The sequence below is a fragment of the Cajanus cajan genome, chromosome 6 (genome assembly GCF_000230855.2).
Source record: "Cajanus cajan strain Asha chromosome 6, NIPB_CcT2T_4, whole genome shotgun sequence".
NCBI classification, from domain to species: Eukaryota; Viridiplantae; Streptophyta; class Magnoliopsida; order Fabales; family Fabaceae; genus Cajanus; species Cajanus cajan.
This window is the reverse complement of record NC_138522.1, coordinates 8,130,434-8,202,522: the sequence shown is the minus strand read 5'-3', so window position 1 is coordinate 8,202,522 and position 72,089 is coordinate 8,130,434. Positions and strand designations below refer to the sequence as shown.

Below are 72,089 nucleotides of genomic sequence, written 5' to 3'. Positions count from 1 at the left end.
AAATATAAACACACATTTACACCAATTTTTGTCTTCCCTTGAATGTTAAGAAGCATTCCAATAACATTGTCACACAATTTTCTTCACATGCATGACATCTATACAATGTCTTACATCAAGCATGTTATAGTATGATAAATCAAAATATCAACCTTTTCTTCCACATGTTTTTCTTAGTTGGTTCTTTTTCATTCTTTCCAAGTACCACATTTAAGTTCTTCACTCATTCATAAACTTGGTCACCATTTAAGGGCATCAAAGTTACATCATTTTCCTAAAGACCATTAAATGTTTCTTCAATCTACGCCAATGATGATTATGAGTAAGAAATCTCTTATACTTAAGGTAAATTATTTTCCTTCCATGATATAATTGATGGTGACATGTGCCATTTTCACATATAGGGTAACCTTTGTGTCCTTTAAGACTATAGCTACTTTAAGTAGTCATATGTTGGAAAGTTATTGATTGTGGAAAACAACAAGACACACATCTTCAACGCTTTGCCAGAAAATCCGTTAAACACATCAACTTCTTCCTCCCACAACATCCTCAAGTCCTTAATTACGAGGCTTAGATAAACATGAATATCTTTTATTGGTTATCTTGGATCCGGAATCATCATAAATATCATCACATATTTACATTTCATACATAACCATGAAGGTAAGTTGTAAATCACTACCAAGATAGGCCATAAACTATGTTTACTACTTAGGTTACCATATGAATTTATTTCATCTATAACAAGTCCAAGCCTAAGATTTCTTGGATCATTGTCGAAATTTAGAAACAGAATGTATTTTCTTCCATTGCAAAGAATTAGTTTGATGTCTCAGTTTTCCATCTTTTCTTCCATCCGTTTGTGTCACCTAATGTTTTTAGCATTATGGATGTTAAAGAATAATCGTTTCAATATTGGAATAATAGAAAGACACCACAACACCTTCATGGGAAGACCTTTGTTCATCATACTTTCAAAGTCACCTTCTTTAAGTTTGTTTCCTAATACCCCATATTGTGGATACTCATTTAAGCTTTCAAACTCTTTTCTATACAAAATACAATTGTTGGGACATGCATGGATTTTTTATATTCTATACTCATTGGACACAATATCTTATTTGCATCATAATTACATGTCGGCAAAGTGTTACCTTTGGAAAACATTTCACTCAACAACTCTAGCAATTCTGTTATGTTTTTATTACTCTATCAATTTTTTGTCATAAGATTGAACAATCTTAACATCGTGGATAACTATGTAAAATTAGAGTAATATGGATACAAAAGTTTCTCTACATTACTACACAAACTATCATACTCATGTGCACATTTGAAAGAATTAGCTCCAACATCACGGATCATTTCCTCCATTCAATTGTCTATCTCTAAATTGACTTGTTCTTTTTGTATTTGAGGTACTTGTACATGTGGCATATCTAATAATTCACCATGTCATGTCCAAACTATGTAACTTTTTAGGAACCCATCACACAAAACATGCTCTTGTATAATGTCTACTGACTACCTTTGTAAATTGAATCAATTCACACAAAGACAATAGAACCTTCCATTACTATCTGTAACATTTCTTTGTACAAACAAAAGAAACTCTTCCACTTCATTCTCATATTCATTAATTGTGCGTAAATAATTCATCCAACTTCAATCCATCAATGCATTTGTCTAACATAAACTGTATCAACCTCATTTTTTAATACAAGGTGTGGCCCTAACTATTCAAAAAGATAATTCTTTGTACTTGATTAATACTTAAAGGTAATAAAGTCTCATACATTAAATTTAACAAAATCTATGTAGTATTTCACATTGGTCTCTAAGTACACAAAATGAAAGTAGTGACATTAAATTCATCAAAATCAAATATGCACCCAAAGAATAATAAGAAATACAGTCAACCAAATCTTATCAAATTTAAAATGAGATTTAACATTTTACCTTCCCTCTCTCTCTTTCTCTCTTTCTCTATCTATCTATCTCTCTCTCTCTATATATATATATATATATATGTGTGTGTGTGTGTGTGTGTGTGTTAATCCACTGTAAAAAATATATATCTTTCCAAATTGTTCAAATGAACAATTCAAGATTTAATACAATGATTATACATTAATTGTGTAACATTGTATTAAATCTCAAACAAAAAGTGATGGTTCACTCACAATCGATCAATATTCCTAACAACTATAATAAAATATTTTGAGATAACTAAGCATATAATTATGCTTAGTTAAAATCCATATATAAAATCAACAATATAATATATACATATAATTAACTATATCAATACAACAAAAAAATAAATTAGTAATAATTAAAATATTTATTTAATTATTACTAACTTAATTGAAATCAAATTTGTAATTTAAATTTTTGACATAACCTAACAATTTAATTATTTTAAATTTGATTAACAATTTGTGTATTTTAATTTAATACACCTAGCATTTACTAAATATAATAGAGCCTAAATAAGGGATTGTTTTGGAGCCCTAAAATCAACTAAACTAAACAAGAACCCAAAGTATATATCAAGCAAAGTAGTTTCCCAATTGTGAATTTTTGCCCATTTTCCATCTAATACTCTATATCCTCACTATAACCACTCTTAATTATTAATATTTTTTGTTTACAACTTCTAACTAATCAATTCAATTTATTTATTTAATGACACTTAATTATACATGAAACAATGTCAAATTCTATATATAAAGCCAAGTAGGTCTCCAATGATTTCCCACCCATGCATTTTTCATTTAATACTCTATATACTCACTATAACTACTCTTAATTATTAAATTTTTTTGTTTACAACTCCTAACTAATCAATTCAATTTATTTATTTATTTAATGACACTTAATTATGCACGTACAATGTTAGATTCTTAGTTTACCATGCCAAATAATTAAATGATTTTAACCTCCTTAACTTCTCCTCCATCTAATTAACTTTAGATGATTTGCATGTTTTCGATAAATAAGTTTTGTGGTCAACTTTCATGTACAACAAAAATAGTAGTTTGAATAAATAAAAAAATAACTTTTTAATTGTATGCATAATCAATCTTCTTCTTCTTTTTTTATCTATAATTTATTAGCAAGTTATGTCAATTTAAAAAAGTTAGAGGAATGACAGCTTTAAAAAGAACTTTTGCAGCTAGTTATATTTGTTTGAATTAGTTATATATTGATTTTTTGTTTTAAACTACCAATTTTGAGATAATCTTTATTCATTATAATCTATCGTTAGTTTCAAAAATTAATTTATAAATTTAATAAATTCATATTAATAAATATATGAACAATATATATTGAATCACAATTGATAAAGAAGGTATAAAGTGTGTATGTGAAATAAGAAGAAACAAAAGAAAAGGAGAAGGAAAGGTTCATAAGCTAACCAAAAGAAATATTGTGTGGCAAACAAGTTAAAGAAAAATAGGAAAATTGAAATTCATTTTGTGAACTCAAATTTTCAACTAAAGATTAAAGTTAAAATTCTGTCTATTTGAGAGATTTGAAAGGCTTTTAATTAAATTTATGTTCTATTTTTTTTATATTTATCTTGAAACAACCGATATAATAATTATGCCCATAATTTGAAATGCAAAATCAGATCAATATTTTATTAGGTTATAATTATATGTTATTATTTATACATTTCTAAATATAATTATCATGTAGTAATATCTTAAGCTTTACAATTATTGGATGGAAACACAATTTTTTTTTCTTTTGTAACTAAAAAACAACACATTATAAATTAATGATATATTAATAACATTTTAAATTGATTAAAAAATAAATTCATGCATCGCAGATATTATCAATCTAGTATATTTAAAATAAACTAACTCCATATAAAATCTTTGGACAATTTTATTAAATGGCCCTTGGATTGGCCGCAATCCACTTGTAACACTGTCCAGACCAAATAAGAGAAGCTGCATTGGAGATAAAATATGACCACGGGTTTCACTCTCTAATTTTGAGAGAATGAACAAGTGTAACTTTTGCTTTGCATACTATTGTTTCTCTTCTTAAGATTTTCTTTGGTTTTTATCCTATGTATCAACACCTTCCATGCAAAAGCCACAAAGTTTGATGGGACAAGGATGCTCCAAAAAAAAACAAAAGTAGTATCATCTTCTCTAGTGATGGCTGCAAAACAGTATACACAAGTAATCACCTTTGTTGATTTGTTTCTACATTATTCTATCCTCATATCATTGATAAAAACATTGTATTGATTTCCTGCATATTCTATGCATTTTTCCCCACTCAAATCACACCCTTCTCCACCTTAATGGCTTAATTCCCAAACTCAAACTCCCTCCCACCTTTCCATTTTTTGCTCGCAAGGTATGTCCTCAAATTTTACTCATTATTTTTTAATCTTTTATGATTTTAACAATATGTGATGAAGTTCTTGAAAGTACTTAATTAATCATTGATCATCAAACTTGGTTTTGTATTTATTTTTTGATCGAGGATTTTTACTGGATTTATGTGGTGGCAATAATAGATGAATTGGAAGCATTATGGATTTGGTTTGTTGAATTCTTTATAGGACTGACTTGTTTACCAATTTAAAAGTCATTACATAAATAAAATAATTAAAAAAATAAATACTAGAGCCTAGAGCCAATCAATTAACGTATGTGTCTACACTACAACAAAATTGTCATACAAGTGACACACATCCTATATATAATGACACTATATATGTCACTAAAAATTACTTTTATCCATACAATAACTACAATATATGCTGGTATATTATTAAAAAGTGTGGGTATAAACTATAGTGACACACAAAATATGTTGTTAAATCTCATTCAAAATCAACACTAAAATTGTGTGTAACTATATGTCAAATAGACATATACCTACATATATTATACCTATAGTGACACTTTTTATATGTCACTACATGTAACATTTCTTGTAGTGCTAACCTATTTATTATTTTATTTTTAAATTAAAATGGTAAGCTATTACGGAAAAACAATAAATTAACTTAACATGTGTGAACTTGTAATTAGGCCTAGAACATGCTATATATATATATATATATATATATATATATATATATATATATATATATATATATATATATATATATATCACCATCCCTTTATTTGGAAATTTTAATTTTCCTATAATAAATTAATGCAGCATAATTTGTCACATTTGCATGATATCACGTAATGACGTAAACATATGCATATTCTTCATGAATGAACGACACTTTTTTTAATATAAAATTTAATATTTTTTAAAATAATTACAATTTAATATCATTGATGCTTAGTTAGTAGTTGAAAATTCATATAGCAAATGAGAAAACCGTGTTATAACAAAGCAATTTTAGCTTCAAAAAAAAAAAGAAAGAAGAAAAAGAAAAACACTCCTGGCCCTTGTGCGCAAAGTGAGAATTAAACTATGGGTTGCTTTTGATTTTGGTGCAGTTTTCATTCCTCGTTTAGTAAGTTGCGTTTGTTTAAGACCAGGAGAATGTTTAAATAATTTTTTTTAATAAGTACTTTTAGAATATAAAAAATGACAAATTTGATTTATAAAAATTTTCTTAAATTACGGAAAAAGTTATCTGAACGTGCTTTTTATAATGAATAGGAAAGTTCTTTTCCATTTGTTACTATTCCTTCTTCATGTATCTGAATTTCTCCCTCTCTATATATTTTGTTTTATAGACAAAATAGATTGATCTCTTTATCTCATAAAACAAAGAAAAAAGACAGAGATTGATCTCTTTGTTTAGAAAAAAAAAAATCTTAAATGAATAATTTATTATTTCAAGATATTAGTATTTGACTTTCAACCAGAGGATATTTTATGTAAAAAAAGAAAAAAGTTACTAAGTGATATTATTAAATTTAAGTGCTTGTTTGGAAGTGGAGAAATATAGAAATGGGAAACTAGACAAAATTTAGTTAAATTTCATTCTTGTTAGTTAGAGTGTTAATTTACAAACTTAAATTGACCTAAATTGATCTAATGAGTTCAAGTAAGGTTTTTTTAGTATTTAGATGAAATTTATTTCAATCTTATCAAAATCTGGTACTGTACCGATCAAATAATGAGTTGTGAATTTTTTTGACTCATGACCCAACTTGATCTAGTCATATATCACAGTAATAATAATAAGTTAGTGTGATCATTTGTTTAGGATAATATTCTCTATCATTCTTGTTTAATATCAAATATTGTATTTTTGGGTTAATAATATTATAATAATAAAATATTTATTTTATTTTTTTTATATTAATGTTAGTTGTTTGAGTTTATATCAATGTAACAAATTAATAAATTTATTTTGAAATTTAATTTGTTTCATTATTTGTCTTATCAATTGACAATATTACATTTGTAATAATATATCAAATAATTTATTTCTATTATGAAATATTTAAATTTTTATAAAAAAAATTAATTATATTGACTTAATTGACTCAACTTAATCCAACTCATTTGTAATTGGGTTAGGTTAAGTTGAATTTTTTTAAAAAAAAAAATACACAAACCTAACTTAATTCAACCAGATAAATTTTGGTCATTTATCTAAATTTGACTCAACTCAACTTACTTTCACCCTCCTTACTAGTTGTTTGGTTGTAATAAAAAGAGAACCTTCATTACTAATTATTTGGATGTAATAAAAAGAGAAGAGAAAGAATGTAAAATGTTTGAGCTCCATCTTTTTTTACGCTAATAAATATGAAAATTAAACCCAAATTCTTAACCTAAGTACCAAAAAGTTGTGAGCCCCATTTTTTTTTTTTTTTTTTGAGCTTATAAGGATGGAAATTGAATCCAAAATCTTAATTTGGAGCACAAAACTTGTTGGACTGAAATACCCGAACACCACCCTGAGTTATTGCTCCATGTTTTGCAACTTCAATTGATTGGATTACCTAATTAATTGATTGAAGTATAGCATAGTGTAATTGATTGCAACTTCAATCGTTTGAAATTCCTAAACAAATGATTCTACATTGAAATCAATCAATTAAAAAAAAACGTAATGATTCATCATTATTTCTTTTACCCTTTTCTCGTTCAAATTAAATCATTTTACAATATTATGTATAAAATCTCTCCCTTCTATTTTTCAAAATAATTTACAATTTTATTTTTTTCCTTAACTATTTCTTTCTTCTATTTTTCTCTCACATATTTTTTCACTCTATTTTTTTTTAAGGATGTTCATGGGTAGGGTTCATTCGAATTTGAGAAAAACCAACCGATTTGAATGAGTTGGTTCGATTTAAGTCATTAGATATTCAATGAAAAAAATGGAAAATTTAAAATAAACATGGTTTATTACAAAAATTGGCATATAATATCCAAGACATGAATAATTGAATGTAATTGATTTATACTAATTAAATAATAACATATTATAAAAAAAATAACATATACATAATTAATTAAATCATACTACTTAATCAAAGAAAATTAACCAAAACATTTAACATAAAACAATGTATTCAACATAAGTCAAATTGATTGTCTGATACAAGTCAAATCCATCATATTATATATATATATATATATATATATATATATATATATATATATATATATTTTGTCTAACTACACAAAATCACATGTTTACTATATTAAATAATAAAAAATAATACATAAATAATTTGTTTTGTTGGGATTGATTTGAATTTTAAAAGTATGAATAGACAAGCTAATCAATATTAAATTTCAATTTTTTTAATTTGTGTCCAACCCAAACTAATTTAATTGATTCAAACCGAATATTAACCTTAATTTTCTCCCTATCAATTACTCTATTAGTATGTTAAGTGACTTTTTTAAAAATTTCTTTAAAACTTTGATTTAATAAACTATAATGTAAAATAATGCATTGATATATTATATTGATTTAAGATTTGATGAGTAATTATCAAAAGAAGAAATTATTAACAAAATTTAATATTGTTGATAGATAATTGGGTTACTTAAATGTTGTCAATGTTCACTTTAGTTTCCTCTAAGTTTCGAAAGAATTAATATTCAATTATCTACGGTCAAAGTTATAAAAGATCTAAAAGATAAACACGACAAAATTTTCATTCTTTCTTTTTGTTGAGATGAAATAATAACTGGGGTGTTGATTGTATGAGTTTTTATCTATCAAACAAGTTATACATAACTAATAAGAATCGTTGATCAAAATTTCTTTCAAATCAATGGCTTCCAAGCTGTGAACTATAATGTCCCAAACTATTTTAGGTGCATATTAAAATTGTCCGAGATAGAAACAAAGAGCGCCACCGACCGAATGAACAAGATAAGACATCAAACAGTCAAAACAAAAACAAACAAAACAGCAAAAGAGCAAAGGCTACATAGAAAAGAAGCAACAATGAACTAAATAGAGAAACGATGTGAATCCAAGATAATGAAAGGTTCTTATTAAGGCGTGGTATAGTTTCTCCCGGATTCAATAAAAAGACTATTGCAGAAGTTAAAGGGGTTAAAGGGCAATGCAAGAAGCGATGGTGGTGGGTCCTCATTGTCTGATACTGTCCCCTGCCTATTGTTGAATATGGTGTGGCAAATTTAGTCCCACATCGAATAAGTTTTTTTTGATGTGGCCAAATTAGTCCCATATTGGATAAGTTTGGGAATGTGTAGTGCCTTAGGTTCTATATATAGAAACCCTTCCCTTCACTTTGAAATCATCCCAACTACAAGTTCATTTGTAACTTCTAAGGCTTGTAGTTTTCTCTTCTCTCTCTATTGTAATATTTCTTAGTGAAATATATTTGGTAGTGTCCGAGGAAGTAGGCATAATTGGCTGAACCTCGTTAAATTCTTGGTGTTCTTTCTTTCTTGTTTTGCTTTTGGTTTAAAATTTGCTAGACGTTTCCGCAACAATTGGTATCAAGAGCCAGGTTATTTTAAGGAAAAAACACTATGCTCTGTGCGCTGTAGGTATTCTATAGTCGGCACATCAGAAAATTTTTCCTTAATCCTGGACCTATTTTTATTATTTGACATTTAGCAAATTTTAAACACTCTTTTCGAATTGAGCTGAGATGGCAAACGAAGAAAATCCACTTAGAATTACATCATCAACTTTGAATGCTTCTTCAAGCATTTTGCAAAGAGCTGTTGGTGGGAATCCAAGGTTGATGGTAGAGATTTTCGATGGCAGCGGTCATTTCGGCATGTGGCAAAGTGAGGTTCTAGATGCTCTTTTTCAGCAAGGTCTAGACATTACAATTGAAGGAAAGAAACCAGAAAGTATGGGAGAGGAAGATTGGAAGACCCTCAATCGATTGGCATGTGGTACAATAAGGTCATGCTTATCAAGAGAGCAGAATTATGCATTCTGCAAAGAGACCTCTGCTAGTAAGTTCATGACGGAGTTGGAGGAAAAGTTCTTGAAGAAAAGCAGTCAGAATAAACTTCACATGAAGAAAAGGCTGTTTCGGTTCGCTTACATTCCTGGTGCCACAATGAATGATCACATCACTAGTTTTAATCAGCTTGTTGCTGATTTGTTAAACCTGGACGTGACTTTTGAAGATGAGGATCTTGCCCTAATGTTGTTGGGATCACTTCCTGAAGAGTTTGAGTTTCTGGAAACAACTCTACTCCATGGGAAGGTTGCTGTGTCTCTAAATGAAGTTTGTGGAGCCCTATACAACTATGAACTGAGGAGAAAAGACAAAAAAGATAGCTCAGAGAAGGCTAATGAAGCTTTGGTTGCAAGAGGACGTCCGGTGATCCAGGCGAAAGGAAAGAAGAAGCGATCGAAGTCGAAGGCTAAAGTTGGGAAAGATGAGTGTGCCTTTTGTCGAGAAAAGGGGCATTGGAAGAAAGATTGTCCTAAACTAAAAAACAAAGGTCAATCTAAGACTGTTGCAGATTCAAATGTAGCTGAGTATGTTGATGACTCAGATTGTTCACTTGCTGTTTCTGGTTCAACCAGCTCTTCTAGTGCTTGGCTTCTTGATTCGGGATGCAGCAATCATATGTGTCCTAATCGAGAATGGTTCTATGATTTCAGAGAACTAGAAGAAGGAGTTGTTTATACAGCAAATGATGTTCCTCTTACCACACATGGGATTGGTTCTATTCGATTGAAGAATCGTGATGGAGCAATCAGAACTTTGAAGGATGTTCGTTTTGTCCCGAGTTTATCAAGAAATCTCATTTCTGTGGGAGCCTTAGAAGAGAAGGGTTTCACGGTGCACGCAGAAGGTGGAGTAATGAAGATAATCTCTGGAGCTCTGGTGGTAATGAAAGGAGTTCGGAAAAATAATAGGTTGTACTATTACCAAGGTACTACTATTATTGGAACTGCAGCAGTGGCATCCAGTGACGAGAAGGAGTTGGAGTCGGCCAAGTTATGGCATATGCGGCTGGGACACGCTGGTGAAAGATCCTTGAATTTACTCATGAAACAAGGATTGTTGAAAAATATTCAGGCTTGCAAATTGGACTTTTGTGAGCATTGTGTCAAAGGGAAGAAGACAAGGGTGAAATTTGGAACAGCTATCCATGATACTAAAGGTATTTTGGATTATGTTCATTCTGATGTGTGGGGACCTTCAAAAACAGCATCATTGGCAGGAAACCACTACTATGTCACCTTTGTTGATGATTTTTCCCGGAGAATTTGGGTGTATGCAATGAAGACTAAGGATGAGGTGCTTGGAATTTTCCTTAAATGGAAAAAGAGGATGGAAACCCAAACTGGGCGAAAGATCAAGCATTTTCGAACAGACAATGGTGGGGAGTACACGAGTGATCCATTTAAGAAGGCTTGCGAAGAAAGCGGCATTGTCAGACACTTCATAGTCAAGCACACACCACAACAAAATGGAGTGGCAGAACGCATGAATCGAACATTGCTGGAGAAAGTTCGGTGTATGTTGTCCAATGCTGGATTGGGCAAACAGTTTTGGGCTGAAGCTGTTGTATATGCGAGTCATCTTATCAATCGCCTACCATCAAGTGCAATTGGTGGCAAAACACCACTAGAGAAATGGTTCGAAAAACCTGCTATAGATTATGATTCCTTACATGTGTTTGGCTGCACTGCTTATTATCATGTTAAGGAGTCAAAATTGGATCCTCGTGCAAAGAAAGCAATTTTCATGGGGATTGCATCTGGTGTAAAAGGATATCGTCTTTGGTGCCTAGAGACCAAGAAGACAATCATTAGCAGGGATGTCACCTTTGATGAATCTACCATGTTGGGAAAGGTGATAACAGAACAAAAGAAGAATGGTACTCCAAAACAGGTGGAGTTTGAAAGGAAGATTGTTTTTCCAGCAAATGATGAAGAAAAAACTCCTATGGTAGATGAGGAGTCAGATGAAGAAGAGGTTCATATCCAAGAACCTCCACAGCAACTTGAATCAATTGCATTAAGAAAGCCAAAGAGGACAACCATAATGCCTGCTCGTTATGTTGATATGGTGTCCTATGCATCTCCAGTTGCAAGTGATGACATTCCTACTACTTATATTGAAGCAGTCAAAGGTTCAGAAGAAGATAAGTGGAGAAGTGCCATGTCTGAAGAAATGGAGTCCCTTAGAAGGAACCAGACTTGGAAGTTAGCAAATCTTCCAAAGGGAAAGAAAGCAATTGGGTGCAAATGGGTATATGCAAAGAAAGATGGATTTCCTGACAAGTCAGAAGTGCGCTACAAAGCAAGGTTAGTAGCCAAAGGTTATGCTCAGAAAGAAGGAATTGACTACAATGAGGTGTTTTCTCCAGTTGTAAAACACTCTTCCATCCGTGTTCTGTTGGCTTTGGTGGCACAATTGGATATGGAACTGGTTCAAATGGATGTAAAGACGGCATTTTTACATGGAGACTTGGAGGAGGAAATCTATATGACTCAGCCTGAAGGGTTCAAGGTTGCTGGAAAAGAAAATATGTTTTGTAAACTTGAAAAATCGTTGTACGGATTGAAGCAATCACCAAGACAATGGTACAAACGATTTGACAAGTTTATGTTGAGACAAAAGTACACAAGGAGCGAGTACGATCACTGTGTGTATTTGCGCAAGCTGCATGATTGATCTTTTATATATCTTCTTCTTTATGTTGATGATATGTTGATTGCTTCCAAGAACAAAGAGGAAATTGAGAAGTTAAAAACTCAATTAAATGGTGAATTTGAAATGAAGGATCTTGGTGAAGCAAAGAAAATTCTTGGCATGGAGATAAGTAGAGACAGAAAATTGGGAAGACTTTGTTTAACTCAGAAAGAGTATTTGAAAAGGGTACTAAAACGTTTTGGCATATCTGATGAATCCAAACCTGTTAGTACACCACTTGCTTCTCATTTTAAACTCAGTGCAAATTTATCTCCAAGAGATGCAGCAGAGAAAGCCTACATGTCTAAAGTTCCATATGCTAGCGCTGTTGGAAGCTTAATGTATGCTATGGTGTGTACAAGGCCTGACATTTCATATGCAGTAGGGGTTGTGAGCAGGTACATGCATAATCCAGGAAAAGAGCATTGGCAAGCTGTGAAATGGATTCTACGGTACATTCTGAACACTGTAGATGTTGGTTTGGTATTTCAGCAGGAACAAGATGGTCAAAATGTGGTTGGATATTGTGATTCCAACTATGCTGGAGATTTGGATAATCGTCGATCAACTACTGGCTATGTTTTTACTTTGGCAAAAGCACCGGTATGTTGGAGGTCTACTTTACAGTCAACTGTAGCTTTGTCTACAACAGAGGCAGAGTATATGGCTTTGACAGAGGCTGTGAAGGAAGCAATTTGGCTTCAAGGGTTGCTTGGTGAATTAGGAATTCTACAAAAGCATGTGAAGGTGCATTGTGATAGTCAAAGTGCAATCATGTTGGCAAAGAATCAAACTTACCATGCAAGGACGAAGCATATTGATGTTCGTTACCACTTCATAAGAGAGATTATCGAAGAAGGTGGAGTGGCTATCCAGAAGATAAGGACCACAGAGAATCCAGCTGATATGTTGACAAAGGTAGTAGATTCAATCAAGTTCCAACACTGTTTGGACTTGATTAATATTATCAAAATTTGAAGACTGCATTGGTAGACACTATCAAAGATGAGAGATTTGAAAATATGAAATTTGCCAAGGTGGAGATTTGTTGAATATGGTGTGGCAAATTTAGTCCCACATCGAATAAGTTTTTTTTTGATGTGGCCAAATTAGTCCCACATTGGATAAGTTTGGGAATGTGTAGTGTCTTAGGTTCTATATATAGAAACCCTTCCCTTCACTTTGAAATCATCCCAACTACAAGTTCATTTGTAACTTCTAAGGCTTGTAGTTTTCTCTTCTCTCTCTATTGTAATATTTCTTAGTGAAATATATTTGGTAGTGTCCGAGGAAGTAGGCATAATTGGCTGAACCTCGTTAAATTCTTGGTGTTCTTTCTTTCTTGTTTTGCTTTTGGTTTAAAATTTGCTAGACGTTTCCGCAACACCTATGTCATTCCACCAAGACTCTACATCCACTCACCTATCATAAGCTATGTATCGTGCCTTTGAGCTTTTCATGCTCCGTTTCTTTGGTTTCACTTAAAGCTGCAATATTTGCTCTCACTTTAGACCGCACAATCACTCAACATGCAACATGCGCACTTCACCATCCCTCAAGCCTCAAGATGCTCTTCACATTCACCACAACGAATTCACTGACACAGCAAATGCAAATGACTCATGGAAGAAACAACCATAATGGCCACTTGCCAAGAAATAGTATGCATAACCATGCCTCCATAGTCCATCCCATCATGACGAGAGCCCTGAAAATGCATGCTTCTCAAGTGCCACCCCATAAATAATGGCTCCATTGGCCAAACATTTTTCTAAACATTCGTGTCTCTTACTCTTACATATTCTCTTGTCCTCCACTCTGTCACCTGAATGCACCTTCACGCCTTTTTATATTCAAAACTAAAAAATGAGACATGACCAAAACGAACAGAATAATAATACTAAGAATCACACAGGCATTTAAATTAGGCGCAATAAATAGTAAAAGTCATGAGTACTATTGAGTCATGACCACCGAATAATCCAAAGCTCTACAAAACGACACAAGCTGAATTGTAAATAGAATACCAAAATGTTAAAAAAAGAAAGCAATGCGGCTTAATTTATGAAAGTGTTTTTTGATGTGTGGTAGCAAGTGAAAAAACCAAAGCAGAGATTTTCTCTTCAATCAGCAGTGGTCCAAGTCATGTCGTTCTCGAATATCCAATGGCACACCTCAATTTTGCCAGGGCCAAACCCCAACGCGGAGAACGCCCCATGTTGAGGGCCCCACGCTGACGTGTCAAGGTGACAGATGGCAACCCCATGGTTGATCTTCTCCTTGGAGTCCACGTCCAGAATATCAGCTTCGTACACTCTCACTAGGGGCACACTGTGGCAATAATACAATAAGTAAGGGTACAAACTCTGATGACATGAAACCGCTTTGATCGCTTTTCCACCGTTCACTGCGTAGACTCTCCCAATCATCACACTCGATCCTGACCCGTTCACATTCTCCGTCCATCTCAAAGCCACGTTGGGACCCACCACAGATACCGCAAAATCTATCATCTGCTCCGCGGACGAAACGCACCGTTTCGTCTCGCCCTTGCTCGGTGCCCTCTCGCACTCTTTCAAAGCGTTCACCATCACGCGCTCGGTGGAAGACGCTTCCCGCGCGTGAAACACCTCCTTCATTTCCTCAATCCTCGACGACGAGAACGGTAATTTCGACGCAATAGAGAGGGGCAAAAACGTCCTTGCAGGCATTTTATCTTTAATATCAGGCATTACCATAACCTTCCCTTCCTTCATGGTTGATTCTCTGAAGAATTTACCCGGTTCGATCCATTTATTTACGGTTTTGCCACTGGATGCGCTGAAATTGCGATACTCCGAAAACGACGCGCCGTTTTTGTTGTAAAACTTAAACGCGCGGCCTAGACCGTATGATTTGAATCCGAACGAGGCTTTCCCCGACGCGCCCTTTCCGTACTCCGCGAAACTGTCGTTTCCGACGTTGAACGACATGCCGTAGTTTGCGAACGTGGCGGCGCCGGAGTTCGACTTCGCGGCGTAGCTTTGGAATGAGTCGTCGCCGACGTTGGCGCGGTTGCGGTAGCTGAGGAAATTATCCGCGGCGGATCCGGAGGATCCGGCGCCGTAGCTTTTGAAAACGTGCCGCGGATTGTTGCCGTTGAGGCTGTAGAATTTGAAGGTGTCGTTGCTCGCTCCGGCGCTGAAGTCGCCGTAGCTGTTGAACTCCGATTGGAGAATGTTCGCGTCGCCGGCGTAATTCGCGAACTCGCTGGTTCCGCCGCGAACGCGTTTTCCGTAGCTAGTGAAAGACTGCGAGCCGGAGTTCGTTTCGTTGCCGTAGCTCGAGAACGAGAGTTTGTGATTGCTGGCGCCGGAGTCGTAGGTTGTGAAACCTAGATTCGGAACGTTGACCGTTTTGTCGTAGCTGTTGAAGTCGCTGGAGGTTTCCGCCGCGCCGGAGCCGTAGCTGGAGAAGTTCGTGTTGGCGACGTTGCCGTTGTCGGCGTAGTTCTTGAACTGGCCGCTGTGGCGCGTTGCGGCGGCGCTGTATTTTCTAAACGCGTCGTTGTTGGCGTTTAGGCCGTTGGAGTAGTTTTTGAACGAGTCGACTCCGCCGACTCGGGACGAGCCGTAGTTGGCGAAGCGTTTGTTGTTGTAAACGGCGAAGTTGGCGTCGTCGCTTTTGCGTCGGGGCGTGTTTGGTGGTGTGTCGTCGAAGGAACAGAGTAAGTTGGGTGAGGAACAGAGAGAGTGGTGAAGCTTGGGAGTGAAGGGTTTGGGTTTTCGGTTTAGGAGGTTGTTGAGCGTGGCGTAGTGTTGTGGAGTGAGAGGTGAAGCTTTGGAGAGAAGGAATTGAGGGATGGGAAGCTCGTTTGAAACGCGAGTTTTCCAGTAGCGAATGAGAGAGGCTTTGGGGGTGAACGGGTTGATGTTGTTCTGTTTGGAATAGTGGCGCGTTTGGGGCAGAGGCATTCCTTCTGTTGCTCGAGAAACCTGCGTGCCAAACAATGCAATGCAGTTAGATTGATTAATTGGTCTGCAATGTATATGTGCAATGAGATAGAATTGTGTTGGTTCTTACATGGAAAGATGAGAGCGACAAGAAGAAGCAGAAGAAGAAGAAGAAGTGAGTGTTCATTTTGAAGTGGTGCGTGCGCAGTGGTGAGAAACTAGACAGTGATGTTGATATATAAGAAGAAAAGGAGGGGAAATTTGATCAATTGGGGCCAGAGGACAATAAATTTGTGGTCTCCCCAGACACAGTTTGCTTTTCTCTGCGGCAACATGGTATCAATGACTAGGTACCATGCTTTTCTTTTCTTTCCTTTTTCTTGTTTTTTTTTTCTTTTCCTCCTTTGGAAATATGATTCTTCACGCTTACATTGATTAGTAGCTGAGAAGTAGTTTATCTCTTAATTTACATATACATCTCTTCATGATAAAAATACAATGGTCCAATATCAAAATACTCAATACTTTAATTATGATAACTTTAATAATGTTAGCTAATTTAAGATCCAAATATTAACATTAAAAGAAGAATTTAGATCATTTGTATTATTTAGTTTCAACTGAAAACTTGTTTCCGACCAATTAAAAATCCTACATTTTTTAAGAGTTAGAAAATAGAAATATAAACTATTTACACTCTATTAAGAAGCCTTTCTAAACCCTAAACATAATATATCTATGTTGTCTTTATATATTTATGTATAATGCAGCTTTAAGAGTAAAATGATTTTTTATTTGCTTGTCTTTTCTTCCATTGCTCTTGAGACAGTTAAATATGGCAAGGTCGTGCGTGCCCTCGTTTTGAATGATTTATTTGTATTATTATGTACCTTCGAGATTAGTTAGTGGAGCCCTAATGGTTGTAACAATGTGAACCATGTTGAGTTTATGTTATAATAATGATCAAGTTGATGATGAGAGGGGGATCAAGAGTTTTGAACATTATTCAATGGGATTAGGTATGGTTAAATAATGGATAAACTAGGTAATCCAATTGTTGAACTCAGAACTCGGTTTGTAGATGCTTCCTTTTTGACCTTACCTATCCTTTAATCGATTATTGGGCCCCTCTTGTACTAAATGCCTCTAACTGCGTTTCATCGTTTTAAGTTGATGGATTTATTGTTTTAGTAAAAGCTGTGCTGATCACAGGCACAGAGAATGAGTTAGCGCATGTTTAGTAAGGATTAATTTTGAGAAAACAATTGTTTTTTAAATCTTGCGAAAATTTTAATGAAAAAATATTTGTTTATACAAAATTAATTATATTAAGTGTGCGATGAATAAAAATAACTTATAACTAGATTGAAAGTTATAAGCTAATAGTTGAAAAATTATAAATTTATAAGTTAATTGAGTTAGGTTTTAGAGACTTGTCTCTAGCTGGACAAGTCTCAAAGCTCGAGAGTTTATAAAGGTATTTATAGGTTATTTATCAACAAAATTTTTATATTGGTAAGAATTGAATTTATATCGTTTTAAAATATAAGTTTGTCTCTTACCAATTGAACCAACCTTTGTTAACTTATAAGTTATAAATTGTAAGTTCTTAAAATAAATTTACCTACTAAACAAATTTATTTTAGTCAAAATATTTTATAAACAAATTAAAAAGAAATTTTAAATTTCTCAAATATTTTGATAAATATAGTCTAATTACACAACTAACAATTGCTTATAACACTTTACTCACATTATTTAAAATGTAACATTATGTAATTTATGAGCTAATAAGTTCTTGACTTTTTTTTTTTTAATCTCTAATATCATATCATAAGTCTTTGTTTTATGTTCTTTTATATTGTTTAACACTTGTTAAATAGTTCGACAGATAGATTTATCAAAAAAAATTAATTAAATGAGTAAACTAATTAGCTTTAAACTTCTAAGTTAGCTTATATCGGCTAATTTTTCCAAATGCATTCTAATTGATAGGGTATTTTACATAGCAACTATATTATTTAACTAATTTAGGGCATCTGTAATGAAGCAATCAATATGAATTGTTTTCTTAAGATAATAAAAAATAAAACTCAAAGGAATTGCTTTATTGGACATGTCCTAATTATATATTCTATATATTTTATATTCATGAATTATTGTAATATGTATAATGTATTTTATAATATTCTCGTGATGTCTTGTCATCTTTTCTCTACTTTAATTATTTTATCTTATCAAAAAATTTATTACATTAAGTTATAAAATAAATTAATATATGCAAAGTGGTAATCATTTGAAAAAATATATATAATTATTAAATTAAAGTTGTGGACAAATAATATTAAGCATGTTAGTTCTTTATTTTATTTTGCATTCATTAACTAATTTTATCAAATATTTTTAATTTAATCAGTTGATTTTTCTACTTTCAACATTTAACTAACTTTTCAATCTAGTTAATTTTTGGCTAAAAACCTATTTTGGTCCCTTATAATCTTTTTTTGTTTCAATTTAGTCCCTCGTTAATTTTTTATCTCAATTTGGTCCCAAACTAATTAATTGGTTTCAATTTAGTCCCAAATTAATTAATTAGTTTCAATGTGGGACTTCCGTCCAAATTATTTAAACAGAGTTAACTTTTGGCCACGTGGATGCCACGTAGATGCATACGTGGTATCCACGTGGATGAGAATTTTTTTTGAAAACACCTGGACCCGGAACGGCCCGTTCTGGATTCAGAACGGCCCGTTCCAAAACTGTGAATAAAAAATTCTTTATTTAATTGTGTTTTTGATATTATAGTTATGCAATTTTGATCTCTAAGGTTTTAATTGAGTAATTTCAGTCCTTAAAAGATTACAGTTGTGTAATTTTAGTCTCACAATTTTTAATTGAAGAATTTTAATCTCTCAAATATCATAATTGTGCAATTTTAGTCTTTCTCATTAAAAATTTAATAATTTTAAAATTTTAATTATATATATATATATATATAATGTTTTAAAACTATATAATTGTTTGTTTATTTAAATTAACGTATATTATTATTATTTTTAATGTATTAAATGATATATATTTATTATTACTAAATAAATAAAATTTATATATTATTAGTATTTTAATATTACTGATAAATTCATATCAATAATATTTTTACAATATTTATAAATAAACTAATAATTTGATATATATAACTTAATATATATTAATATACTTTTACAAAAATATAAATATATAAGATCAGATATATATTTCTAATTAATATACTTATAATTTTGTAAAAGTATATTAATATATAACAAGTTATATTTATCAAATTATTAGTTTATCTATAAATATATTAATAATATTATTGATATAATATTAAAAATTATAATATACGTTAATTTGAATAGATAAATAATTATTTAATTTTAAAACATTATATATATATATATATATATATATATATTAAAATTATTAATTTTTAATGGGAGAAACAAAAATCATACTATTATGATATTCGAGGGACTAAAATTGTTCAATTAAAAATTGAAGGATGTGACACCCTCTACTCCAACGTTAATACACAATAAATGTAAACAATAATTTCTTTTTCTTTTTGAGTAAATAAAATCTTTCATAGTTTAATAACATCTTTCATGTATAAAACAATTGTTTCAAATCTCATAAGGTAGAAGATTCACATTCGTAACTCATCAATCATAAAAAGTCAACATATAAGTATCAAAACTTAAAAAGTCATATAAAAGAAAATATAAACTTAATTCCAACAAAGGTGGCAGTGCCTCCTAGTTAGGAATTAATTTTCAATTCATATAATAAAAATAATATGATAAAGATGTACATTTTGGTCTTTTCTCAAGAACGTTCAAAATTACAAAGGAAGAGAAAATTAAAGCTTTTAAAACAATAACATCCAAAATAAGCCTAGTTATGCCCGATGTCACATCCTATCAGAGCATGCCCAACTGAAGTCTTAAGCATCATTACCAACATCCTCATGATGTTGATCACCTGCCACATAATTTACACATATACAAAAATAACAAGGGAGTGAAAAACATCTCACTCAGTTTCAGGTGCAGAAATAAAGGTTAGATAGCACCCACACACACACAACAAATATAAGTCACATATAAACAATACACATACATCATCAATATCACATATATACTCATTTATCATGCAATGATGTCATGAACTCGACTCATAAATGCATGCATGTGGCGCCATAAGGAAGTTTCACATATCATCACTGGTGACCCAAAGGTATACCTGGTTACATCACTGGTGACCCTAAGGTACACCTTGTTAGCAAGTTACATCACCGGTGACCCTAAGGTACACCTCGTTAGCAAGTTACATCACCGGTGACCCTAAGATACACCTCGTTAGCAAGTTACATCACCGGTGACCCTAAGGTACACCTCGTTAGCATCGTTGGTATGCGGCCTCAGCGGCACACCTGGAGTAATATATGCATATGATGCATGACATATATTCATTATTTCATGAACTCAACATTTAACTTAGTACAAGGTTTCATCAAGTATATCATGCCATTATTTTTCATATTCTTATTTTCACAGCTTGTCTCAATAGTCCATTTTTAGGTCTCATAGTCCATTCTTAGGTCTCATGTCATTTGTTCATATTTCCATGGTCATGTCATAAATACTCCTCATAAGGTCCGCATAGGTATTCACAAAGATTCAGAGAGCATTCTTATTCATATTAAAACTCATTTATTATTAACATTAATTTCATATTCATTTATTACTTCAACAAAGAAAAAGGTAGAGTAAATAGAAAATCAAACAGAACAACGACACCTTCAACAAAGAGCAAAGTAGAGTAAATAGAAAATCAAACAGAACAACGACACCTTCAACAAAGAGCAAAGTAGAGTAAATAGAAAATCCAACAGAGCAACGGCAAGGGATTGGGGGCCAATCCGACAAACAAACTATCCAACAATTATCCTCACACCCCTGAGCGAGGTTTCTCACTCCCCCCTTACCTGGATAAGCAGGAGCTGGAACTTGTGCAGGGCCTCCTCCTCTGGATTCTCTCTTTCTTCCCTCTCTTTCTTTCTTTTTTTCTTTCTTTCTCTCTCTCTCTCTCTCTCTCTCTCTCTCCTCTTTCTCTCTCTAAGATTTCACCTTCTCACTCAGTATTAAATTTTTCACCCCTCAGCCTCCTATTTATAGGCAAACTGGTGTACCCGGAACGGCCCGTATTGAATTCGAAACGGTCCGTTCCGGATCCTTCGAATTTGTGCAAATTTCTCAACTGGAATGGCCCGTTCCAAAATCGGAACGGCCTGTTCCAAAACCCAGCAGAACGGCCCGTTCTGTTTTCAGAACGGCCCGTTCTGTTTTCAGAACGGCCCGTTCTGTTTTCAGAACGGCCCGTTCTCCTTTCCAGAACGGCCCGTTCTCCTTTCCAGAACGGCCCGTTCCAAGCCCGTTCTGGGTCTTTAAAAACAAGCATATTCCCTCTTTTGGAACGGCCCGTTCCGACACCTAGAAATACCCTTATTCCTTTATTAAAATTACGAAAATGCCATCAATAATTACGAAAATGCCATCTTTTAAAAAAACTGGGTGTTACAAATCTCCCCTCCTTTTAGAAATTTCGTCCCCGAAATTTTTGTAATGGAAGACTCTTCGCTTCTTAACTTCTAATTCTTATGCAATTTCACTATCTTATCGATATACAACTCTATCAATTTCATCCAAGGATTTCTAAGGATAAGATAAACAAATTTGGTAAGCCTATCCACTAAAACACAATTATAATCAATCTTTTAAACGTCTCCGACAAACCTACAATTAAAGTCTATCCATTCACCATCTCACTTCCAAAATAAGAAGTCTAATTGCTACAAAATTTCTAAAGACTTCTTGCATACTAAACACGAGTATATGATTTCTTTTCTCTTCACCTTAGGTCACTACACTTCTGCTGCGCTACTCTGATACGTCTTAGTAGCTCCTAAATAAAAGAGTACTCTTATGTCCTTTCTCTAAAATTATCTTTCTTAATTCAAGATTACTAAGCATCCAAATTTATTCTCAAAACAACATCAATTTCTATTTAGAAAAGGTTACTCATACTCCTACTAATCTTTTCCACTTGATTTACTAGGAAAGGCTCTAACCCCTGAGCTTCTTTAATCTCATCACTAATTTACTAATTACTTTCAATCATAATCAATTCAATGCTCCTAAGGGTAATCTCACACATCCAGCATAAGTCTCTAAATTCTTCAATCAAATCCAATCCTTAAATAATCAAAAATAATATATCAGTGATCATCATAATCAAGGCATCTGTCACAATATTGGTTTAATTTTTGTGAGCCTTTCCACAACCTTTCCAAAGATCAAACACTTAAGCATAAGTTCACTAGGTACACATACCAGATCTCTAATTTCACCATTCCATCTACATCCAAGTCAAACTCTTATCCATCACCTTATCCTATAGTCTCATATCTTATCACCAAAAATGAATCAACTAATTGTGCTTTTCCAATTTCTTTCAAGGATCCAATTGTTATTCAAGTCATACCTAGTTTCACACTACTAGGAGTAATCTCATAAGTCAAACTTAAATTCCTAATTTGAGTCCAAAGATCCATTTCTCTAATCATAAAGGAAGATAAATATCAAGGTTTCCTACTCAAAACATCGGTTACCATAATGGCTTTGGCCAAATAACCAATAAGATCAAAATCTTATTTCTTAAGGAATTCCAACTATCTCTTTTGGTCAATAGATATTTAAAGCTCTTTTGATCACTAAATACCTTAAGCTTAGAATCATATAGGTAATGTCTCCAAATCTTAGTATAAATATTAAAACCGCTAACTCAAGGTCATGGGTAAGGTAATTCCTCTCATAAATTTTAATTGCCTAGAATCATAAGCCACTACCATTCCTTTTACATCTACAATGCATCCAAATTCATCTTATAAGTATTACTATATACACAAAAGGCTTACTAAAATCCAATAATATTAACGCTATTCATTCTTGCCTTTAAGAGTTGAAACTACTCTCATACTTACTATCACACATAAAGGCAATACTCCTCCTAATAAATGTAGTTAAGGGCAATGTTATCTTAAAAATTCTTTCAATAAATCGCCAATAATAATAAGATAACCTCCTAAAACCTTTATCCTCGCTAACTTGCTTAAATATCTCTCCACTTAAACACAACTTCTACTTAAGACAGATTTATGTTTACCTCAACTGAAATTTACAGCAACTAGAAAACTTATCTCATATAATAAAAGAATAATAATAAAATAAAATAAAATAGTAATACTTAGATAACTTAACATACAACCGTCTTGAATATATCTTCACCTTCAAATACAATATGATCATATCACACCCTAATATCAATCTCACTAACCATACAACATTCACCATTTGATCCCTAAGGTCATCTATCCACATATCAACGTACATGCATATTAAATCATATTAGAATACCTACTTTAAACCTTCATATATACCATCCATAAGCATGTACATGAACAACCTTTACCACATAGCATCATACAACCTTAAACAACCTCTCAATCCACATGAAAACACCCCAAAACATCTTAACAAAGTCCATTCTTATCCTTGCATTGCCTACTAACCGAAAACATTATTACAGCCTACCTCTTCTTTCAACAACTATCAAAGAAAATAACACATAGAGAGTTGTACTCATTCACGTGATCTCAACCTATCACAAAAAAAAACTAAGTGATTAAGCTACAACTCTTAGGGAGACATGATATTTTAAAAGGATCATCTTCTTAGCTAAAAAATTCAAAAATCTCCACAGATATATTCAACGCTTACAACGAGACCTTTGATCATCAAAGTAGCTATAACTGGAGTGCAAACATCCCCTACACAATAACGCATCAACATCTAGGCCACAAAATACCTCAATCCTTCCAAACTTACTCCTTTCCACCTCAAATTCATATCAAAGTTTCCCACTACAAACCAAACAACGCACATAAAAAGGCTTAGAAAATAAAATTTACATGCAACCATCAAACTCTAGAAATCATCAACATTTCAATCTCTCCTAAATAATATCAAAACTCCAATTCTCAACATACATCATCCTTGGATTCAATCGCTACAACTATAGCTTTCAAAAATTTCACCAATCGTAAACTCTTAATACACTTGAAAAATCAATGTCTTACCCAAATCTAAGGCCTCAATAGTTCCTATAATATTAGCATAATATCTCGTTTACTACTCACACATATGCTTGCAACACAAGTGATACCACTTAGCCACTACTTCTTACATAAGCAAGAAGTATCAAACAAATAAGCAATCATAAGAATGAAGAAGAGCAGTCATAATGGTATTAGCTAACACTATCATGACTATCATTCCTCTAATTACAAAATAACTTAACAATATCAAACTCTACAATATCAGTACAAGGAGAACATCATCTTCATCATTATCAAAGCAAAGCATCATCAAAGTATACAACAAACAAAACATTGTCAGAGTACACAACAAAATCATGATAAGTACATAACTCACGGTCAATTAGATCGACCTGCTCTAATACCACTAAATGTGACACCCTCTACCCCAACGTTAATACACAATAAATGTAAACAATAATTTCTTTTTCTTTTTGAGTAAATAAAATCTTTCATAGTTTAATAACATCTTTCATGTATAAAACAATTGTTTCAAATCTCATAAGGTAGAAGATTCACATTCGTAACTCATCAATCATAAAAAGTCAACATATAAGTATCAAAACTTAAAAAGTCATATAAAAGAAAATATAAACTTAATTCCAGCAAAGGTGGCAGTGCCTCCTAGTTAGGAATTAATTTTCAATTCATATAATAAAAATAATATGATAAAGATGTACATTTTGGTCTTTTCTCAAGAACGTTCAAAATTACAAAGGAAGAGAAAATTAAAGCTTTTAAAACAATAACATCCAAAATAAGCCTAGCTATGCCCGATGTCACATCCTATCAGAGCATGCCCAACTGAAGCCTTAAGCCTCACTACCAACATCCTCATGATGTTGATCACCTGCCACATAATTTAAACATATACAAAAACAATAAGGGAGTGAGAAACATCTCACTCAGTTTCAGGTGCAGAAATAAAGGTTAGATAGCACCCACACACACACAACAAATATAAGTCACATATAAACAATACACATACATCATCAATATCACATATATACTCATTTATCATGCAATGATGTCATGAACTCGACTCATAAATGCATGCATGTGGCGCCATAAGGAAGTTTCACATATCATCATTGGTGACCCAAAGGTACACCTGGTTACATCACTGGTGACCCTAAGGTACACCTTGTTAGCAAGTTACATCACCGGTGACCCTAAGGTACACCTCGTTAGCAAGTTACATCACCGGTGACCCTAAGGTACACCTCGTTAGCAAGTTACATCACCGGTGACCCTAAGGTACACCTCGTTAGCAAGTTACATCACCGGTGACCCTAAGGTACACCTGGTTAGCATCGTTGGTATGCGGCCTCAGCAACACACCTGGAGTAATATATGCATATGATGCATGACATATATTCATTATTTCATGAACTCAACATTTAACTTAGTACAAGGTTTCATCAAGTATATCATGTCATTATTTTTCATATTCTTATTATCACAGCTTGTCTCAATAGTCCATTTTTAGGTCTCATAGTCCATTCTTAGGTCTTATGTCATTTGTCCATATTTCCATGGTCATGTCATAAATACTCCTCATAAGGTCCGCATAGGTATTCACAAAGATTCAGAGAGCATTCTTATTCATATTAAAACTCATTTATTATTAACATTAATTTCATATTCATTTATTACTTCAACAAAGAAAAAGGTAGAGTAAATAGAAAATCAAACAGAACAACGGCACCTTCAACAAAGAGCAAAGTAGAGTAAATAGAAAATCAAACAGAACAACGGCACCTTCAACAAAGAGCAAAGTAGAGTAAATAGAAAATCCAACAGAGCAACGGCAAGGGATTGGGGGTCAATCCGACAAACAAACTATCCAACAATTATCCTCACACCCCTGAGCGAGGTTTCTCACTCCCCCATTACCTGGATAAGCAGGAGCTGGAACTTGGGCAGGGCCTCCTCCTCTGGATTCTCTCTTTCTTCCCTCTCTTTCTTTCTTTCTTTCTTTCTTTCTTTCTCTCTCTCTCTCTCCTCTCTCTCTCTCTAAGATTTCACCTTCTCAATCAATATAAAATTTTTCACCCCTCAGCCTCCTATTTATAGGCAAACTGGTGTACCCGGAACGACCCGTATTGAATTCGGAACGGCCCGTTCCGGATCCTTCAAATTTGTGCAAATTTCTCAACTGGAACGGCCCGTTCTCCTTTTCAGAACGGCCCGTTCTCCTTTCCAGAACGGCCCGTTCCAGGCCCATTCTGGGTCTTTAAAAACAAGCATATTCCCTCTTTTGGAACGGCCCGTTCCGACACCCAGAAATACCCTTATTCCTTTATTAAAATTACGAAAATGCCATCAATAATTACGAAAATGACATCTTTTAAAAAAAACTGGGTGTTGCAAAGGACCAAAATCGCGCAATTGTAATTCTTTAAGGACTAAAATTATGCAATTAAAATCTTGGAGATCACAAAACTGCACAATTGTAATACTTGAGAGATAAAAAATGCAATTAAACCAATATTCTTGATTAATTTTATTAAAAAATATAATAATTTTGAAAAATATTTTTTTATGGTACAAATTTTAAAATTACTTATTTTTATAAAATATAATTGTCTTATAAATAGAGTAATAATTTTTTCTTTTTCTCTTTCTGTTTGAAAAAATATTTAAATATCACTTTATAATTTTTTGCAACTTATTTAAGATTAAAAGAATAAAATAATAAAAATTAATAAGATAAACATAATAAAATAAAATATAAAAAAATATTAATATATTAATTTTATTAGATATAATAACATAATTAAAATATAATTAATAATATATATTTTATAAAATTATTAATATTTTATATATAAATAAAATAAAATAAAATCGGAACGGCCCGTTCTGAAACCGGAACGGGCCGTTCTGGTTTCAGAACGGGCCGTTCTGGGTCCAGTTGTTTTCAAAAAAAATTCTCATCCACGTGGCATCCACGTATGCATCTACGTGGCGTTCACGTGGCCAAAAGTTAACACCGTTAAAGCAATTTGGACGGAAAGTCCCATATTGAAACCAATTAATTAATTTGGGACTAAATTGAAACTAATTAATTAGTTTGAGACCAAATTGAGACCAAAAATTAATGAGGGACTAAATTGAAATAAAAAAGATTATAAGGGAGCAAAATAGGTTTTTAGCCTTAATTTTTCAACTTTCAAAAACAACTTAGGTGTTGTTTGTTTACCAATTTAAAAATAATTTTTTATTTTCTAAATGTTGTTTATTCCCCACTACACATTAAAAAGTTTTCGTCCTTTGAACACATTTCTATTTTCTTAGGCTTTGCTTGGATTTGAGGATGGAAAAGAGAGAGTGGAAAATGAGGGATTTGAAGGGAAAGTGAGGTTGTTTGGATTAAGAGAAAGTGAATGGAAAGTGTAGAGAAAGTTTGTGAAAGTTTGTGAATGAATTGATTGATGTGATAGATAAAAATAAATTTTTTAATTAATAATTGTGAAAGATTACTATTTTGCCCTTAGGTTAAAAAAAACTTTATAATTATTATAATTAAAAGATAAATATATAAATTTTAACTAAAAAAAATTATAAAATATTAATTTAAAAATAAATTAATTTAAATATTTGCTTTAAATTTAATGATAGATAAAAAATAAAAATTTAATAGATGAATATGTAATTTACACTTTCACCCTTGGATTAAAAATAAGTTTAATATTATTTATTGTAATTAATAATAATTACAATAAAATTATATTAATAGGTATAATTCATTAAAAAAAAAAAATAATGATAAGAATAATAATAAATATTAGAAAAATGATAAGAATCATAATAAATAATAATGATACTAATTATAATAAACAATAATAATATTAATAAAAATGAAAATAATAATATTTATAATAATAAATAATAATAACAAAATATATTATGATAATTATATTTTGTAAAACAAAATTTGATACTCAGAACGGGCCGTTCTGGGGTTACAAATTAACCCACAACGTCCATCTATGAAACGACCCGTTCCAAAACTGGAACGGCTCGTTCCCAAAGTGGAACGGCCCGTTCTGAGTTCGCATTTTGCACATAAAATTTATTTTTGGAACGGGCCGTTCTGGGTTCCACTGGAAGCGAAAATACCCCAGCATAATCGATTATGCTTGGCCACATAATCGATTATGGCCTTGCATAATCGATTATGCTCAGCCATAATCGATTATGTGGCCAACCATAATCGATTATGTGGCCAACCATAATCGATTATGCTTCCTTCATATAATCGATTATGCATGCATGGGACAGGGGCATTTCCAGGTTTTCACAAATCCTACGTGGCTTTCTTTTCCTTTCTTCGCTTTTGTGCCAGGACGCGAACCACGCTTCTCCCCCCTTTTCTTCGTCTTTCCGTCGTCGCAAATCACCGGAAAAAAACAGCAATTTTCTTCGCCTTTCCTTGCTCGTGAACAGTAAATTCCTGGAAACAAACACTACCTTAGAGTTTATTTTCTTATCAAGTATTTGAAAGGAAATAAAAGATGATGACAAGGCATTTATCATTTTTTTTATTATTGTTAAAACAGTTATTTTGAAAATAATATTTAAAATTTAATAGATTTTTAAACGAAAAATTAACTATCGAATAATTATTTAGTAGCTTTGTCAAACATATCTCGAAAATTATTGGTTCAGAGCCAGGCCAGCTTGCACCGTTAGTAGAAAAATATTTAGACACCTTTCTTAGCTTCTTGGTGTTGTTGATTTCCAACTTCATTGTGTTAAGAAATAAGAACAATCACACTATTAAAAGTTAAGAACATGATTATTTTATTTCTTGGAATTCTAGTTATAGTTATTCAAATGTAAGTCATCTGTAACCACGATTAACCCGTTATATATGTCCATGATTTATAATTTTTCAAGTTGATTATAAATTACTGTAAAATCATTATAAAATTTATAACTTCATTAATTTGCACTATTTTTTAAAATGAAATTTAAAGTAGTATGAAATTAATAGTAATAAAACGTACTTACTCCAAATTAAACAAAATTATCCCGTGGTATTGCGTGCACCGCAGTTATCTATACCTGACACATATCGGATCGCACATGCTGAAATGCCGTTCAATTTTTAAGATAAATGTTTCGGTCAAAGCAAGGTACTGGTAATGATAATTACATCTTGCATTATTAGAAAGGGGAAAAAAAACATTAGGCTTAAATTTAGTTTTCATCTATTTTGCAACTTAAGTTTTTATTCAAATTTGATCATTTTAATTTTTAAAATTAAATAATATTGATCCACTTATTAATATATCATATAAAATTAAAAAAAAATATTAATATATTCATGAATGATGACAATAAAGAACTACACATAACTCTAAAATAACATGTTTGTATATAAATTTCAAAATAAAAATGATATTTTACATAATTTCTTTTATATATATTTTCAAATCATAACATATATATCCTAAAAAGCATACAATAATATATTATTCATATAAGACTAGATCTAAAAAAAACAATCAAAATTTTTTCAAGACATAAAAGTAGGTCCAATATTTAGCATACAAAGACTAGATTTATCACAACTTAAACTCAACAAGACATATAAGAACTCATATGAACATGATGAAAATATAAGGAGCAAAGACAATAATTTTTCAACTTCATGGAGGTGACCTTGCTTTAGATACAAAAGAATAATGGAATTAACTTCAAGGATGATGAACTTTTTCTCTTAACTTCTTCCTATTCTCTTGATCTTTCATCCACAATGTTCTTTAAAAAAAATGAACTCGCAAAATGATTGATAAGAAGAGAAATGGTGGTGTTACTTTAGTGGTAAAGATAAGTCAAGGAGATTTCTTACTACAGGGAAATGATCCTTGATAAAAGATTCTGATGGAATTACATTCAAAGAGAAAAATTCTTAAAACTCTTGAAGTTGAGAGAAAATTCAATCCCAATCTTGTATATGATTCAAAAGTGATGTCCAAGAGAATGAATACATGTTTATATAGAGTATAGTAGTTTGTGGTGCAAGTTAAGCTATGGTTAGGTGTAACCAATGTTAAGTTAACTTATACTCAAGTCAACCAACCTTAGTTAAAATTTGAAATTCAAATTTGAATTTTCCTCCTAAAGTGAACATCCAAATCCTAGATCTAGAAGAACAAATGAATGTTTGGCACATGGCATGGCCAAAAAGTGTGTTGTGGGGTGTGGTAGTAAGAAAAGGGGTGTAAAAGCAAATATGTAAAAGATGTGATTAATGTGTGAAATATATGACTTGGTGGATAATGTGTGAAGCCAACAAGAGAGTGTGAGGACCATAAATGGAGTTCGAACTAGTGGAAAAAAGACTCCTCACTCTTTTGGCCCAAACAAGTCAAAGAAACACATATTTCAAATACTAGTTATACCTCCATTAAAATACTGAATACACCTATAAAGGCAAAAATACAAGGAAATAAATTTCTAATTTAATTGATCCAAAAATACAAGGTCAAAAATAAAAGAAAGTATTTGCAAATAAATATTTTCAAAGAAGAGAAAATGAACTACTAAAATAACTTAAAGGTCAACATGAGTTTGGGATTCTTCCTTTAAGTCTAACTCACTTCTTTTAATTCCTTTCGGTTGTGACCCATAGGTGTGATTCCATCACACAATAGCACTAAAAAAAATATAACATCTAAAAAAATTTTAATTTGGAGAATTTGTTTCGACACATGAAACAAATAACAAAATTATCTTGTGAAGTTACTCAATAAAATTCAACTTCATTACAACTAATTTGTGTTATTCCGTTATCTTGCTCAAAAAAAGGTTCTTTTTCCTCACTTGGCTTTTTTGCTTTCATGACATGTAAAACTTTATTAATGACCTTATAACTTCTTTAGCAATTGAAGTTATTGGTTTAGTCTTTAGTATTCATGCAACTCTATTAATACTAATCATTTTAGCTTGCTATTATATAACAAAAGGAAATACATCATCTACAATTTTTTTTAATTTATTATAAACATTGCTATATTATGTTAATGTTGAATTTTTAGAAGAATGTTCTATAAGTTATTTTTTTTTAAATATATTAAATTAGAATGGTATCAATAATATTTTATAAAATTAGAATAATATTTTATTACACCCATCTCATTGGTTGTAATCCAATAGTGATATTATAGATTGAGAGGTATAACTTAAAATCTTTATTGTTGAATTTCTCTCACTAAAAAAAGTAATAGATAACTTGAAGAATGTAATAAAAAAAAAGGGAGCGAGGTGAGGCAGGGTGTGACACCTGTCACCTCGCATATTATAATAAGCATATGAATTGAAATTTAAGAAGCATAATTTATAAAGAAGAAAGTTAACCGAATGAAATCAACTAAAACAACTAGAAGAAGTGTTACTTGATAATGCATAATTGATATATGTTCTAGTATAAAATATGAATTATTTGATATTTATAAGTATTTTAAATTAATGAATTGATTGACATTTGTTTTAGTAGACTATTTTGATTTCAATTCTAAATTTTAGTTAATTTTTGTAATTTTTGTCCAATTTGACATGTTGTCTTGTGTAGGTCATACCTTGAGTTTTCAAAATTAGAATAAGACGCTCTTGATGTCCTTGGAAAACTAAACAGATAGAGCTATATAACTTCTCTATTGGTCGTTTCACCCATTTTAGACATCTTCGAGTCAAACAATGTGCCACAATGTTATGTCTCTACACTTTATTTTGGATTTTCTTTAAGAAGTTATTGTATTAGGAGTTTAACCTTGTTAATTAGTTGATTAATGGGTCAAATCTTGTAAATATTCTAATTAGACCCACTAATTTGGTCTTTAAATAGGTATTTGAGATTTGTTATGTACATTTTTTCTTCTCATTTTTTAGATTTTAGAGTTGTTTCCTCTTCAAGTTTCTCTAAAATTATCTTTCTCTCTCATAGATTTTCTCTCCACATTTTTTAAACAAATGAACTACAAATACTCAATGGAGATGCATGGCTATTCATTCGATCAATTCAAGATTTCATGAACTACGGTAAAATTTGAGTTCTCGATCTATTTTTACCATACGAATTCTCTTCATCTTCTTCTCTATTCTAAATTTAATTTTTATTTTCATGATTATGAATTTCATTTTAATTCGATCTAGAATTGAGATTTAAGTTTATTTTTGGATCTAGATCTAGATATAAAATAATCTAAATTAATCATTCATTATTCTTGAATTTCACGAAAATTATGAGATCACAATTGTGTTTCACATTTTTTTGAAATCCAATAGATATATATTTAGATCTACATTTTAATTATGTTAGTGTTGATTTAATGTTACTTAAATTTATATTATATTTTAAATCGTGAAAATTTCGTCGTAAGGAATGAAATCTTGAATTGATACAATTTTTTTTATTAATTTTTGTTTTACATTTTACAATTAAAATTATTGTTTTTCTGTTCAAAAATTCCCTTCTAACAATTGTTAGATAAATTCATATTTAATTGACTTGTGTCTTTGAGGAAAAAAAATCTAAGTTATTCCCTATATTACAAATCTAAGGAAAAATCTATTAATTTTTATAGTTATTTGATAACGCTATCTTTACTCCAACACGTGTGTCTAATGAAAAATAAATAATATCAAATGAAGTCTAACATTATGCCTAAACATAACTAAACATTATAATCTCAAATCCTAGCTATACTCTGATGTCATATTCTATCAGAGCATAAAACTCAACACAAGGTCTTGGTCTCTTCTCCAACATCATCAACGTCGTGATGACCCTCAACTACAACAACATGCACAAGACACAACAAGGAAAAAGGGAGTGAGAAACATTTCACTCTATCTTACAACGTAGAATATAACCAGATAGTCAAACACACAATTACAAGATATAAGAACAATAATATATATCAATGACAAGATAGTGTAGCATATTCAACCCTGGAGTCACAATATGGTTCATCACACAATTACACATTAACATACGTAATGCAATGCACATGGACTTCAATGTGCATATGAATGTGGTGCTAGTAAAATCACATCGATTTACCTCTTGCTTGAAAGCACACAAAGGGTAGCTTATGAGAACATATCAGGTCACACCTTCATCGCACTCTACACTAAGAGGAGATACACCAGGGTACGTTGGGACAACAATATCGTGTAAGTTTTATCCCATGCACACAAACAGACAGAACTAGGGAACCCAAACCCTATTGTCCCCAAAGTCATGAATCTCCAAGCTTTACATAAGAAGGGCCCTTCCTTAACAACATATTATGTATCATACCCATCAAAATACTTATGCATATCATGAATGTCACATAAGGCCTGATGCAATATCATGTCACATTATCACATGTACATAATATACACGTATTACTCATATCACTATTAGGCCAACATGCCCAGACTTCATCCTTGTTATGCCTCAACTTATACTTTACATCATGTGATCATCACATGGTCCACACAAAAACTCAACACATTGTATCTCACAATAGTCACATGTTCTTAGTTCAAACACAACAATTACACAACATTATATGATACACTTCAAGATAGAATCATTATAAAATCACCCAATCATATGTTAATGCCTCAACCATAGTACCTAAGAGATCAACATCAAACTAAGCATTTAAATTAATAACTTAACTAGTCTATCAATCTTTTTTATATCAAACATTAATTTCTTAGGTATTGTTATTCCAAAACACCTCAAGTCATTAACAATTAACTTCCATCATAACTTATTCATAATTATTCTCTCTCATTATTTATCTTTCCTAAATATTGATATTGGTACTTCAAACCATTCATAAGATCAAACACTTACCGGACAAAGCCATTCACAATCACCATTGCAAATTGCATTTCTATAACTTAATCTTGTATGACCTCGTATGGCCCATATATGATATCTAGAGCTATATACAAGCTATCAAGTTGATCTTAATTTTTTTAGAAAGTTAAGACAATTATTTAAAACTTCTATGTTGACCTTAAGAGTTGATTCTTCCATATTTTTTAAAAATTACAAAAATACAAGTTTCAACCTAAATTTAACAACTTGACTTCCACCCATTGATTTGACCATAACTCAAGTTCTAGACTTCCTTTTTAGGTGATCTCAAGGCATTTGAAAGCTAACACCTAGTTATACAACATGAAGACCACAAAAGCCAATTAAAACTTTTAAAGGGTGCATAGGCATACATAAATTTAGCACGGGTGTGCTTATTTAAGCATGAACATGCTTCACAATAAGCATGGTTGTGCTATCAAAATAGAGCTCCAAAACCATTCAAAAATTTGTTTGAAGAATGAGTTTCACCTCTAAACTCTTATTCTAAATTCACAATTAAAGCCTAAATTTATACAATTAAACCACCAATTACATATTCTTTCATACGCATCTTAATTATTTATTATTAACTCAACTCATTCATTCCTTAGGGTTCCCACATGAACCCATGGTCAATCCAAGATTCAAAAGATTAGTAATTACATACAATTAAACATACATACCAATCAATAACATCAACTAAAATACCAAAGAATGACATAGAATACAAAAACACAAGTTAAGATTATAAATAGGAATTGCTCCCTCATACAACACATACAAGAAAGATAGATATTGGAGGTTAATTTCACTATCCAACATATATCTCATGCTTAGAGCGAGATTATTCACTTCCCCTTACCTTGATGAATAGGGTGTAAATCTCTGGGTGATCTTCAATGATCTTTAGTTCTCCCAACCTTTAAAGCACAAAAACTTAAAGAAAATACTGATAGTGTAAAACGTACATTGACTACCCCTTCTTAAAACCTTTCTTTTAAAAACTTAACTCCCTTTTCTTTTAATTAAAACAAATATAAAATAAAATAATACATAAAACAACATATATAAAGTCTTATAACTTAAATCATACTTCTCCAACAAATATATATATATATATATATATATCAAAATATCAAAAACATATATTTGTCAATAAATATTATACAAAATAATTTTGCAAATATTTATTATATAATTAAAAATAATCATAATTATTAAAATCCTTTAGAATGTTTATATATTTCAAAGCAATATTTTAAAAATAGGATCGATCATCGAATCAATTAGAGTATTGAGTTAGTGGATTATAGGTCGAATTGATGAGTCACTCATTAAATTACATGACTTGGTCTCCATTGATTTTTTTTTTAAAAAAAGTATTCATATCATGACTATTAATTTTAATAAAATTCATACTATACCTTAAAAAAAACTTTCAAAAAAATTGTATTTAATTTAATATCGACAGAACAACTAAATTATAGTTAGTTTAGTGATTATTAAAGAGTTAAATGGTGTCAAATAAAATAGATTCAATATTATATAAATATCATATATTTAAAAAATAACAACATATTAAAATGTATGATTCAAATGGTAAGGCATTTCTCCTCAAATGACTGTGGATTGTGTTTAGATCATGCTAAAAACCTTTTACTAGTACTTTTTTTGTTGAGTATATCAATGTGTGTAGCTTTATGTGACAACTTTAGTAACATAAAGTGATGAGACTGATTTAACTTGTAACTCATCAATTTAGCGGTTCGCCCATAAAATTGGCCAGATCATACTAGTTATTATTGAGTTGATGACATATTTAATCAGATATAATGTTTGAAATAGTAGATTCATTGATTTTTAGTTGAATTTGCTCGATCGATCAATATGAGTCAATTCTTAAAACTATGTTTCAAAGTGTTTGTAAAAAATTTCTCTAAGTATCATCTTTAAATAATATATAAAACTATTATTAGTGATTTTTCTTTTACTTGAACAAATTTGAGTTTTCCTTCTATACATTAATATCAATATATAAATATGTAAATTTATTAATTTTGAAATATAAAAAATATAACTCATAAAAATGAACATTTTTTTATATTAATAATGGAACATTCCAAATATTTGGTAATCTCTAATAGATTTGCACAAAGGGCTTTCCATTAAGTGTTTAAATTGTTTGGCTAAATTATAAGTTGTTTCATTAAAAGGTAGTAGATATTAATGATAGACAAAGTACAACATCATGTAATGTAATAACCCTCAAATTTTTCTCGTTGGATTGAGCCAATAGATGATAACTTCAAACAAAGTATTCACATTCCAAGTTCTTGTAAGAATTAGAAACACAACCAAAAAGTTATGTAAAATTATAACTAGTCAAAAACTTTTGAAAAACGAAAAAATTAGTTTAATAATAGAGTCAAAATGATATGAATTAGATTTTATGTTCAAATCTTGGTATTGATGAGTGATCCATTAACAACAAAAATAATAATCTCTCCTTTATTACATGATAAAATGTAGAAATCTAATCTCTGGGGAATAATTATACCTATTTCTGACCTGACACTGAACACAGTTCAGTTAAGATCTCCTCACTGCACACTTTCTCTCTGATCTTCGATGTTCTTGTTTCAATGTTTCACGAAACACCCCACTCCAATTGCTCTCTGTCACACCCATGCATTGTCCACTGTCACATAACCGCGATCGCTGGATACGACATCGCTTCGTTTTAGGGTTTACCCATCACCCCCATGGCCATCAGAGGCGTCAATTTCAAATGGTTCGTCTCAATCTTTCTTTCTTCAATCCTTCCAATTTTACCCCAATTTCACATGCACATCACGCTGCTCGCAGGTTCGATGGCTTTTTCTTGTCCATGCTTGCCGCCAGCATGTATCCTTCAAAACCCCCCTTTTATTGGATTCTCCTAGTTTTCCTTTGATTCTTCTAAATTCTTAATTTCCATGAGGAAATTTTTTTTTTCATTTCTGTAATTGATTATAACATTGAAGTCAGCATATGGATTGTGAATGTGTTTTCTTTGACCATTTTGACTTAATAGAGCTATTGTTGCAATTAATTGGAAGCGTTACCAATCTTGTAGATACCCTTTGCACATATGGATTGTGGTGGGTTCCTGATTTTAGCTTTGTTTAATTTTTTTGATTACTAGTTTTCTTTTCTTGATAAGATAGAAGGTTTGACTAAAAAATTATGCTTTATTTTTTATTTTTATTATTATGGTTTCGATTGTTCAGGTTGACTACGCTACTGTTTTCACTTTCCGGCTTTTGATGTTTGTTGATAACGGGCTTGCTTCGGGAATGGGTTTGTAAGACATTCCAATCTTTTAACTTTGGAGGTTATTGTTTTTTTGGATTTCTTCCAAATTGAATGGAGATGTGTGCGTTAATACCGGAAGCCCGGATGAAATTAGATTGCGATTAATTGGTGATCTACGAGTCATCATATTTCATTATTTTCATGTTTTAATTAAGATTCTTGTTCACGCTGAATGGCATTGGTATAAATCTACATGATATTAATATGTCTGTTTAATAAGGATATCACTTATTATTCGAGTGAAAGGTTGTTAGAGGCAGTATAGTTATTTGCTTGAATTACATTAGGCAGCACTTGTGGCCTGACTTAGTTTAAAACTGTACTGTGGAAGTCGACAGGAGAATTTCTTGAAAGTATAGTCCTCTGATCTCACCAGGGATTTATGAAAACTTATCGTTTATATTTAAAATTCGGGAATACTAAGTTTCCTGAGTATCATTTCTCTGAATTTTACTTAACTGCCAAGTGTCAATACCCAAGTTCAAGATCATTCATGTCTCAACTCAAGTACTCAACTGACTTCTTTGGTTTCATTAAATAAAACTTCTCGAAATGGTTCTGGTAATTTAGTAATTTTTCTAATCCCATTACTGATTCAGTTGTTTCTATTTTCCACTCGTTTTCTATGTTTCTAGAGATTTTGGGTGGCCACAGAGATATGCTCGTTTCTGTGGAAGAGTAGTTGTACTTTCAATCCTTGCATTACTTCTCTATCCATTTCTTTGGGCCTGGACAATAATTGGTAGCCTGTGGTTCAGCAACACTAAAGTCTGCGTGCGTTTTACTTTTTTTCATTCTCAATGGTACTTTTGACTTTGTAAACAAGTTTATGATGCTTACTCCAAAAATTGTGTACAGTTGCCTGGAGGGGGGCAGAAATGGGGCTTCCTTATCTGGTTAGTTTTTAGCTACTGTGGACTCCTTTGTATTGCTTGCATGGCAATGGGGAAGGTTAGTGGTGCTGTGGGTGTTTCTATGACTTATTCTCATTTTCCATGCTACAAAACTTTTTTCTTTTCTGCATGTGATGCTTTTCTTGTTTATGGTCGACCTATCAACTGCACATGTCTGCAGAAAAATAGTAGTCTCCTTCATTATTTCTTGTATGTACTTCTCTTTTGTTTTCACTTTGGTTTGTTTAATTGTCTTCAGTGGTTGAAACGAAGACAAGCACACTTGTTAGGTGCTCAAGAGGGCATCCCTGTATCTTCATTTGGGGTAAGTTCTATATTTACTGTGGTTATATGTTAGAGACTTGGCGTGGTAGTTAATGACACATGGAAACTCAATCTTTTCGTGGCATGATATCCTGAATGGTGTGGAAAGAAATGCCCTTCCACTTTTCTCCCTACGAAAAGGAAAGGATAATAAAGGATTTGATTATTTTGTATTTCTTGAATCTGTAGTTGTGTAATATTTGTTAATGTTCAAAATAACTGGAATCTGGCATGTTATTGGAGCTATGATAAGTCTATGATGCTTTAATCCCACTTAATTTTTTCTTGCTTTGATTTTGGAACCATGTAGTCATTTTGTTCTTATGTACTTAATTATTCTGGCAAAGATGAATCTAAGAAGTTGTCCCTTCGGAGACTTCTTACTAACATTTTAGATTCTTTGTTTTATGCAAATTTTCTGTTTCATATGCTTACTTTATTGCAGTTTAATGCTTCTGGATGCCTATTAAATTCTGCTTTCTTTCTCTGTTAGATTTATGGTTAGCTGTCCTTTCAACTGTCCTTATATCTCCTATAATGCACTTTGTAACTGAGACATGGCACCTTGTTATGTTGTAACAATATTGTAAAATTACAAGGTGTATCAATTTTTGTCACATATCTCACTATCTCATGCAAACTCAATATCCTCTACAAATTTTGTGGGATTAGCTTCAAGCTATGAAGAAAGTATGGTCAGCTGCCATGTTCTTTCTAGAGGTTTGAGGGAATACGTTTTTCTAATGGGGTGTCTCATCATTTCAAAGATGTTGCATATACGGGGTTCATGGGGGAATCCATAGCAATCTAATAGGGTGTTTAGTTTGTGTTTGTAAGGTTGAGTTAGATTCAAATTTACTTTCTTAATATTGCATTAGACTCTATCCTAGCAATTGTTGTTGAGCCTATCTTGTTATCCGCTATTGGGCTACTGTCAGACCACTCGTGGATGTCTAGAATTGCAAACTTCGCACCCAAGATGTTCAGTCCTTGGCATGAGAAAGTATATTGAAGATCTTACTTCGATTAGTGAGATGACCAAAATAGTGTATAAAGTCAATTTTGTAAAGTTGAGTTAAATCCAAATTCATATTCTTAAGTTGTTATTAAAGCCTATCCTCGCAATAGTTGTTAGACCTATTAGGTCACATGTTATCGGGTCATTATCGGACCATCCACAAATGTTGAGTTCATACTCAAGATGTCTTGTCTTCGGTACGAAAGGGTGTGTTGGAGATCCCCCCACATTGACTACTCGTTGGACCAAAATATTATATATAAGTGGTGGTAATTTTCATCTTAAAAATCGATTTGTAAGATTGAGTTGAACTCCATCTCACATTCTAAGATGATATTAGAGTTTATCCTAGATACATTTATCCATGTGCAAACTCAATAGTAGTGGCCATGAGAGGGTGTATTGAAATATAAGTGGATAACAAACTTCATCTTACAAGCTGATTTTGTAGGGTTAAAATTTCAAATCTTCCTCCCCCCAAATGTTGAGTTCATGCTCAAGATGTCTAGTCTTCGGTAGAAGGGGGTGTCTTGGAGGTCCCCCACATTGACTACTCGTTAGACCAAAATAAAATATACAAGTGGTGGTAATTTTCATCTTAAAAATCGATTTTTTAAGATTGAGTTGAACTCCATCTCACATTCTAAGATGATATTAGAGCTTATCCTAGATACATTTATCCACATGCAAACTCAATAGTAGTGGCCATGAGAGGGTTATTGGAATATAAGTGGAAAACAACCCTTATTTTACAAGCTGATTTTGTAGGGTTAAAATTTCAAATCCTACCCCCCCCCCCCCCCCCCCCCCCCCGCCACCCCCACCCCCACCCCCACCCCCACCCCCACCCCCCACCAAAAAAAAAAATCTACATATCTGTGTGATTCTCCAAAATTCAGGACAACTGGATGGTATTGATAACAATTGATGTTGTGTTTTTGTTAGGTTGTAGTTGAAATGATCCGAGTACCTGATTGGGCATTTGAAGCTGCAGGTCAAGAAACAAGGAGCATGGCCCAAGATGCTGCCTATCATCCTGGACTTTACCTAACTCCAGCCCAGGTTATTTTAGTTTATATTTCTATATGTCTTGATCACGTTGAAACTCATGTAAAGCATCAATTAGTGCTATTCTGTCCAAGCTGAACTAGTATAGTTACCCCTGGGATGCACGGGATATTTGATTTGAAACAAAATTTATATCATAATAATTGAAAGCCTTAATTGCATTTTTTATCCCTCAAATATTCTAATTGTATGATTTTGGTCCTGTAGATTTTAATTAAGCAATTTTAGTGAAATTTGTTGCCTGGTTTGCCCGATGAATTATTCATGCCACTACCTTGTGTTTTTTTTATCAATGTGTTGGTTAGAATTATTTGTGCAATATGTTTATTTGATATCTCTTATTTGAATATCCTTTTGTGGATACATATTTCTGGTAAATATACCTTCTATATATTTATTTTCAGTTTCATTGTCGAATGCTGATAGCTATGTTTCTTGTCTGAGTTGGGTGCAGAGAGAAGCAGTTGAAGCTTTAATTCAGGAACTCCCATCGTTCAGGTTAAATGCTATTCCTACTAATTGCAGTGAATGCCTCATCTGTTTAGAAGAGTTCCATGTAGGGAATCAGGTATGCTTTTTGTTCCATCTGAGTACCTATGCGGCCTTATTCAGCAATAGAAGAAAAAAAAAATATGGCTTAAATATATTTTAGTTTATTAAATGAGATAAATTTGTTTTTATCCCTTAAATTTAAAATTTATTTTTTTAGTTCCTATAATTTGAAAGTCTTATTTTAGTCTAAATTTGAGTACCTAAGGAACAATAACAAGAATTGTTGAAATTACAGGATTAAAAACAAAGGGATAAAAACAAACTTATTCTAAATGTGAGAAATTATAAAGATATTTTAAAAAAATATATATTAATAGCATTACGAGCAATTGGAAATTAGCTTCTAACTTAACGCGGTGCAGGTCCGTGGCCTGCCCTGTGCTCATAATTTTCATGTTGAATGCATTGATGAGTGGCTTCGGCTTAATGTGAATTGTCCTCGGTGCCGTTGCTCAGTATTTCCGAATCTTGATCTAAGTGCTCTGTCTAACATCCGCACCGAGTCTGAACAGTCTTCTGCCACTGCTGTGACGAGCAGACATGTGACAGACCAAGCTTCTAGTCAGAGTTATCTGTTGAGATTACAAGGGATTCTCCGCCCAGTATGTGCTGAAATTGCTGGACCAGTTGGTGAGACAGACAACGCTTTGGATAATGCTGAAAATGGTGTTGGATCTGTTGTGACTCCTAATATTTCAACTCGAGATCAGGCCACTTCTGTTACTCTCTCATCTGCACAAAGTTAGACATACTTTCACATTGCCCAACTTCTGTTATATTTTTACCCCATTCGTGAGAAGCTGCTGGATACATATCCGTATCCATTCATTGCCTGAACCTTTAAAAATGGTGCATAGTGTAACGAGATTCTTTCCGGTCTGATTCATAAAGAAATGGGTCAGCTTCCTTTTTGAGGGACCTTGTTGAAATAAGACTTACTTGGCTAACATAGGTCAGAGCTGCAGACGTGCAATTCTGGTGATTTAATAACCGTCAACAGAGTTGAAAATTCTAAGAATTGTATATTGAATACTTGTTTCCTACTTTGGATTTACTTCTTGGGGGTAAGAATCCCTTTAACTGTTTTTATGTTTTGGAAGTTTGTTAAATCAAATCCGACATCTCTAAAGCTTTCGTATGAGAAATATCTTCAAATATACTACATGGTATGATGTCGAGTTTATTGCTAGGGACTTTGTTGCTGAGGTGACACCATAGACGCACAAAAGACACGATCAGCATCTCAAGATGAGGATTTATTTTTTTATACTTCTAAAACTTGAGGTGGCTCTTTCCTAGCCCCTGTCATCTCGATGCGTGCAACTTTTGGAATTATTGTGGTCACTAATAATCGTCAATGCACAAATATTCCACTTGTTTGTTTCAAGGGTTATAAACTCTCCACATGGAGCTTGGATTTTCGCCCATTCAATTACGTGGTGTGAAAACACTGTAGTGCCTGGTCAAATACTTTCTGACAGTGACGCGCTAGGACAGGGTTAACAATTAGTAAGTGCCACCTAATTAGTAATGAGATTAGGATCAGAAAAATCAATGAAACGAAACTATATAATATAGTTGTAAAATATAGTGTGAATGGAAATGTTAGTAATGTACTCTCTACTTCAGCCGTTTTAAAACTATTTTTTATTGTTAATTGAAAGTTATAAATTTTTGTGAAAATAAATTCCTATTTAATGAGTTTCATTTATGAGTTTATAATTTCTAATCAATTTAATAATATTGTGAATTAGTAGTGTGATGCTTACATTTAGCCATGATTGAATTGATTGCTTACATGTTTTGTATATTGTACTTTTAATTTGTGTGGTCTGGGTTTTTACTAAAACAATTTTTTTGAGATAATTATTAAAACAATTTAGTTACTTTAGTTATATAGGTTAGTTTATTTTTTATTTTATTTTCTTCATTTAAAATACTTCCATTTTTTGAGATTATTTTTTATTTATATTATTTTTCTTATGGTCTTGCCAATCTAATTTTTGTGTATATTATTTCAATGTAGTATTGCTGAAAAAAAATTGTTTTGACCGTAATTTCATTGACATCATTGGAATCATCCTGTTTGAAGCATTATTTATTTTGATACTTGTTGGACCTTTATAATTTTGTTGTTGAAAAAGTGTTTCGGTAGGTTAAGGAATAAAGTATTTATAAACAACCTTTGATCGTGACCCTTAAGCGATATAAAATCTTTAGGCATATTAAAACAAACTTTTCAATTAGGGGTAGAGTCAGAGCATTATGTTAAGAGCTAGAGCATTATGTTAAAGGGGGACAATTTTTATTAGTAAATATTTTAACATTATAAATAATTTATACTTCTTTTATCTCTTTTTCTTTCTATAAATACAAACTAATATGATAATTTTTATCTATCGATCTATAATATATATATATATATATATATATATATATATATATTTTAATAAATTTTAGGGAGCCAAAAAAAATTTTAAAATTTTTTTTGACTCATTTTTAAAAAATGGGGGGACCATGGCCCCTTTAGGTCCCCCCTCCCTCCACCCCTACCTTTAGTCAAGGCTAATGGGTAAAAGTTGCTTGAGCTCTCCTTTTAATGAATATTTCAACGTTTGTTAACATCATTAGGGTTACCACTTTTGAGGTGTTGTCTACTTGTGGGACTTGTTTTGATATGCTTAAAAGTCCTATATCACTTAGAAATTAAAGCTAAGGATAATTTGTAAACACTCTCTCTCCTTAACATATTTATGTGTCTTTTCAAAAACAAAATTGTAATGACTGAACAAGCATTCAAAGCAAATAATACCTCAAATGTGGTGACCCTAACGATGTCAGGGGGCTTACAGTCGGAACATTGATGCTAGAAAGAGGGCTCAAACCATTCTTGCCCCCTTAAACTCAATTGAGGGACTTATTCTGTTATACCTAAAAGTCACACATTACTTAGAAATTGAAATTAAGAATAATTTATAAATACCCTCCCTCCTTAACCCTCTAAGATGTATTTTCAAAAACAAAATCACAACAACTCAACGAATAATATCTCAAATACGATGACTTTAACGATGTTAGTGAACTTATGGTCGAAACAAAAATAAATTGCTCCCTTAATATCACATAAGAGAAATGTTATTTGTCTTAGATAGAGATTTGGTTTTTTTTTTTATCATCATCATCATTGGGAAATAAATACAAAAGAAAGCTAGACAACTCTAGTGAAATGAGTGCTTGAAGCATCTACCACTAGTAATAATTAAATAGTAAAAGGACAATGGCTATGAACAACAAACACATGGAGATAAAAAAAAGTCATCCCAAGTTTTGCCAATGAGTTGGCACAAGCATTTACCTCTCTATACGGATGAATTAGACATGTTTATAGACATGAATTAGACATGAATGAAGGTAGGGATAACAAAAAAAACTTGTACTAATGAATATTTTTGGATAAAATTAGTCATAGATAATAAATAGGTAACCTAAATGAATAAACATGAATAAAGGTAGGGATAAAAAAAATAATTGTATGATGGATGTTTGCAAATAAAATCTATCATAGATAATAAATAGATAGCTTAAATAAATATCTGCAAATAACATGTAAAAGTATTTTTCTATCTTTTTATAAATTGGTTGGAGGCTAGTATGGTAATATTCATACCGCAGAACCCACTAAGTAAAATTACTTAAATATCTTTATGTTTATCTTATGTTTATTTATATTATTTTAATATTTTAATAAAATTAACGTTAAATGAAAGTTCAAAAATTGATATCAATTGTTTATTTTAAATATTTTAATAGAGTTAATGTCAAATACAAGTTTAAATTTACTTGCAATATTTTTTTAATTTTTTTAAAAATGTTCAAATATTAATGAATATTTGTGGGTATTATAAACTTTGTGCAAGTATAAGGTGGGTATGGTGCAAATTTGTACCTGATAGGACGGAAACAAGTACCCCACTGTCCATCTAATATAGGGATGTTAAGTAAATTCGTACTTGTGAGTAGTATTTGAACTCACTTTGACTTTGATGGAGAATACTCGATTTGATCAAGTATGGGAACGAATATGAATAATACCTGATTTAATATCGAGAATGGGGACGATGATGGATATATGCTTACCAACCTCTATCATACTCACTTCACTAATCTCATTGTCATATGTAAATGAAAGTAACATGCTAAGGATGATCTTAAAAAGAACACATAATATATGATCTATTCATACGGATGAGTCTAGACCACGTTATTATGAATAAGATGAAGAGTGACTTTGGAATCTGATTAAGACACGAGGGCAAGTTGTAAATCATGAAGAACAACAAGAGGTCTGCATTTTAACTAGAAGAAAACTTGCAGGAACATGTGAACCTAGAAAGCCAACTTCTAGCAATATCTCTAAATAAACCTATGAATCCCAACAGACTTGGGTTGGCCATAAAACTTTCATCGAGTTTGATGAGCTCCTCTATAAGTGGGTTCAAACTAACAAAAATAAAATTTTAATTGATGTAGAGATTTAATTAACACATGCACACATATACACATTTAAAATTTAAAGGTATAAAAATAATTATTATTTATTAAAAATGGATTTTTTTTATACAAAGGTTGCATGAATACAATGCCACTCGAGTCATCTAAAAGTAATTATATTTTTTGTTAGATAATTTGATGAACTCAACAAATTAAATTAAATTAATTATTTTTTAAAATATAGTCTAATTTAAATTAAACTTTTTAAATTCAATTTCTCTCAATTTATATCACTTGAGACATTTAAAAGCAATTATATTTTTTTGAAGATACTCGTTACAAGACCAATTTTTTTTTTTGAAAAATTTATCCTTTCTTAAAAGAAAAAATGGAATTCAACTATTTTAATGTGAGGTAATGTACTTTAAAAAGTAAAGTACAACAACAATTATTAAGTAGAAATCAAAGTTGAGATCATAATTAATTTTAAATTTTGTTAAGGTTAAATATATTTGTAGCTTTTATTTTTTTTTAATTTTCTTTTAGTCCCTAAATAAAAAAAATTGACTAGTTGTAATATATTCTTATTCTATAAATAGAATTTTCTTATTTTATATGGATTAAAACAAAATCTTTCTCATTTTACAATAACAAAAGACAATAATTCTAAGTTTTTACATGATATTTTTTTTTATTATATAAATACTAAAATCAAAACTCTCATTTTATAAAGAAGGGATGAAATGGTGTTCAAGGAAATGTCAAAGATGATAGTAGGTTGATGATGGAGGAGTGAGGAGAAGAGAACAAAGAGAAAAAGAAAAAGAAAACAGAAAAATTCTAGTACAAATGGTGTAATTCCTGATAATAAAAATCTAACAATATTTATTTTTTATTTAATGTGAGCCACCTGTTGTTTTTGCCCATGCTAAAAATTTGTCTTAAATATGATTCCACTATTATAAAGAGAGTATACTAATAATAATTTAAAAATTAATATTTGAGATTATAATTAATTTTAAAAGTATGTTTTTTTTAAAATAGTTTTCTCATTCAGCTATTTTTTAAGAAAAAAAATTGTTGCTTACAAAATAAATTGTGTTTAAAATTACTTTTTAGCAAGCTTAACCAAAAGTTGAAAAAAAAGTTTAACTAAACAAAATTCTACTCTATTTATAATCAATTAGAACAATAATTAATTATTTATATAATTAATAAATAAAATAATATAAGAATTTTCAACTTTCTCAAACACATTATATCTATTAAGGTGGTGTTTGAAAAATGTTGGGTCTAATATAATCTTTTTTTTTTTTTTAATCTATTAGCCTACAATATACTTACTTTATCATTTTCATTTGGTGCATTGAAATGCTTAAACATTCATTTTGGAACTTCTTAATGTTAATCCAAACATGCACTGATCATCCGATAAGATTATAAATACCCTTTATTTTTGAAGGTAATAATCCTTAGTAATGTTTGAAAGAAATCAATCCTTGTTAAAAATAAAATAAAATAAGATCCTACAGAAACACAGGCAATCCACATGGTATAAAATTGTTGATTTGGCTTTCATTTTATTTTTTTGGTATTTCATTACAGTTACAGCATAATAATCCTAAAACCACTCCGATCCTTCAATCCACATGGTATAAAAACAAAACAAAACTTATCTCCACACAAGCTGCAGCAACTCGACCGTATCCACCTTCTCAGAAGTCACTTCTCCTCAAAAAAACCAAACACCGACAACCTTTACCTTAACCTTAACCAAACATCATGGTGGTGGCGATGGCGGGTGTGTCCCAAGCCATCTCCATCTCAATCTCCACTTCATCCTTCGATTTCCACCCCAAGAAACCACCCTCTTCCTCCCTCTTGGGCCTGGCCCACTCCTCCCAGCCCAATCTCTCAATCTCCTCCAGAAGGAACCGCAACAACACCACCCTCTGTTGCCGCTGCACCCTCAATTCCGACGATACCTCTCACAATTGGGATTGGAACCGTTGGTGTCGCCACTTCTCCGAAATCGAACAAGCCGAGAATTTCGCCTCTGTCCTCAAGGTACATAACAAAATTTTTTTTTTTTTTTTTTGGCGAATTTGGGTTCCTAATTATACCAAGGTAATTAAACTTTTTTTCCCTCTAGTTTCATAAAATTTACTTTTCGGTCTTAAAAACTTTCATTTTAGTCATATACTGAGACTACAATTAATATGCATAGTGACTAAATTTAAATATTTTTGTTTACACGGAGGATTAAAAGTTAAAGTTGGTGAAACCATAGGGATTGAGAGAGAGTAATTAAACCTTATATGAAGATGGGTGATGCTTATGTTAGTTTTGTTTGTGTGTTTTTGTAGTTTCAACTTGATGATGCTATTGAGAAGGAGGACTTTCAGGAAGCGGTTAAGCTGAAGAGGGCTATAGCGGAAGCAACGTCCAAGGACACTGTTGCTGAAATTTTGTCCCTTTTGAAGGCATGACTGGATTTTGTATCAATTAGTTTTTTATGGTTTGGATTGTGCTCGATGTTAATCTCGTGATTTTTTTTTTCTTTTTTATGTTGCAGAGTGCTATAGATGATGAGCGATACCATGATGCTTCAAGATTATGTAAAAACACTGGAAGTGGACTGGTATGTGTACTTTGTTCAAATGCATTCCTTTTACAGTTTTCTTATTCTTGCATTTGAAGCTTCATTTTAGTTAGGTACTGTTTGCCTAAGCTTTTTTTTCTGACTATTTTTGTCTTATAGGGAGAAGTTGAGCCAAGAATACTTTTAGAAAAGCTCTTGAAAAGAAAAATAGTTTTATTATTATTATTATTATTATTATTATTATCATTATTTTTATTTTTATTTTTAATAATGAAGAGCCCAAAAATATTGCTATTTGTGGAGGATTTATTACTTTTATGTAGTTGAGAAGCGAAAAAAAAGTTGGGGCGAAAACTATCTTAGTCTTCTCCTTACATAATTGTTTGGGAAAATCCTACATAAAAGCAGACACTGTTGTTCAACATGACTCACCAAACTTGCCTTCATCCATACTAGAAAACAAGTAAAATTTCCCCTGCAGAAAATAACAATTCACAATTTTATTTCTCCTATTGAGTTTATTAGATACTCAAATGCCACATCTAAGTTGCAACCAATAACTCATGACTGGAGTGGGAGAGAACAGGGATTTAGAAGTGTGTTTTGAAAAAAAAAATGGGAGTAATGTGGATTTAATTTTTTTCTTATTGAAGGAGTAAATAAATAAGTGATATGTTTGGAAGCTATGAAGTTCAGATACTCCAAAAATGGAAAAGTATCGGTGTTGTACTCGTTCCGGATACTGATATTCCTCAAATACTTCTGGATATATATCCAAAAAGTATTCAATACTTTTTTATTTATTTTTTAACCTTTTTTTAGATACTTCCTGGATACTTATTAAAAACTTCTAGATATGTATCTGAAAAGTATCCAAAAGACTTGTCTTAAGCATTTTGTACAGTCGTGTTTTTTGTCATGCTCTGAAAGGAATTGGAGTACATACTCCTTTATTCATTCTTTGAAGAAAAACAAAATGGATCGATAAGGGGAGAAGATATGGTTTATGTGCATTTCAACCTTCAACTTTTGTTCATGAAAGATGAGGTTATAAAAAAGGAGAGACTAGGTTGTGAAACATTAGTAGAGGTATACATCATCCACTTGATAATGGTGCTAGACTTCTTGAATTGGAAGAGTTCCCTATTGATGAACCAAACTTTGAAACTATGGTTTTTTCTAGATGATGGTAACAAGGAGAAGAGAGTGATACAATTAACATTAGACAGTAATTTAATAATGAAGCTTTTGGGTTATAAGCTATTGTATAGAACCAATATTAGCTTTAAGTTATACCAAAGATGCTTTTATTAATATAGTTAACTTAATATGTGCAAAAACTGTATTTTTTGTTGTTATGATTATAAATATCTTCTTTGTAAACTATAATCATCATAGTTATGAATTAATAAAAAAGAATTAATGTCTCTTTCTTTACCAATATTCTTCTACATCTATATAATTTTTTTCTATAAAATCTTATTAACTTATCCAAAACGTATTGTATCCTAAATTTTAAAAAGAAAATTGTCATATCTCCATACCCATGTCGTATTGTATCTGTGTCATACTAAGTACTTGGACTTCATAGTTTGGAAGAAACTCGGTAACTGTCATCATTCAACACACCTATGACTAAGAAAAAGATTAATAAAGGTTATATATTATGGTATGAAGCAAACTCAAGATTAAGAAACTTTAAAACAGATGGCATGCCAGATTAGAAACAAGCTTGTGCTAATAAACTTATGCAGCTGTCTGGGAAGATACAGATAACTCCATCTGGAAAACAAAATGGTGGTTTTGATTTTTGAGTATTGATTGTGGTACTACTGATTGATAGCATGATTTTGTGAATCGTTGTCCCTTATTGTTTGATGACCATTTTTACCTTAATGTTCAGGTTGGTTGGTGGGTAGGGTACTCAAAAACTTCAGATGACCCTTTTGGTAGAATTATTCATATAAGTCCTGGTATGGGTAGATTCATTGGCAAGAGCTACAGTCCAAGGTAGGATTGTTCTATTTTATATTTTTCCCTTTGGTTATTGGGGAGCACTGCTTATTTCTGTTTAATACAGACAGTTGATCACAGCATCTACTGGGACTCCAATTTTTGAAATTTATGTGGTAAAAAAAGAAGATGACACCTATCACATGCAGGTAATATTCAAATTTTCCAATTAATTCATGCTTCATTTGTGACTTACCAATATGCTAGAGGAAAAGTGGAAAACAAGGTCTTAGTTCAAATGTTGATTCATGGATGGTTTTGAATTGTTTCAATCTTAAAGAAGACCTTCATATTTATCAGAAAAGGCTTAATTTTTTAGGTTTTTCTGAAGTTTATGATTTTCAGTTTGCTTTTCTTTACTGATTCTCTTGTCCAGTTGTCTTTAATGTATACTTGATTCTGACTAGTTTGGTTTAGTAGTATGTGTGTATTGCTTATGATGTGATATTTGGAAACACTTAATAGGTAGTGTATTTGCGACAAGCCAAAGGAAAGTCAAGGAAAAACCCTCCATCTATACCTGCTAAAGGCCCATCCAAACCTGAGGTGGAGAATGCATCTTCAGTCGAGGTGGATGAACATGAAGAGAAGGTTGAGAGAAATGATGAGAAAAATAGTAATATCGAGGGAGCAACTGAGGAGGGTATTAAAAGTGTCATTAATTTTCTTAAAGAAAAAATTCCAGGATTGAAAGTCAAAGTTATGAATGTTAATGTTGAAGAGGAAGCAACAGAGGATAATGAGGAAGATAGTAATAAAACAGGCTCCAGTGAGAATCATGAAGAGGTAGTTAATAATCTGGATGAACCTGATGGGGTCACTTTAGAAAGAGATGGTGATGCCACAGAAGAAGAAAAGGATTTGGACATGAAGCTTTTTATTGGTGGGGTTGTACACAACAATGAAGATACTCCTGTCAAGGATGAATTTATACGTCTTCCAGCTGTAATAAACAATATGGAAAAGGATTCTTTTGTCTTTCATTTTTCTAGTAAAAATCTAGATTATGGTATTAAAGATGATAAAGTTCCCGATATCAAAGTGGCAGCTCTAGCAGCACAAGGAGTATCAGAGCTTATGCCTCCTGATGTTGCTAAGGCATTTTGGAGTTCTGACAAAGTCTCTTCTAAGGTGAGAATGGGATAAGCGATATTCAAGCATTATTAACAAAATAATCATGCTTTTATTTTTAGTTCTGTTAGTGTTAAGCATTAAGAAACACCTGTTATGATTAAGATTGTAATGCTAAGAAAAGGTTTTATTTGTGATAAAATCATGTTGACTACAATTCTTTTGGGATGAATAACACTAATCAGTAGGACAATACCTGTATGAAAATGTGAGACTATATTATTGATGAAGGAACTGAGACAGAAGTACAAAATGAGAACAGCTAATTCTCCCAGCATTGGAGGAAATTCCAATTCCCAAGCCTAAACTGTAAGATGGAAAACTTGTACATAATTTTCCCTAAATCCCCCGCTGTACATTAGATCTATCATCCATATTGGCACTCCTTTAACTCACTTGCATTGTGTCTCACCTTACTACTTCACCCTTTCCAGTCTTTTGTCTATAAGCATACACTATTGTCTCTCCTTTAACTTACTTGCATTGCATCTCACCTTACTTCTTCAGCTTTTCCAGCCTTCTATCTTTGATCATACACTTGTAGGTGCTACCTTCTGACAAAATTACCTCTTACTTTGATTGGCTATGTAGTGCATATGGGCATAATCAACACCAATATTAAAGTTGATTATTGTAATCTAATCAACATTAATATATGAGAGTTGACTATATATTCTTACTTAAATGATAACTGTATAACAGTATCATAATTGTGATGTCAGTCGCGGTGCAAATTTATCTTAAATTACTAAAAAAAAAATATTGTAGTGTCTGCCTGACACATTGCAAAGTTTTTAACTATCACCTGATATATTGTGTTTTACTTGTCAATGAACTGCCTGATGCTTCATGTAGGTCTCAAAAAGCATGCGTGAAATTGTAAAACTTGCTATTAGTCAAGCACAGAAAAGAACTAGATTATCTGGGGATACACATTTTAGTCGGATTACCTCTCCAAAAGGGGATTTTGATCCTTTTGATGGTGAGGTTGTTTAACCTTTTTGTGTCAATGCGTTTTATGGAATTTAGGCAAAGAATAACTAAAATAATGGGTTGTGCTGGTTAAAATGTAGGACTCTACTATGGTGCATTTGGCCCTTATGGCATTGAAATAGTGCAATTGAAGCGAAAATTTGGACATTGGAATGATGTGGACAATGAAAACAACACTTCAGATGTGGGATTCTTTGAATATGTAGAGGCTGTGAAGTTAACTGGGGATCTTAATGTTCCTGCTGGCCAGGTATATGCTTTTTAATTTCTTGATTCTTGTTATCATATTGTTAACATCTGTCAAATTTATGTGAGCATGACAGGAAAACAAATTTTTTTTGTGTGTGTAGGTGACATTCCGTGCTAAAATTGGCAGAGGCAATCGCACCTCCAACCGTGGGATGTATCCTGATGAATTAGGAGTGGTAATGCTTTATATAAGTGAATGTCTGTGTGTTTGAGTGCTTATTAATGTTGGAGCATGCTTATTTTCAAATTTCACTTCAACCCATCATGCTTGACCTTTTCCCTAACAACCTTTTATATTATAACCTCACCTGCTGTCCCACATATCTGTGTCCTATTCAAGTCCTATTTTGTGCGACTGCATTACTCTTTCCAGCACCCGCTATTATATTTTATTAATTTTAATTGCCCAAATCTCCTAACTTTTACAGTAGTATTCAAATAAATGCAACATCCACCCTCCCTATTTTTATTGAATGTTTAAGTTGTCTTTATTTTTGGATAATTATGTTTTTAGTACGAAGTATCCATTAATTTTGCCAATGACTAATATATAATCTCTGTCGGAGAACCTAATTGACTACCTTTAGTGGAGTTCTTCCTTCCCAATTGCATTTTTTCCATTTACAAGAGTCGAATACAAGACTTTACTTAAGAGATCTGACTCCAATTTTACTTAGACCAATGACTTGTTGGTGTCTTGTATTTTAAACATGAATGTCTTTTGAATTTTATCTTTTTCCTTGACTTGTATTGTTATTTACTTTTTTGTTTTGTTCAAGACCTGTGATTTTTATTGTTAATGATGTATATGTTGTCAATTTTTAGTGTTATTCATAAATTTTTTTAAACATTTATATGCAATTATGCATATAGTTTAATTATTTAATTGTATATAAAATTTTTGAATAACGGCTTGCTATAGCATTTTTAAGGTTGATTGCTACTGATAATTGTGAGCTGATGTCACTATTAACAGTATACCAAAGAGAAAGAAGATTATGGTGCCTGTACAGGCTTTGCTCGGAGAGGCAAAGGCTACTTTAGCTATCTCTATATTGTACACCTAATTTGTCAATTATATTAGTAGTTAATGTAATGGGCCTGTTACAGATTAGGTCCATTAAAGGTGGGTTTATGTTAGCATACCAGTAGCTGTCTATAAATAGGAAGAGGAGTTGAGATGAAGAATCAATCATTTGATGGAATAGAATTGGGACTAGGCCGATCACTGCTCAAATATCCAGTAAATTCTTTGTTGAGATACACTCAATCAATAAAGAAATTTTGTTTTTCTTCCATTTTTTATTCAGTTTCTATCAACTGCTATTAGATCTACGATCTTTGGAGCTGTGGGTATCAAGTCTTGAAGATGATTCCAAAATTTCGAGGAAAATAAGCCTGTGGATGGCTGATTAACATGGAGCAACATTTTGAGGCCTTTGGCATAATTGAGCAAAAAAGATACAAAGGGTTGTGAAGTTTATGTGAGGAAGTGCTTTCGTTTGGTGGTGTGTGTGGAAAGAGGACCATCCAAGTTCATCATGTTTGCAATTCGTGAAGGCTTTGCTCAAAGAGTCCCAACTAGAATTTAATCCAGATATTTGGATTCAAGAGGATCCCCATGAACCAATGGAGCATATGGCAGAAGTTCATGACAAAAGGAAGTCATAAATGGAGCATCAGCAACACTATCATTCTCCAATCTCCCACTATTGGAACTTCCAAACTTTGGTGCTCTTTGTAAAACACTGGTTAACACACAAGAAGGTGCTTGAATTGTGTGTTTAAAAAGCTTCTTGAAAAACTTTTTTCAGTACTAGCAGTTAGCAAACACATTAGCTGATAAACGAATCTAGAATAGATTTTCCAATAAATGAACAGAGAGCAGGGAAGAGAAGAAACATGGATTTTTATACTGGTTCACTTCCAGTCCCTTATTGAAAGATTTTCATTACTCAACTTAAGAGTACAAAACCAAGTATTCTCTGCCTCTTCAGGTTTTACAAACTGTCAGCCTCAACATGAGCTGAACTTCAAACCTCTCTAGGCTCTTACAAAACAAAGGTTGAAGGTTTACTAGTGTTTAACTTATCACGGTGAGAATATGGAAGTTACAAACATTAAGTCACTCATTACTCAACTAAAAATCAAGTAACAGTTACAAGGATTGTCCACTCAAAAAATTTGAGTATTCTCTTGATTGCTTCCTCGGAAGTGACATGTATAAATCCCCGTTTAAATAATCAACTCAGAATCAATATCTTCAATGTTGTAGAGGATCTTCTATATATAGCCTTACGAAGATGAACGTTGGGAGACATGGCGGGGGACAAAGCATTCACAGCAGGCAGTACCATGCACATCTTGGACAAAGGTATAACAGCTCCTTGTTGTTTTGTGCCAGTAGGAGAGAGAAAACTGCTACAACAGGTGCAAGATTGCACCATTTCCCTCTTTTTTTGGATAAGCACTCACAAAGATGCTTTTTCTATCTGTAAGAAAATAGAGAAAATAGAGAGGAGAGTGTTTTTCTCTTTCTTGTTTATGATTTGATTACAAAATGGTATTTATAGAATACAGAGATATAGCTCAATCTCTTAACTGACAACTGTTATAACAAACTCAGTAACTGTCATAACAAACTCTAAGCTACGGACAGGTGTATAGTGTATAAAATACAACCTATACAACATATACACTATCTATCATTCCTCCCTACAAGCTCGAGGTGGAAAACGTGAGATCACTTTGAGCTTATCTCTAAGAGCACAAAACCAAATGTGGGAGAGAGGTTTAGTGAGAATGTCAGCAATTTGACCTTCTTCAGGAATGTAAGAAACAGTGTGAGACTGATTAAGTTCTTTCTCGCGGACAAAGAAGATATCAAGCTCCAAGTGCTTGGTTCTAGATTGGAGAACCTGGATCATGACTGAGAGCTACAGTACTGAGATTGTCATAGTAAATGGTGGTGCAGGAAAAGGGAACTTGAAGGTCAGTGAGGAGAGATTGCATCCCCCAAAACTTCAGTAGCAGTAACAGTACTGATTTCAACAGATTAGCATCCCAGTAGCTGCCTGTGAATAGGAAAATGAGTTGAGAAGAAGAATCAATCATTTGGTGAAATAGAATTGGGACTAGGGAGAGGTCTGAATCCCTCGAATATGCTGGAAATTCTTTATATAGATACACACAATCAATAAAGAAATTGTTTTTCTTCCATTTCTGGTCCAGTTTCTATGGTTGTTGGCTAAAGAATACCTCTAGTGTATACCCGGAAAAATTAGTCTTTTACAATTTCTTTGTAGTTCCTTTTATTGCTAATGCTTTTATTTGAACTAGATGTTTTTGAGGTCCGTATATATTTATTGGTTTGCATCCTTTCTTCTTTGCACGAGTTTTCTTTCTTTTTGAAGTTGTATTATTTTGGTCACTTTGGATTGTTTTGGAAACATGCAACTAATCATAAATACTGCACTCATTTACAAACAGGTTGCTAGTTATAAAGGCCAGGGGAGAATAGCTGATTATGGTTTTCGAAATCCGAAATGGGTCGATGGAGAACTGCTCCAACTTAATGGCAAGGTAAATTAGTACACATTTGTTGCATTTTTCTCAATGTACTAGCATCATTCTAAGTCTTGGTTAATAGACATATTTGGTAGAATTGCTGTTGAATTTTTTGCTGTTGTGTTGTCATATTTAGGGCATGGGACCATACATGAAAGGTGCAGACCTCGGTTTCCTTTATGTTGTGCCTGAGCAAAGTTTTCTTGTGTTGTTCAACCGGTTGAAACTACCCGAGTGAGCCATGGTGCCTTAATCCTGTCTATTTTACTTATCTGCTGCGGGGTTTTGAAACATGAAGGATTCTGACATTAGCGATGAGAGTACTTTGTTACCCTTTTCTGAGTGATAGTTTTCCAAGAACTTCTAGCCCTTCAGTCCTTTTAATGAATTCATTTTTGTTCCTTTTATCAATCTCTTTGCTATCTATCATCTCGTGTAAATAAATTTTGTTGGCCAACATAATAGAATGATAGTAACTCTGGTAGGACCATATGTTATATTTTATGTGCATAGTATGGTTTATGGCTCCGTGTGCTTCCTTTCTTATTTGAACTTGTCGTTTGTGGAAGTCCCAGACAGTCTCCATGCATGAAAGGGAGCAATTATTAGTTGAATTTGATAATAAAGAACTTTAGATCTCTGGTAATTTATCCACATTTTTTGTTACATCATGTCCTCTTGAAAGAAAGGAAATAATAATCATATGCTTTATGCTATGGTCAAGGCATCGGCAGTTCAAAAGATGGCTCAAAGCTAGATTCCTGTATAATCTTATAGTGCTTTAGGTGACGTGTGTAGAGATAAAAGGTGTCTTGTGAGAAAGTAAGTGCTCCATTATGTAGCAGGTTGCTTTCAATACATGTTTTTATATTGATATTTTTTGGCCTTTAGATGTTTGTATATGAAAGAATGCATTAAAATGTGCAGAAGGAACCTTTCCAGTGGACGCTGGGTTAAAGTTTAATGGAATTGTCATATTATTATACTAAAGTGAACGAAATCAGATAACTTTTTTTTCATAGGAAAAAGATGGTTTGGATTTTAATCGGACCCGCTTGGATATCCTTCGTTTATTCACTAGAGACCCGACAAATTAAACAGAGCACTAAGAAGGTAAGTCTTATTAGCGAAGTCATGTAAATTATTTCACGCATTTTTATCTAATTTAATGTTCTTAGAAAGTTCTTAAAATAACCAATAAAGAATTAGATGTATAAAAGTCCATATCCTTACCCAAGTTCTTAAGCTTTTCATGTGCATACTTCTCGGCACATATATTATTAAGGCATTGACACTATATGTAAAATACACATAACAAGGGTGATAAATTTATGGCTGCAAAGAATTGCTTCTTGGATAAACTTAGTTTCACGGCATTAGTTTTAATTTGTCTAATTTTATACCACGTCAGTTACAAAGAATTGCATCATGAATAAACTTGGTTTCATCTCAAAGCATCGTTGCATCAACTTGGGAAGGGAAAAATTTATGTGGGATACTCAAATTAAATTTTCTTATTAACAATGTGTTATAAATAAGCCATTAAATATTAAATATTAAAAGCATTTAAAGTTTTGCATTTAAGGATTTGAAACCTATACGAGGAATGGAAAAAGGTTGGAAGTCCAAACTCCCCACAAAAAGAAGTTTTTCCATACTTTTATACCAAGTAAAGAATTAATAACAGAAAGTTTTTATTAGAAATCACCTTAAAAATGCAATGCAAATCACAGTAGAGTGTATTGACAAAATGTTTTGATAAATATTTTTATTAAGCATAATCTCCTCCACGCTAAAGAGCCGAAAACTGGAATGGTTGTCACGTGATGATTCTTGTTTAATTAATAATATTTTTTATAAATAAAAAAAATTTTATAATGAAAGAAATTCAGTTGATTTATGAAGATATTCATTAGAAATTAAAAAAGAAAGGCCCAATCCTAATGAGTAGAGAGGCGTGAAGAGCGTGAAGCAATCGACGTGGCAGGGTCTTAGACTACGAAACGCCAACGAAACGAAGGTCATGGTTCTTCTTTTTATCTTTTTTCACTTTAGCACCACCCAAACGAACCTTTAACCTTTTTCAATTGTCTTCGCCTTTATTTGCCCACTCCATCCTTTTAAAATCCTCCGAATGCAAACGCAAAACGCGGAATCGCTAGTCACGCGGATCGCACTGCCGCCATGAACAAGTCGCACTCCAAGAACTCCGAGTCCTCCACTCAGTGCGACTCGCCCGCCCACTTCCACTCCCCCATGCACTGGGACCCCACCGATCTGCCGGAGGAGTACCTCTCGCCGGAAAGCGCGCCGGAAAAACACGCCGACAACTCCTTGGCCGTCGTCACCGTCAGCAGCATGCTCAAGCACTTCAAGCCTGAGAAGCAACCGGACCACCGCAAGCCGCAGGATAACAACGCGGCATCGGCGCTCACGGTCTTCAACGCCCCCGCGACGGAGCCCCGGGAGGAGCCTCAGCGACCGGCGGTCGGCGGAGGGGAACGGAGGCCGAGGCTTTCGCCGGAGCGGCGGAAGTCGGCGGAGACAGTGAGCAAGGCTGCGCTAGGGTTCCGGCTGAGCGAGGTGGTGGTGTGTCTGATTTCGTTCTCTGTTATGGCGGCGGATAAGACGCAAGGTTGGAGTGGCGATTCCTATGACCGCTACAGAGAATATAGGTACTATTTTAAGGAGTTTTATTTTTATTTTTTGTAGTCAAAAACTGTTTTTTATACATTAATTAAAATAGTTTATAGTTTATAATTTATAATTTTTTATTTTTTATTCTCTTTACTTTTTTATCCGTATTAATTTAATTAAAATTCTTTTTTTTTAATCTTTTTAAATTTATAAATTATTTAGCTGATATGTTATTTTTAACTCTCATCATCATATAAATAAAATGTTATTTTATATTTATCAATTATCAATAATTTTGATTAAATCAATTAACTTTGAGCTAGTTTGAAAACTTTCAACCATTTTAAGTTAGTTTTATCAAACATATATACTATAAAAAGAAATATTTTTTTATGATAAACACTAAGTAGTGACTTAAAATAATAATTTAAAATTTTGAAATGCTTTAAAAGAAATATTTTTTTATATCGACCAAAATTAAAAAATATATATATATATTTTATGAAAATTAAAACTATGCTGTTATTTTTGTGATTGAATTACTGTGTATATTGATTGGGAAATGGTCTATATTTTTAATTGATTTTTTTTTATAACCATGTCTCTTTTCTTGATAGATAAATCAAATATGTAATGATCGTATAAATGTGTAACTTTTTTCTAAATGGTAACGTTTATCGATGTGATAGGTATTGTTTATCTGTGAATGTCATTGGCTTTGCATACTCAGCATTACAGGCATGTGATCTGGTATATCAATTAGCCACGGAGAAACACTTAATCAATCATCACCTTCGCTACCACTTCGATTTCTTCATGGATCAGGCAAGTCCTACCACTTGGTTTCTATTCGTATATTTTAGATTTTATTTTTTGTCAGACAAGTGTGCATGTTGTGTTGCGTCGTGTCTTCCCAATATTTGCTACTGTGTAAGATATGGGGTCAAATTACAGCATAAATAGTCAAATTAGTCCGAAAAATAAGATATGGGGTCAGTCATAGTAGAATAACCACATAAATTGCGCCACTGTGTAATTTCCACCATTCAACAACCAACATGACTGATGCAGCAATTTTAGGGCATTGTCTGCACTTTTTATTCTTTGAAATTAGATTATTAGATTTAGTTGCATATCTGATCGGTATTGGACACCCCACATCTATCAGTGAATCAGTGAAATGAGTATAATAGTTTATATAAGTAGTCAATCTTCTTTACAAATGAGTTTTATGATATTGAATTAGATTCAAACTTATATTTTAAGATGGTATTGAAGTTTATTTTAACAAGTGTTGTTACACTTATCACTATTGGACCAATATTAAACTATCTACATATGTCTAATACTCGGTGTGAGGGGAATGTTAGATCCTACACGATTTTTTAGGGTTAAGTTGAATCCAAATCCAGATTCTAAGAATTGGTTTATGTAATTGGTGGTGTGTTTGAAACAGCCCAATGAAATGGTTTTAAAAACGAGTTGAAGGTTAAAGTGTGTAGTGTGCACCAAAGAGATTATAGATAGTATCCTATTAGATTTATTCCGTGACTGTCACTTATTTAGGCAAAATTCATTTAACCGAGTGATTTTGCTGCCATTTAATTTAACTTGTTATTACAATGTCTTTACTCTGGTTGGTTGGCAAAACAATGAATTTTAATGCTGTACTCTGATTGTTCTGTGTGTGTATGTGGAAACTTGGCACTAGAGCAAGACCCAAAGCTATTATTGTTGAAAATTATAACGTTTTGATGGGAAATTGATGGGTAGGTTGTGGCATATCTTCTGATATCGGCATCATCATCTGCAGCCACACGGGTTGATGACTGGCAATCGAATTGGGGGAAAGACGAGTTCACTGAAATGGCAACTGCTTCAATTGGAATGTCCTTCCTTGCTTTTGTTGCCTTTGCTATCAGCTCACTCATCTCTGGTTACACCCTATGCAATCGCACCTCCATCTGAACTTCTTATAACTTGTCTCTCCATACACTTCTCTTTTGTTCATGTATGTATATATATACAGTTTCACTATATTGTTCGTGTGGAGAAGCAGAATTTCCTTCTATGTCCTAATTATTAGATATAGGACTGTAAACCCAGAAACGAGGGCTTTTGTTATCCACTCCCAAAAGAAAAACCAACGGCATTTCGGGAAATTATGAGTAAATTGATCAAATAAGGAAAAACCTACATTCTAGTTTCCCCTGTTTTATTTCGGTGGAGATTGTTTACCTCTTTGCCCATTATTTCTTGAAAAAAGAATACTTGGATCCCTTTGAGGTAAAGGTCCCAATCGTCCTGGAAAACATCAACATAAGTTGATAATTGATGAGGAGATTTGGAATATTTTTGTAGTTTAGTTCATTGAAGAATATGGGGTCCGTTAAGACGGTGCTTGAAAAATGAAAATTATCACACAAGTCTCCGCTAATTTAGCCCATAGGTCAAATTGGTCTCTACAACAACAGGCATGATTTAACATTAGTAAGATGTCCATGTGGCATGTTAGTGTAATATAAGGATTTTTTGGGAGTATTTCTTATTTGGGTCAAATTAGTCCTTGAATTCTACGGAACTAAAATAATGGCTGTGGGGGCTCTGGTGATGGTGGCTATGAACATTTGTACAAAGGTTCGAGGCACTGACGTAGGGACGGTGGACGGATTATATTTTAGAAAAGCAAGACCGCAAAGAATTTGACACTCAATTATTATAAAAAGACAAAATGTGTTACAAGAGAAAAGCCTCGTCTTAATTCTTTATAAAGAAAGATTATATTTAGTGCATTTTGAATACCTGAATTAGTTTATTTTGATGATTTTTTTTCCCAAACATTTTCCATAATTATGTTTTTCACATGTTTTTCTAGGATTCAACTAGGCTTAAGACTCAACATGTTTATTTGAGAAAATGGGCCGAATGGATGTTATACAATGTAGTCTGTTGGCGGTTTTAAGGAACGACTCGAGATGCTATAAGAGCTAAGATTATGGACTGGAGTCGTTGTTCATGTCTCTTTGGGCCTTGGGGTTGAATTGAACTGTATTGAAAAGACATTTTTTCTAACTGGGTCAATTCATTCAGTGATTGTTTTGGGTATATGATTATTAAAAAAAAAAAGTTTTTCTCTAAGACTACTGAATCAGTACTGATTCCACGTTTAAGAGAAGCATGCATGTCGACCAAACAAAGAAAGATGGTTTACGATGCTTGTTTTTGTTATGATCATGAGAACCGGACTGACTATTATTATCGAGGAAAAATAAGAAACATACTGATCATTTATTTTTCGATTTTTTGAGTTAAAGAGTTTTAGTAACTTTTTTTTTTCTCTCGATAGCGTATCCCTAAAAAGTAATAAATAAATAAATTTTACAAAATATATTTTGATGATATTATATTTTAGAATTACTCTTAAATTTTAAGAAAAATACCAAAATAGTTTTTCTCTTGAATAAATCATCTAATTAACGTAAAAAAAATTAATTTATTGTTCAGCTAAAGAAAACAGTAATTTTATTAATAAAACTAAGTAAAAAAAATGATATATTTAGAAAAAAATTAAGAGATAAAAGAAAGCAAGATGATAACAAGTTGATCTATAAAATGTCTATTACTATAAATAAACTTAAATGTTTTTAATTCTTATTTACTCCATGTAACCAAAAAAAAATTCTTATAAATATAGGATTTAATTTTAAGTCTAAAAAAAAATTGCTCTTATATAGTCTCTTAACATTTTTACAATGACTTTTTTTAGTTCCTACAATTAGTAAGAAGAGTGGTCGAGTTGGATTGATTTGTGAACTTGGTTGACCTTATCTAACCCAACTACACTTAAATGTCATAGATTGAATTATTGAATTAATTTGAAATATTTATTAAGTGAGTTTTTAATATAAAAAACTAAATATTTATCTTTATTTTTTTATGATAAATGATCCATATATATCATTTTTTTTTATTTTTATCAATGAGATAATCTGTCTCTCATATATACATATTTACTTGTTTAGTGAGATGACTATTTTTAATTTTTTTATATATAAAAGTGAAAATGGTGAAATTTTATATACACACATCAATATATTGGGTTAAGAGAATATATCTCTTTATATTTTTTCATATATGTGTTGAGAAACAAGTTATTTCTCAATCATGTTACATCGTGATTAGGGTTTAGGGTTTAGTAACAAGTTTTTTCTCAACCATGTTACATCATGTTACACACACACATATATGTTAAAAATGATCTACTTATTCTAAGAATAAGTCTACCTATACATCAAATTTTAACAATTCAATCATTTATGAATTTAAAGTTCTTAATGCATAGATCAATTTTGTAAAATTTTAAAAAATTTGAAAACTATTTGATACCTTGTTTCATTAATTCAAATCAACATATAAAATACTTTTTTGATTATCCGTCAATTTGAATTAATGAAACAGAATATCAAATAGTTTTAAAATATTTTAAAAATTGACAGACTTAATTTATATATTAAGAACTTTTAATTCAATGGTTGGATATAGCTCATGTTTTACATCAATTTTTAACAACCCAACCATTGAATTAAAAGTTATTAATACATAGATTAAGTATGCAAATTTAAAAAATAAAATAAAATTATTTTATACTCTATTTCGTTAATTCAAATTAACATATAAAAATTTGTATGATTATCTAATAATTTGAATTAATGAAATAAAGTATCTCAATTTTTTTTTAATTTGCATACTTGATTTATGCATTAAGAATTTTTAATTTAATTGTTGAATAATTAAAATTTGATATAGAATATGAGTTATTGAGCAAAGTAAGTCTACTCTTACGATAAATGAATCCTTCATCTCTATATATATATAAGGAGGGTTCAAACGACACCGATATAATTTTTAACAATTATTGCACCATTCAATAACTTTTAATTACATGTGAATTTTTCAAAACTTACCATTATATTGAAAGTTTCTTACTTCTAGATCATATAAACAAAATTTTATATTAATCCAAGATTATTTGATATATCATTTTTATAAAATAAAATTGACGTAATATGTACATATTAAGATATATTAAAATATAAATATTTTGATTATCTTTAAATTATTAGTCAATTTTAACAAAATTTAATATAATATTACAAGGTGAAATAAAATTATAATTCAACAATTAAATAAATAAAATTCACATTTAATATATATAAAATTATATATATATATATATAGTCATTCATTTTAATACAACTCAAAATTTATCTAAACCATCTATTTTACCCCCGCAATCTAGTTGGGAGATTGGGAAGCTTTTGTTCTGAAGTCTTTTAATTGTCTCAATAATTTTATTTTATTATTTTGGTATAGCATATAGCAGGACCTGAACATTTGATTGGCGCGCGACCAAGGACGGAGCCAAGGGGGGACCTACGGGTGCCACGGCCCCCCCAACAATTTTAATTTTTTTTTATATTTTTTTTATATGCTTTTGATACTTTAATTTTCATTTATTATAAATTATATATTATTTATTCTCGGCCCCCCAGTATTAAAATCCTGGCTCCGTCCCTGCGCGCGACGTATATATCCAATGGATTATTCGTATGTTGTCCCATGAAATTTCAACCGTCTTTTGATTTATTAGAATTAGTATTCTGCAATATAGTATAACTAATTCGTGCCTAATTCCTGCTGCATGTTTGATAAGATACTTCAATTTCTTCCTTTCTTATTGATATTTTTCTTTATTTATTTATGTATTTCTGTGAAAAATATCTCTGAACTGATCATGTTTTTGTTTTCTTCACCTGGTTAAAGCACAATAGCATGATCAAGTCATTTTGTATTATGTTAGGATCCATTCCACTTGACATACATGCCAACGCCATTTGATTCGATCGTTAGTTGAAGTTGCATTGAAACATGGAATTTGCAACTGGTTTTGGTAAGCAGGGGTGTGTCATGTGTGTGTGGTTTCATTCTTGTGTATGCATGGTAGGGCCTTTCACAACCTCAGAATATGATTGGAGTATATACACATCACAAGTTTGCATAACATGATTCAACAGTGTCACTTTTGTCACCTTATAGTATTAGTATTTGTAACTCACCTACGTGGCTACGTTTATGGTTCATTTTTCAAAATAATTTGAAAGCTAACGTGTAAGGAAAAGGAGAGAAAATACAATTTCATGAAATCATCCGTCTATTACGCCTTTCTTATCTTAGTTTTATCGTTTTGGTTGATGCAAACCAGAATTTCAATTTTCAATCAACATCATGCGGTATAGGTGACAAATAATTCACTTTTTTTTAAATAAATATTCGTACATTGAGAGATTAGTTTTCAAATCAAGATATCCTTAACAATTAAAAAAAGTGTTGCTACAAAAAAATTTGTATATAATATATTAATACAATATTTATCTCTAAAAATTACTTTTATTTATATTATAAATACAATTTTTTTTAATAGAGATAAAATATATTAAAATGTGTAGATATAGGTTATAATGACACAAAAGTAAATCGTTAAATCTCATTTAAAATTAACACTAAAATTATATGTAAATATATATCAAATAAATTTATATTTACATATATTATATTTTTATTGATATTTTTTTTTTGTATATTACATATATTTTTATGGATGCTTTTTGTATATTACATTTCTTGCTTGTAGTTTTTTCTTTTTAATGAGTTAAGATTTCTTGAATTCTTGTAGGTGCTTGCTGTTTTTGACAATAATTATTTCATATTTTCACTATCAAAGTAAAAGAAAAAAAATATTTTTGTACTATTCGTATCGTGGAACCGAGCTTAAACTCGGCACTAAAGCGCTAAACACATCGAATGAGTGTTACTTAACATCGGCCAGAATAAAGGTCTACTATTTGAACGGGTCATAACCGACCTCAGGCCCAAAGTCCAAGTAAATGCATTATATATATGAGACCCATACACCCACATATACTAACTTTAGCATCAGAGTCCACCTCACTTTGGAACAACCGACATACCCAGCGAAAGAGGCTCACCAATCTTGCCCAGCAGATCGTCCTCTACGACCGATCTCCGGTAAGAACAATTTTCACTACAAAAGAGGTTAATTTAGCTAGATTTAGATATTTCCAATCCTTTTATCACGTTAGAATGTGTGATTGATTTATCAAATATCTTTTTGTAGATAATTAATTTCATTGTTAAATGTAGAAAAGAAAAATCAATCAAATAAATGGGGAATAGGATTTTGGAGATACAGAACGTTGATTTAATGGGAATTGACACTTCCTTTCCTTTTCCGCTATAGTATGTAATCTTTTTCGAATCTTATTAATTTGCGTTACACTTTTAATTTTTTTTCTTTTTGATAATGTTGATATCGAACTTGTTTTCATTTTCTATTTATATTTTCAAAGGTTTTTAATTTTTTATTTGTCATTATTATTTGGGTATTTATTGTATATTAATAAAACACTTCCCCTCATTAATAAAGTAATTAATTTAACTGTGTCAATTTATTATGAGCTAACGTTGTAGTATAGTTTAATTATCCTAATTTTTTACATTATATTATATTTTTTTTCATATTATATTTGTTTGAAATGAAATTTAAAGTTTTAAATAAAATAATTTAGACATGACATCGTACTGATCCTACATTCTAAGACACTCTGGGACAGTTTGATGATCTATCAAATCGCAATTAAATTTTTATATATTATTTATTCCTATTCTATTTACTCTTTTAAGGGATTAAAGAAAATATATTCAGAAAAAATTAAATCCATGCATCAATAATGTAAAGACTTTTTATATTATCATTGATGATTAAATTGTTATGCAAATAATTGTTTATTTATCTACTAACTAACTTAAACATTATATCTACTTTAATTTTTGATTAATTGAAAGATCAAACTCTTGCAATAAATTTTCAGAGTTAGCCTGACAGGATCATCTTTTTAAGTGAATGTATAATGCATTATATACACTGCTTTACTCATTATCGAAAATTTGAATTTAAATCTTTTTAGAGAACCATTTTCCTTAATAAAAAAGTATCTTAAAAACATTTTCAGATTAAATAAAATTTGATTTCATTTTTAGTTTTTTAAAAATTATTCAGCACCTTTTAGTGGTGATGATCTCGGTTGCCATTGTTGTCTAATGCATGTGGATTGGCCTAACAATGAGGGGACAAAACCCTACAAAGTTCCAGCTATATATATACTGGCAAAGAAAGAGCAGCGTGTTGTTGTTGGATTGAGACATGAATACTCAACATTAATGTTCGCCAAACATGTTCATTCTTAATGTCTCACTTCATTATATAACTTCTGAATTTATGTAACAACAAACTTAGAAGAGTTAAAAATAACAGCAAATGAAAGTTACGTTTTATTTAATTTCTTTATATCTTTTCCCTCTTCTTAACCAAACTAAAACTATTTCTTCATATATTATATTTTTTACGTGAGGTAATTTCAACAATTAAATTTCAAAAAATGAAAGGCTCTACTGTTGATAATTTGAGAGTTTGATAATTCTCACAACCATAATTTATTCCAAAGGCTATTATTATTATTATTATTATTAAATAATTTCAGAATATCTAAAAGTTAAGTCGCATCATAAACACACACGTGTGTATATATACAAGGAGGAATAAATTACATTAAGGATGTTCATGCATGGATTAAGAATTTTAAAACTTCAGGTGTAAAAAAAATTAAAATTTCATAAAATTTAAAATATTTTCAAAGAAATTATTAAGATAAAGTAATTCAAATTTATTAAAATTTAAATTTTATTTTAGATAAAATAATTTAATTTTCATCGTATGTAAAGTTTATTTTTTTAAAACATATGTTTAAAATTTTGAAATTTCAATACCGAAATTATCAATTACTCAACTTTTAAATATTAAATAATTCAAAATAATTCCAATATTATATACTATTTAATAAATAAAATTTAAATATTAAATAATTCAAAAATAATTTTAATGTTAAAAAGAGTATGAAGAGAATGGGAAGAGAGAGGAGAGATGAGGAGAGAGAAAAAGAAACAAGAAATGTGGGAGCAAAAATCGAAGAAAGGCAAAAAAAAAAATTGAAAAAGCAATAAAGAGAGAATGTAAGTATAAAAGTTTCAAATTTTTACCTTTTTGTAAAATTTAAAATTTTACGATGTTAAAATATTTTCACCAGTTACTTAAATTTCAATCAAGAGGGAGAAATAAAAAAGAAAAAATGAGAGAGATAATGAATGAATGAATAAATGTTATCATAAAAATTTCAAATTCTTATTTTTTTTGTCAAACTTAAAAATTTACAATTTTAATTGTTAAAATATTTTACAAATTACTTGAATTTCAATTTATTTTTAATTTATTTTTATTTAAATAAAATATTTCACCGCAAAACATCATAAATAAAGTGGCTTAAAAAACAATGAATTATCATCTTAAAATTACTTATCGAAATACAAGGTAACAGTATTGTAACTATTGTTTTTCTTTTTTGGATAAAAATATTATTTTTAACAACTATTTATACATATAAATTAAGGTTTGTCAATGTAATTGCTAGATACTTCAATATTAACTCAACAATCATATTCACCAAATTTTAGACAAATCAGATATGGGCAGATATTATTGTCAACATTTCTTTATATTTTTATATACATTAAATTAAATTTATTTAATGAAAAATAAAATAGTTTTAAAGTTGTATAAAATTTTGTATACTTGATATATTTAATAGAAAATTTTAATTTAATGTGAAATTAATTAATAAAATATAAATTTATAAAAAAAAAATGTTTTGAAAGGAGTACCTTAACTTAGAATTGTTGAAATAACTTTATTCTCCTCGTATGCATGTATATGTATACGTTTTAAACTTGCACACAAATTATCTTTCGAATTTCTATTTATAATTTAGATATAGATTAAGCACATTTGAGTTCTAAGAGTAAATACTAGTACAAAATATGACATTTACGTTACTGTATTCTTATCAGACAAAGAAAAATCTGATGTTTAAAAATTGCGGTGACATTTTTGTAATTATAATCAAGTTTTTTACGTCGGACCTCATAAGAGTCGATGTAAATTTGAAAATCTAGGTCGGATATAGCATGTGTCCGACGTAGATTTTCTAATTTACGTCGACTCCTATGAGGTCTGACGTAAAATATCTACAAATTTCAAATTTCTTCGCGCGCGCGTCAATATTTAAACAATAGAGCTTTGAGTATATGTGCAAATCGAGTCTTCTAGTTAACATTTCATTTGAGTGTATTGCATATGAGTGTACGTTTGGGCGTTTGAGTGGTTCTTGAGTTTTTGACCGATTGCATTGGGCTCGCGTTTAAGGTTAGTTTGGAAAATCCTTTCTTAATATGTTAGCTAATTTGTTGAAAATAAATGTATGTATTGATTTATTAATATATTAGTTAATATTATCCTCTTCTTTGCATTTGGGTGGATCATCCTTTGTTAATATATTAGTTAATATCAAGTAGAAAATTCTTCACGTTTGGTTGGATCTCCAAGAAAAACGGGTCGTTCTCCAAGTAGAATGGGTCGTTCTCCAAGCAGAACAGACCGTTCTCCAAGCAGAACGGCCCGTTCTGCTTGCACTAGTTATGTTTTTTTTTTGTTTACAACTTTTTTACGTCGGATCTTGTGAATATCCAACATAAATTTACGTCAGCTATCACAACGTAAGTAAATTTACGTCTCCCACATTAACGTTGGACCTTTTTCTGACGTAAAAAGCTTAAAATAACCAACGTAAATTACCCTTTTTGTACTAGTGAAAATGAAAATTCGAAAATATTCTATTCATGGAAGCTAGTGTTCAAAGTTACCAAGGTAAATGTGAATATAAAATGACACATCTATATTGCACTAGAATATGAGAAATTTTATATTACATAAATTTACTGATATATTTCAATATAAACAGTTAAAATTGTTATTATATATTTGTTATATTTGGGACTAGTTATTTAAACTTATTTTATATTGGAAGATGAGTGAGATGCATCTCACTTTCTTTTGTTTGTTTCTTATGTTTGTATTTGGTTTGAACTTCATTTATAGGCATGGACAAGTTTAAAATTATTTTAGTGGGGGAAAATAATGCTACTTTTATTCTTATATAATAGAAACAAATACCTAATTTAGCAAGAACTAGCAAAAATAGTTAAATTAGATAATTATGATTAATAATGTCATACTTTGAAATTTTATTCTAAAAATACTCATTGAATTAAATAGTATTGGTGATAGTTATATTTAATGAACTACTCAAAAGTCAAAGAATAATTTTTTCAATCAATAAGCATGAATTATAGTGTTAGTTGTCCAATAGATACATACACTTATATAAAAATGAGTAAATAACTCATTAATAGACTTATGCTAAATTAAGGACATATATCAAAGGTAGTTACCAAATAATAATTTAAAATTAGTTCTATATTTCTTATAATTATGACCAAAGTTAAATATTCATTTCTTTCTTATATATAGATATGAAGGTAGTACTCTTTAATAATTTTATAGAAATATTATAAATTTTACAAAATACACAATTTTAAAGGATATATTTGTATAATTATGTCATCGGTCATCATATTTTATGTCTAGTAACAAGAATGAGAAAAGTAAAGTGATATATTTAATACATTTTTTCTATTTTTTATTTTTAAATTTCTCACCTTTATTTAAAATTATATGTTTTGGGGCAACACCTTTTTAATTTTTATAGGGGAATTTTTTTTTACTGAATATAATTAAGTAAAAATAAATAAAATATTGTGGAGGAAAATTCCCCCAAATAACCATATGTGTATCCACCCTTGTTTATAGGTAAGGATTGACCAAAGGTTGATGCTGATGATAGACTTAAATCTCTTTAAGGTGTCTTAGGTACATTCTTTTATAGGATGTAACATCGGATTTGAGTTTTTATATTTTAGATGTTATATTATTTATATTCAATTGTTTAATTTTAAAATATTTGTAGGGTCTTTTAAAGTGTCAGACTTTTATTTTAAATATTTATGACGACCTGACAAGTCTTTACACTTTACAACTCAACTTTTTGATAAGGAAAAATATAAATTTAATTACCTAAAATTATCATGCAAACAATTCCTGGATATATATATGCAACTATTTATACACACACACACATCTACAATAATTCAAAGTTGTCAACATAAACTCCAAGTTGTCAATCAAGCAACTACTCTAAACAAGTTACATCAGAGTAGCCCAAACAACACTGCCATCTTCACCCTTCAGCTTATTCCTACCTTACTTCATAATAATAATATGATCATTGCAGCCCAACAACAAAAGAAAATGCAAGGATAAACTTAAATACAATAAAGCAACAAGTAATATAAAAGTAAGATATTGCTACATTAATAATTCATTATCAACACCGTACAACATATCATCTAAGTAACACAACTGGCTAAATGTCCAGGTAGCAGCACATCTAAACATGCAACATAGATTCACAACTTAATTAGTAATTACTTTCAACATACAAATAGTATACAACTTATCATCATGCACAACTTAGAATATAAACAACATATAACTTATTAACGTTGAACAACACAATGACAAGGCAACATCACAACACAATGTGTCATCATGTATTTCAATTAAAATATCTCTTATAATACAGGTGAGTAGTCTAAATAGTTTGATCCTACTGAACCAAACTTTAACAGTCTAACCTTTTTGGCTTGTTAAGTTAACAAATTTGGATATCAATTCGCAATACGTGATTTATCAAATTTTGCCACTTAAACTAGGAAAGTTTGGTACTCATCATCAAGAACAATATAGTTTAGGTATGGCCCCTCCACACCATTGACATGCATTAACTAAGTCACATATGAGTACAGTCCGCTAACTATCATCGCTATACAACACACTTTTTCTGTAACTAGTTAAATATTTTATCCCTCA

General features: G+C 31.4%; 4 protein-coding genes across 5 annotated transcripts; 3 read left to right on the top strand and 1 right to left on the bottom strand.

The window, feature by feature from the left end:
• Positions 1-14,014: 14,014 nt before the first annotated feature.
• On the bottom strand, positions 14,015-16,543 carry LOC109811081 (polygalacturonase 1 beta-like protein 2). The gene is made up of 2 exons (XM_020374713.3): positions 16,185-16,543; positions 14,015-16,096 (listed from the first exon to the last, which is right to left on the bottom strand). The coding sequence occupies exons 1-2, from the start codon at positions 16,239-16,241 to the stop codon at positions 14,246-14,248; spliced, it is 1,908 nt and encodes a 635-aa protein (XP_020230302.1). The 5' UTR covers positions 16,242-16,543; the 3' UTR covers positions 14,015-14,245.
• Positions 16,544-36,659: 20,116 nt separating this feature from the next.
• On the top strand, positions 36,660-42,536 carry LOC109811079 (E3 ubiquitin-protein ligase SIS3). Of its 2 annotated transcripts, none has more exons than XM_083076666.1 (10): positions 36,660-36,973; positions 37,048-37,086; positions 37,256-37,322; positions 37,452-37,525; positions 38,172-38,304; positions 38,395-38,487; positions 38,689-38,754; positions 40,717-40,833; positions 41,294-41,407; positions 41,754-42,536. In XM_083076666.1, exons 1-10 carry the CDS (start codon positions 36,945-36,947, stop codon positions 42,135-42,137), a joined length of 1,116 nt encoding a protein of 371 aa, XP_082932792.1. In that variant the 5' UTR covers positions 36,660-36,944; the 3' UTR covers positions 42,138-42,536. The 2 variants fall into 2 exon arrangements, with proteins under 2 accessions (XP_082932792.1, XP_020230298.1); XM_020374709.3 differs by having other exon boundaries at positions 36,663-36,973; positions 38,172-38,310.
• A 5,000-nt stretch (positions 42,537-47,536) lies between these two features.
• EX2 (UvrB/UvrC domain protein (DUF3506)) lies at positions 47,537-56,965 on the top strand. The gene is made up of 11 exons (XM_020374704.3): positions 47,537-47,949; positions 48,249-48,365; positions 48,458-48,523; positions 50,388-50,494; positions 50,565-50,646; positions 50,963-51,628; positions 52,484-52,610; positions 52,702-52,871; positions 52,972-53,046; positions 56,360-56,452; positions 56,574-56,965. Exons 1-11 carry the CDS (start codon positions 47,665-47,667, stop codon positions 56,673-56,675), a joined length of 1,890 nt encoding a protein of 629 aa, XP_020230293.1. The 5' UTR covers positions 47,537-47,664; the 3' UTR covers positions 56,676-56,965.
• Positions 56,966-58,398: 1,433 nt separating this feature from the next.
• Positions 58,399-61,292, top strand: LOC109811098 (CASP-like protein 4A3). The gene is made up of 3 exons (XM_020374738.3): positions 58,399-59,112; positions 59,764-59,899; positions 60,848-61,292. The coding sequence occupies exons 1-3, from the start codon at positions 58,622-58,624 to the stop codon at positions 61,040-61,042; spliced, it is 822 nt and encodes a 273-aa protein (XP_020230327.1). The 5' UTR covers positions 58,399-58,621; the 3' UTR covers positions 61,043-61,292.
• The last annotated feature ends 10,797 nt before the right edge of the window (positions 61,293-72,089 follow it).

Bases quoted from the DNA above. Each gene is read 5' to 3' on its own strand.
- LOC109811098 (XM_020374738.3), top strand. From the start codon at position 58,622: ATGAACAAGTCGCACTCCAAGAACTCCGAGTCCTCCACTCAGTGCGAC. The intron at 59,113-59,763 runs GTACTATTTTAA...TCGATGTGATAG, and splicing joins GACCGCTACAGAGAATATAG to GTATTGTTTATCTGTGAATG. The intron at 59,900-60,847 runs GCAAGTCCTACC...ATTGATGGGTAG, and splicing joins TCGATTTCTTCATGGATCAG to GTTGTGGCATATCTTCTGAT.
- EX2 (XM_020374704.3), top strand. From the start codon at position 47,665: ATGGTGGTGGCGATGGCGGGTGTGTCCCAAGCCATCTCCATCTCAATC. The intron at 52,611-52,701 runs GTGAGGTTGTTT...GTTAAAATGTAG, and splicing joins GGATTTTGATCCTTTTGATG to GACTCTACTATGGTGCATTT. The intron at 52,872-52,971 runs GTATATGCTTTT...TTGTGTGTGTAG, and splicing joins TTAATGTTCCTGCTGGCCAG to GTGACATTCCGTGCTAAAAT.
- LOC109811081 (XM_020374713.3), bottom strand. From the start codon at position 16,241: ATGAACACTCACTTCTTCTTCTTCTTCTGCTTCTTCTTGTCGCTCTCA. The intron at 16,097-16,184 runs GTAAGAACCAAC...TTTGGCACGCAG, and splicing joins TGTCGCTCTCATCTTTCCAT to GTTTCTCGAGCAACAGAAGG.
- LOC109811079 (XM_020374709.3), top strand. From the start codon at position 36,945: ATGGCCATCAGAGGCGTCAATTTCAAATG. The intron at 37,323-37,451 runs GTGGGTTCCTGA...TCGATTGTTCAG, and splicing joins CTTTGCACATATGGATTGTG to GTTGACTACGCTACTGTTTT. The intron at 38,488-38,688 runs GTTAGTGGTGCT...AATTGTCTTCAG, and splicing joins CTTGCATGGCAATGGGGAAG to TGGTTGAAACGAAGACAAGC.